Source organism: Magnolia sinica, chromosome 9 (assembly GCF_029962835.1).
Source record: "Magnolia sinica isolate HGM2019 chromosome 9, MsV1, whole genome shotgun sequence".
Classification (NCBI taxonomy): domain Eukaryota; kingdom Viridiplantae; phylum Streptophyta; class Magnoliopsida; order Magnoliales; family Magnoliaceae; genus Magnolia; species Magnolia sinica.
The window spans coordinates 88426204-88498292 of NC_080581.1; the positions used below are offsets into that span (position 1 = coordinate 88426204).

Below are 72089 nucleotides of genomic sequence, written 5' to 3' on the forward strand. Positions count from 1 at the left end.
TACTGGTTCAGTTGAACCGTTCTAAACCACACCGCTGGTCTGTTTTTCAAGCTAAGGTTTAAGCCTTGCTATGTTGCTGGAAAATACTAGAATATTTGAGTGGAGAGGGGTTGGCTGTCTCAGTTCGTATGGGTTTGCTGGAGTGAGTTGAGATGGATTGGAAACCCATCCAGGTCCTCCTTATATAGGCTAGGATGACTAGGGAGTTATGGTCTAGAGACTTAAATTCCATTAAGCCATTTCTAGTCGTTGGAAAACTAGCCGTTTTATGGCCGTTTTTTGACTGTTGTGCATGGATCATCAAGCTGCTGCATGCTGACTATTGTGAGACAACAGTTAGCCGTTTTCTAGCTGTTGGGCTAGCCATGCAGCAGTTACAGCCTGTTACAGTTTCTCCTGCAACAACTCTTTTCAGTCCCTCTATTTATACTAAGAGATTTCTCTCCCAGTCCTTTAGTCTCTCTACTAACCAACCACCCGCCATAGCCACTTAGTCGCACCACGACTCGCACACGTCTCGCTCCAGTTCGCTTAAGGTCGCGAAGGAGCGATCCTCTACGACACGATGCGGACGTGCGAAGTGCAAAGTGCGCCACTAGCGCCTCTACAGCCACACTGCCTCACATGCCCACGCCCTCGCACTGAGCTCGTGCCCGTGACCGAGACCGAGACCGAGACCGAGTCCGAGTCCGAGTCCGAGTCCGAGACCGAGCCCGAGCCCGTGCCCGTGCCCGAGCGCGAGCGCGCGCGCGGAACACGCAAGGTCCATAGTCCACGGACTAGGTAAGTAAATATTATAATACTCCACTTCCTTCATATAAACCACAGGTTTTTCTCTTCTCTTTTCCATGTGGGACTATTCCAAAAAACCCGTAGAAAAGTGTTTTTTCAAAACAACTTTTTATATTATATTATATTTTATTATTAAAATATTTTTATTAAAATCAATATTTTTGCAACAATCCCCCACTTGATTTTTTATTAAAATATTTTCTCGGTTAAACAATACTGCCAGAATAATTTGCTTATATGCATAAAGAAAGATATCTTTCGATTTTAATCTTTCCTTAGTGTAAGTATTTCAAAACTCTGTCGAAATGACTGGTAGCCGCAGCTTTGAACCAGTTATTCCTAGATAACAGAATTGAAAATACCACACACATATTCGCTATGTGTTTGTTAGAGTTCCCACAATCTTGCTCAGCATAATTAATGGCCATGTGCTTATCCTAATTCATGAACGATCCCGAGAGAAAAACTCCTAACTCTCATGAGAGACGACACCATCTCTACGTTCATATAGGTGAAATCCTTCCAGTATCTCCGTTACTATAAGATACTTGTCCTTATAGACTGGATTTCATTAAGAGTTCTAAGACTCAACCCTCTATCGTAACGCTCAGCACTTATCTATTATGGATGAGGTTTTATAATTTTAGTGCTGAAAAACTTTCCACATATCAGTGACTTGTTCTTACCCACTAAACCTAAAATCAGAGATTTTTTAACTTTAGGTTGGGTTACCATCACTGGAGAAACTTTGGTTGAAGAGTTTCAACCCCATCCCTCTAGATGTAGCCTTTACTACCTCTCTCGATAGAGGTTTAGTGAAAGGATTTACTAGGTTATTGCTTGATTTCACATAAGAAATAGCAATGATTCCATCTCGAATCAATTGTCTGACATAATCATGTCGAAGACTAATATGTCTAGACTTACCATTATAAGTCCCGCTATAGGCTCTAGCTAATGTGGCTTCACTATCACAATGTAGTGACACAGCCGATATAGGCTTTACACAGAAAGGAATTTCTAATAGAAGATCCCTTAGCCACTCAGCCTCTTTGCCTGTTGCAGCCAGGGCTATAAATTCAGACTCCATAGTCGAATGCGTTATACAAGTCTGTTTCTTGGATCCCCAAGATACAGCTGCACCTCGTAGGGTGAATACCCACCCTGTAGTAGACTTGTTGTCTCCTGCACTCGATATCCAGCTCGCATCGGTATATCCTTCCAATACGGCAGGAAACTCTGAATAGAATAGTCCCAAGTCTTTGGTTGCTTTTAAGTAACCAATGACTCTACTTATTGCATTCCAGTGTTCAGTACTGGGGTTACTAGTAAACCTACTAAGTTTACTCACAGCATATGCGATATCAAGTCTAGTGTATTGTATAGCATATATAAGACTCCCTATAGCACTCACATATTCTAATTGTGCAACTATTCTTCCAGTATTTTCTTTTAGTTTGATACTTGGATCAAATGGGGTCTTTGCTTCTTTTATATTTAGATGGTTAAACTTGTTTAGTATCTTCTCAATATAATGAGATTGACACAAAGCATAACCCCCACAATATTTTTTAACTTTGATACCAAGAATGGTATCAACTTGTCCAAGATCCTTCATTTTAAATACGGAAGATAGAAATCTTTTTGTTTCAGTTACACCTTCCATTTTATTACTTATTATTAACATGTCATCAACATATAGACAAATAATAACAATGTAACTACCATCTACTTTAAAATATATGCATTTGTCAACTACATTATGCATGAAACCATGAGAAAGTATTTTGGAATCAAACTTCTCATGCCACTGTTTTGGTGCTTGTTTTAATCCATACAATGATTTGACTAATCTACATACTTTGTTTTCATTTTCTGGTAGAACGAATCCTTCAGGTTGTTCCATGTATACCTCCTCGTTGAGGTCACCATATAGGAATGCAGTCTTTACATCCATTTGGTGGATGTGAAGATGATGTATTGAAGCTAGCGCAAATAATATGCTAATGGATGTTATCCTAGCTACAGGAGAGTAGGTGTTAAAGTAATCTATCCCTTCTTTTTGTCTAAAACCCTTAGCTACTAGTCGAGCTTTAAAGGTTTGGATAGTCCCATCTGTGTGATATTTCTTTCTAAATACCCATTTACAACCTATGGGTCTAGAACCTGGAGGTAAGTTAACTAGTTCCCATGTTTGATTTGATAGTATGGATTCCATTTCATCATTTATAGCTTCTTTCCAGAAAGCTGAGTCTCTAGAGGATATGACCTCTTTATATGTTTTAGGATCATCTTCTATAGTCATTACTATAGGTATTTTTCTTATAACATTTTCTCTATCTCCTTCTACAAGATGGAAAATGACACGTTGTGAGTCTATATAGTCATCTCCAAGACTCTTCTCTATTCTTGTTCTTTGACTCCTACGAGGCTCAATAGGAGCTTCCACTATCTGTGGAGCTGTGCTATCTGGTTCTCTATTAGGAGTTTGGATTTCATTATCCTTTGACTCCAAGGATAGTGAGTTCTCAAAGAACTCAACATCTCTTGATTCTATTATTGTATTAGACTCTATGTCTAGAAGTCTATAAGCTTTACTATTTTGTGCATACCCTACGAAGGCGCACTTAATAGCTCTTGGTCCTAACTTAGTTCTTTTTGGATCAGGGGTTCTGTAATATGCAAGACACCCCCACACTCTTAGATATCCTAGGTTAGGTTTTCTACCTCTCCATGTTTTATATGGAGATATTTTATATTTTTTAGATGGAATTCTATTTATTATATGGCATGCTGCAAGCAGTGCCTCTCCCCATAGACTTAGTGGCAACTTTGCTCTTATCAGCATTGAGTTGACCATTTCTACTAATGTTCTATTCTTCCTTTCAGCTATTCTGTTTTGTTGAGGTGTGTATGGCACTGTACATTGATGTATCAGTCCATGTTCTTCACAGAAGTTATCAAATTCATTGGAGAAGTATTCTCCTCCTCTATCGCTACGGAGAATTTTTATTTTCTTATTCAGTTGATTCTCCACTTCTGCTTTATATATTTTAAACATGCTTAATGCTTCATCTTTACTTTTTAATAGGTACACATACACATACCTAGAGCAATCATCTATAAAGGTTATGAAGTACCGTTTACCTCCACGAGTAAGAATGCCATTTAACTCACAGATATCACTGTGCACAAGATCCAATACTTGAGACGATCTTTCAACACTTGGAAAAGGTTTCTTTGTCATTTTGGATCTTATGCACACTTCACATTTTTCGGTTTCATTATCTGTGTATGAGATTAAACCATTCTTAGCCATGAACTTCAACGTACTATACCCTATATGGGCTAGTCTATCATGCCACAGTCCAGCGGATTCAACCATATACGCAGAAGTGCTACTTTCATTCAGAGAAAACTTAACCATTCCGTTACAAGCATATCCCTTTCCGACAAAATTCTCATTTTTGGACAGAATCAGTTTACCTGACTCATACACCACCCGTATGCCTGGTTTTCCCAGAAGATCCCCAGAAACTAAGTTTCGCCTCATGTCTGGGACGTGCAGTACATTAGTTAAAATCACTTTCTTTCCAGAGGTGAATATCAGTTCGACAGTCCCTTTGCCGACGACCTTCGATCGGACTTCATTACCTATTTGGACTTCTTGGCCATCGGTCAATTTCTCATAGGTTTTGAAGGCTAATTTGTCGTAACACACATGTACAGTAGCGACAATATCATACCACCAACCTAGAACTTTGCCTTGGATGATATTCACCTCAGTGATCATAGCCACGATATCGCCTTCTTCTACTGCACTTGCCTCTTTTTTAGATTTGCGATAGCGGCATACTCGAGCATAGTGCCCGATTTTTCCACAGACATGGCATGGGCCCTTGAACTTTCCGTTCTTCTTTTGGGTGTTCTTCTTGAATTTCCCTTTATTAGGTTTTAGGGAGTAATAAACACGGTGAGACAGAGGTCGAATCCCAAGGGACTAATACTTGTACATTACCTGAAACTAGGTAGAAATAGAACTAGCCTAAGATGAAATCTAAATCGAGTGTGATTTGAGGAATAATTGTGGAATAATTATTGAAAACTTAAGGAATTTAGAGGAAGAACACTAGGGATTCAGAGGATCCACTTGTAGAGATCAAGGAAATCTTATGCCTGCTTTAAAAATCATGGAAATCAAACTGAACTTACTTGATCTAGTCTTCACAAGATGAAAGGTATATGAATTAGAATGGATTTCATCACTACACCATGCCTAGGAGACAAAGCAAGCAACAGGATTAAACTAATTACCAACCAATCAACAGTGCATGAAAGTTAAGAAGGGTACCATCATCCAACCATGCCCAGGAGACGATGGTGAACAACAGGGCCTCCTGACATCATAAATATCAAAAGGGAAAAAGAAATATTCAAAGCCATTGCAAACCTATTGTAATTTCAGTCACAACAGACCATTAAAGACTAAGAAAATATTCCTTTAATAATCGACTCGAAAACAAATTCAGTCCATGAATTAAAAACATAAAATAGAATCTCCCATCTCGCTACAGGCTTCACCTCTTAGCCCTAGCTAAGAGGTTTAGCCAACCATGATTAGGTTAAGGACCTTAAGATTCATAAAAGAAAGAAAGAAAGAAAATAGCAAAGAAGATTCGAAAACAAACTCAGCTCTCCCTGTCTTCTCTGTTTCTCTTTCTCTCTCCCTGACATCCAGCCAAAAAGCCCAACTGTTGCTCCCCGTTTTCAGCCTCCACGTTCCTTCACGTTTTTTCTCTTTCTTGCCTTGCTCGTTCCAGCAGCCGATCCCCCCCCAAAGCCAAGCTCTTTTCTCTCTCTTTATAGGCAGCAAAGACCGGCTGGAGTGCCAGAGGCGGTGGCTGGAGTTTCCGCACTCCAGGCGGAAGTTTTACGCAGCAGAAACCGGACGCGCAATCTCTGTTTTTCGCAGCAAAACAGCCTCCGTTTGATTTGATTTTGCGGCGCGAAATCAACATATTTGTTGATTCTGACACCTTGGCTAGGGCTATGGCCATCTGTTGAAGCATGTGGATGGTCTGGATCATCAATCCGACGGTGATCAGAAGAACACAGGGGCCCACAGCGTCCGGTTTTTACGGTCTGCGAAACAGAGCCAGCGCTTCTTGCGCTGGCTGTTGGTGGGACCCAATCCTTTCAGTTTCTCTGAAATCCACTCCGTCCATTGTAATCACATCGAAAAAACAGTAAGAAATGGCTGGCTTCATGTTGGATTCGGTGTGGCCCATGCGATCTTTGTTCCCACCGTCTATACCTGCGTGCGGTTAAGATCTTCACCCGTATGCTTGCATGAAGGAGAAAGGAAACCTAGGCGTCGGTTTTGGCTAACCCTTGGAATGAATGGACGGCTCTGATCATCACTCCGGGCGTCTAGTGGGGCCCACAAGCAGAACCGATGGACGAACAGCATTAACGTTGTTTGCATTTTTTTGGAAAATTTGAATTCTGTCGGTCAGCGCCTGCTGACTGACTTTGAGTGCACGGGTGCACGGCTGGTGCACTTGCAGACTGTACACATGTAATGCACATGGGATCCATACTGGTGTATGTACAAAATCTCCTCCGTCCATCTGGTTCTTCACATAATTTAAGGCGTCGAGACCGAAGATGAGGCGTATCCAGAGATCAAGTGAGCCCCAGATCAGTAAATTGTGGGCTGAAATGTCCGTTGGGCCACTTCCACAGCGATCCAATGGATGAAATTTTACGTGTACGGTTCATTTATGGTCCTCAGGCCACGTATGGAGTTTCGAACTGATCAGATGGTGGAAACCCTATAATCTTGCATTCTGGACACTTTTCAGGCCCCTTGAGCTTCAATTCCTCGATTTTCTTGGATCCCTGGCGTGCAAATCTGTCGATCTTGGTCTCCTAGGGTCCGTCGCTTGCCTTGGTGACTTCAGACTGTTAAATCCATGCTTTTAGTACCCTTTCCCAGTCCAGGCTCATGAATACGCCCTGCATCACAAACATGACTAAATCAGGCCAATGAACAGTACTATGATTGTAAATCCTGGCAATAACTGGGGTCTGATATGCAATATTCGACCCTCAACAGTGTTCTTCTTGAATTTTCCTTTATTAGGTTTCAGGAAATCGTCCTTCTCGGGATGTTTGTTATTAGTGTTTTCTACAGCATGTACCTTGGACGAGGTATTCCCGTTATCATTTTTTCTATCGCGGTTACGGGATTCTTCCTCAATCCTGAGGTGTTTCTAAATTTGTTCCAGTGTATAGTCCTCGGTTTTATGCAGCAACTTCTTTCTATAGTCTTTCCACATCGGTGGCAATTTGGCGATTATAGCCCCGACTTAGAATGATTCAGAAAGATCGATTTTTATCACTTTGATTTTGTTTACTATTAGCTACAATTCTTGGATTTGGGGCAGCAGCAGTTTATTATCTACCATGTTGAAGTCAAAATACCTGGCAATGAGAAACTTGTTGGTACCTTCTTCTTCAGCCTTATATTTGAATTCCAAGGCGGCCCAGATCTCCTTAGCTGATGACATTTGTTGGTACAGATAGTACAGGCGGTCGGAGAGAGCGTTTAGAATGTGTCCTCGACACAAGAGTTCATCTTCGGCTCTTTTGATGCGGGCAGCTACTTGTTCAGGTGTGTCGTTGTCAGATGCTTCAGGTAGTGCTTGCAAATTTGGATCTAATATGTAATAGATCTTCAGTGCCGTCAGGAGAAATTTCAGCTTGTCTTGCCATCTTGTAAAATTGGTTCCATCGAACCGATCAAGACGTATCAAGTCCTGATTCATCAACTTGATGGATGAAACACTGTCGGCTTCCATCAGTAAAATAACGCTTTAAGATTGTTGGAAATTATACAGATTAATGTATTTCTGTATAATATGGAAACCGAAAAGTGCAAAATAATCAGAAATCAGGACAGGCTGAAGCACGTCTGAAACGCTGTCCTTAAAGCGTTATTTGCCCCTACTCAAGTGAATTGAGTATGCTGGTAGGTTACAGGCAAATAGCTTCTAGGATACGACGAGCCTGGTGTGGGTCTGCGTTCAGCAAACACGAAGGCCCACCAAATGGAACTCAATTACACGCTTTCTGGCAGTATTACAATATAAAGGAAAAAATCCCAAAAGAATAAGAAAAGAAGAGAAAAACTTCTGCACTGGTCAGTTCAAATCTTCAGCTACTGGTTCAGTTGAACCGTTCTAGACCACCCTGGTCTGCTCTTCAAGCTAAGGTTTAAGCCTTGCTATGTTACTGGAAAACACTAGAATATTTGAGTGGAGAGGGGCTGGCTGTCTCAGTTCGTATGGGTTTGTTGGAGTGAGTTGAGATGGATTGGAAACCCATCCAGGTCCTCCTTATATAGGCTAGGATAGTTAGGGGGTTATGGTCCAGAGACTTAAATTCCATTAAGCCATTTCTAGCTGTTGGAAAACTAGCTGTTTTATGGCTGTTTTTTTACTGTTGTGCATGGACCATCAAGCTGCTGCATACTGACTGTTATGAGACAACAGTTAGCCATTTTCTAGCTGTTGGGCTAGCCATGCAGCAGTTACAGCTGGACCCTGCACTAATGGCTCAGTTGTTATAGTTTCTGCTGCAACAGCTCTTTTCAGTCCCTCTATTTATACTGAGAGATTTCTCTCTCAGTCCTTTAGTCTCTCTACTAACTAGCCACCCGCCATAGCCACTTAGTCGCACCGCGACTCGCACACCAGCGCCTCTACAGCCACACTGCCTCACATGCCCACGCCCTCACACCGAGCCCGAGCCCGTGCCCGAGACCGAGACCAAGACCAAGCCCGAGCCCGAGCCCGTGCCCGAGCGCGAGCGTGCGCGGGGGTGTACACGCAAGGTCCATAGTCCACGGACTAGGTAAGTAAATATTATAATACTCCAATTCCTTCATATAAACCACAGGTTTTTCTCTTCTCTTTTCCATGTGGGACTATTCCAAAAAAACCCGTAGAAAAGTGTTTTTTCAAAACAACTTTTTATATTATATTATATTTTATTATTAAAATATTTTTATTAAAATCAATATTTTTGCAACATTTAGTCCATGACTCCTTCATATTATAATCCTTCATTATCCAAATATCCACATATTGAAACCATTTGTGGTTACACTGGATTATGGAAAGACACTTGTTAATTGTGTTAGACGCAATTCCGATCCCTTCTTTAAGCCAAATTCTTTTGGGAGTGGGATCATACAAAGTTTATCTTCACTCATATCCCATGCCACAATTTCTAGATTAGTTAAGTAGAAATCAAGCCCGATAATCCAATGAAGAGCTACATGAACATTTACGGGCCCGGAGAAAAACAGGGACTCTGGTATTAGTCGACGACATCCGAGGCTTCCTATAATTCTCCATGCACCCGACCCAAGTGTGTGTATCTCAGCCGTGAGATGGGAAGCTACACCAAGTTCCTCAGAATAAGTTATTCGTATTACTTTGTATTCTTTATTGGTAGCATCGAAACCGAACCCAGGTATGAACTTGTCTTCCTTGTGCATGTCGAGCCCACCACTGTGGTAGTGCAACATGATCTCTGGTGACCGGATTGCATATGTATATGGGGTTGTAGCTGAAACGATCACATAAACATAACAAACCATTGCAAGATAATATGGTACCAAAATGGATGCCTGGGTCAAAAACCTATGCCGATGGGGTTCTTTGATCCTATGTTGAGTTTGTGATCTTAATCTTTGTCGGAATTGAAATCGATCAGATACAGCTGTGGTCGTTTATCTGGACAGGAGTGAGTTTTGAAGACGAGGCAAGGGATCGATGAACTTGAGATGCTCTTGTAAGGTGTGGAGGATTTTGCTGCACCAGGTGGTGCATACGACTTTGAATTGAAAGAGGGTCTTGAGAGAGAGTCTAGTGAGCATGTCGACTAAACCCTAGGAACGTTGGTATTTTTTGTGGTTGGTTGGGCCACTATGAAAAACTTCCTGATGCCCGTTGTATCATTTATTTCACATCCAACCTGTTGATAACATCACACAGACTTGAATGAAGGTAAAACAGAAATATCAGCTTGATCCAAAACATTTGTAGCTCCCAAAAAGTTTTTAACGTTGGGTATTCAATTCCTGCTGTATGTGTGGTCATGGATGTACAACATATACATCTAAGTGGGCCCCACCGTCAGAGCCTCATCCACTAAGTTGTTACCCTGCCTCGTCTAAATCTCCGTCCCTAAGATGACGGTATATTAGTTTTCTAATTTGGTTAGGAAACTTAATTAAGTTTCTTAATTTATTTAGGTAACAAGATACTGTTATATCCTAATTCAATACACCGTCTCCACCGTGATGTATGGGTCTTATCCACACAGTCCATCCATTTTTTTATTTATCAAAACTGAGGCAGATCCAAGGTTCAAGTTGACTACACAATGGGGATTAAACTCTTGCCGTTGAAAACTTCCAAAGGACCACGGAAGCTTTGGATGGAGTTGATATTTGTGTTTTCTCTTCATGCAGGTCTATGTAACTTTATGAATAGGTTGGATGACAAATAAACCTCACGGTGGGCCTAGAAAAGTTTCAACAGTGTTGTGGTTTACTTGACCCTTGGATCTGCTTCACTTTTGGGCTTTTACCCTAAAATGATACAAAAAATGGATGGACGGTGTGGATACGACCCATACATTATGGTGGCTACTCAAAGCTCCTGCCCCTTCCAGCCGGAGGGGGGCTGGGCAAGACGCAATCCGCGTCCCTCTATGGGTAAGCTCTGAAGGCCCACTGTGATGTCCTTGTGATATCCACTCCTTCCATCAAATTGTCTATATCATGTTAGGACATTAGTTGGCCCCATAGAGTTTACTCGCATGCTGAGAGTTACAAAGTATGCAATCCACCTTCTCAAGCAGAGACATTTCATCAAACACATGTTGTGCACACCTTAAACATTCACAACAAATGGTGAATGGTAAGACTATTCTATATCTACATCCATTATATACATGGTATACATCTATAGCAACCCAGGCCATCTAGATCATTGGTCCCATTGTTTACCAGACATGGCCAACGAACCCCCACTGCGGATTTACAGATCTAAAAATTAAAAACCTAAATAGAGAAATGAGTACCTGGCCGGGGAAGAGATGAAGGGCAGGGGTTGTTGGCCGCACCAGATCTGGAGATGATGCAAGTGAGGAAGAGAGAGAGAGAGAGAGAGAGAGAGAGAGAGAGAGAGAGAGAGAGAGAGGCGGATGAAGAGAGAGGCGCGCGGTCCGGGAGCGAAATCTCGGTGGTGCTTGATTACTCACAGGCACACCCCATATGAACGCACATGGTTAGGTCGAGGCGGTTCTTGTCATCTTCCAACCATGCGTTGGCTGGTCAATAAAAATAATTATTTTATCATCATCAGTTTTTGACACAAAAAAAAAAAAAAAAAAACAATTGGGATATAAATCATAGGTGAGCCACACCACAGGACAAAAATAATGAATGGATATTCACAATTAAAATCCTCCTAAGGCCCACTGTACTGTTTATTTGACATATAATCCGTTGATTTGGTCATAAAAAACCAAATGAAGGGAAAAAATAAATATCAGCTTGATCCAAAACTTTTATGGCCCCCAAAACATTTTTAATGGTCAAAATTCATTGAACACTATTTCCTGTAATGTGGTCCACTTAAGATTGAGATATAATTCATTTTTTTTTATAATATCATAAAATGATATGTAAAAATAGATGGACGGCATGGATGATACATATACATCATGGTGGGGCCCACAGAGCACCGACCACCAGCCTATGGCTGGTGTCAGGGGGAGTAGCCAATCCGTTCCCCACCATAGCAAATACATGTGATTTAATCTCCATGTTTCCTACCGTATGGTCCACTTTAACCTTCATTCTAGATGATTTTTGGTTTCATGCCCTATAATAATATTTTAAAATATATAGACGGCTTAGATAAGACACATATTTTTTTAGGCCCTATAGGGCCCCTTATACCCTAAGCATACTGAGTAAATCCTGTGGGACCCACCATGATTTATTCATTTTATCCACTCCATCCATCCATGATTTATTCCCACTGTTTCTTGTGGCAGAAATCCAAACCATTCATTCGATTAATCTCCCTATTTAAGGCGTTGAAACCAAATTTTAGGCAGCTTCAGATATCAGGCGGGCCCAGAATCAACGGTTTATGGGCTGATCTGTCAGTTGGGGTACTTCCATAGTGATCCGAGGGCTGAAATTTGATATGTACGGTTAATTTATGGCCCTCAGGCCATGTATGAAGTTTTGAGCCAATCAGATGGCGAGAACTATGTGATCTTGCATTTTTCATCATTTTCGGGCCTCTTTAACGTGAATGGCTTGATTTCCTCGGATCCCTGGTGTGTAATTCCATCGATCTTGGTCCCCTGGAGTCCGTCCCTTGCCTTGGGTGTCATCAGAGCGTCAAATCCATGGTTTAAGCACCCTTTTTCAGTTCATGCTTGTAAATACACTCTGCATCACAAACACGATTAAATCAGGCTATTAAACGGTATCATGCTTGTAAATCCATGCAATAAATGGGTCTGATATGCAATATTTGACCCTCAACACAACCCCCAACCAGCATTTTGCTAATCCCGAGCAAAATGTGCGAAAAGTAAGTTGAGAATTACAGAACAATTTCTATAAACTCGAATGATTTTTGTAGAATAATCCAGATATGAGAATTTCCAGATTCAAGAATGTTAGATATTACTTTCTCCTAGAGTCAAGCGCACGGTAAACTTCATAATCAAGTTCAAAGTATTATTCCATTAATTAGAAAAATTCTAATCATTGAGATCTATAAGCATACAGTGTAATCTCAGCTTATCATCATTAAAATTCACTTCTCTATTTCAGGATATCATTGGTAACCAATAAGAAGATTCATGATAACCAAAACTTGCCTCACAGATCATCTTTTCATTCCTTCAGCTTTTGATTTTTTCATTAAAAGTAACGCCAAGAAGGGGAATCAAATCCTCCTCTACAGGGAGCAAACCTATGATGAATATTGTACACCCAAAATTTTCACATATCATTCATAGGGAATTAAATCTACCCCTATAGGGAGCAAACCTATGGCGTCGACCATTCGCCCAATCCTTTCAATTTCTCAGGTTGGTTCTTTTCAAGCTTAATGAGTACCAAGTAAATCCTTCAATATCAAACTGAAACCTTAATGTGAAAGCGAGATGTGACATGTGAGATCATAACTCAATCAATGTTTACAACTTCTAATCAGAGATTAACACTTCAAACTTAACTGTGAAATCTAATATAATAAATAACTGAATCTAAGAGTCATAAATTACCAACATCACTCATCTTATAATTCTAAATCCAAGATGGTTGTCAAAATCACTTCGGATTCACAAAAATGTCAAAAAAAAATTTGAAAAATTTTCACAATTTTTTGCTCAAGACCAAGAAAAAGCTAATTGGGAACCCTAATCTCCCACCCCCAACCTAAAATCTACATTGTCCTCAATGTAAAAGAAATAAGCATGCAATGCACATGGGACAATAAAAATATAAGAGGAGTGATGGAAAGATAGTACCTGGACGAAAGAATCAAAAGGCTTTCCAAAGATATCTACGTAAGATCGGGTCAGCACAAGAGAGAAACCAACAGAAGTAAAATAAAAATAACAAAAATGAAATCCTACCTACACCACTTTCGCAGGTACTCTCGATTGCATTTAGCGTATGCAACAAGCCTTTAAACCCCTAGGTTGCCCCTAGTGGACGAGTTGTAGTCTCGTGAGGGTTTGCAGTAATATTACCCACAAACATTGAACTAACTAACTAGGAAAATGAAACAGAATGAAAAGCTGGGTTGGCTCCCAGGAGCGTTAAGTTTACCGTCTATCCTAAAATAGTATATAGGAAACTATTCTAGTCCTAAGAAAACAGGAAACCTACCTATACCTCCATCAGACTAGGAGGTCAATCCTGGTAAACAGGATCAGTCAGAGGTATGGACATGTCCTCTGAATCAAATTTCTCGACAAATGGCTTTAAGCGATGTCCATTTACTTTAAACTCCTTGCCATTGTCCGGATCTCTTATCTCAATGGCCCCATGAGGATACACAGTGATAACAGTAAAAGGGCCGGTCCAACGAGATCGAAGCTTACCCGGAAAGAAATGTAATCGAGAGTTATACAAGAGGACTTTCTAGCCTGGCGTGAATGATTTTCGTAAAATATGTTGATCATGAAACGCCTTCGTCTTGTCCTTGTAAATTCTCGAGTTCTCATAAGCGTCGTTCCGAATTTCTTCGAGTTCATTTAACTGAAGTTTGCGTAGCGAGCCAGCGTTGTCCAAATTGAAATTCAAACTTTTGATCGCCCAGTAAGCTCTATGTTCCAACTCCACAAGTAAGTGGCAAGCTTTTCCATAGACAAGTCTAAAGGGAGACATTCCAATAGGGGTTTTAAAAGTAGTACGGTACGCCCATAAGGCATCGGTCAATCGAATTGACCAATCCTTACGGTCAGGGTTAACCATTTTTTCCAAAATGTGTTTGATCTCCCTATTGAAAATCTCAACTTGCCCGCTTGTCTGTGGGTGGTATGGGGTGCTCACCTTATGAGAGATACCGTATTTCTTCATTAAACTCTCAAATGGTCTATTACAAAAGTGTGAGCCCCCATCACTAATGATAGCTCGAGGCGTTCCAAATCGGGAAAGGATGTTTTCTTTCAGGAATTTAATGACCGTGCGATGGTCATTAGTTCGACATGGAATCGCTTCGACCCATTTAGTGACATAGTCTACAGCAAGAAAAATATATAAATTTCCAAAAGATTGGGGGAATGGCCCCATGAAATCGATGCCCCAGCAATCAAATGCCTCGATGATAAGAATGGGGTTCAAAGGCATCATATTTCGACGGGACAACGCTCCCAATTTTTGACAACGCTCACAAGCTTTGCAAAACTCGTGAGTGTCCCTGAACATAGTGGGCCAGTAAAAGCCACACTGCAAAATCTTGGCCGTGGTCTTTTTAGCAGAAAAGTGACCACCACAGGCCTGTGAGTGACAAAAGGAGATGATACTTTGATGCTCATCGTCTGGCACACATCTCCTCAGGATTTGGTCTGGGCAATATTTAAACAAATACGGATCATCCCAGAAAAAGTTATGTACCTTGGTGAAAAATTTCTTCTTATCTTGCGCAGTCCAATGTGTCGGTATGGAACCTGTGGCAAGATAATTAGCAATATCAGCGAACCAAGGTGAATGGGAGACTCTGAACAATTGTTCATCGGGGAACATGTCATTGATATGTGTTGTTTCAAGGGAATCAGAGGGATTAAGGCGAGAAAGATGGTCAGCCACTACGTTCTCTACTCCCTTTTTATCTTTTATCTCTAGGTCAAATTCCTGGAGTAGGAGGATCCATCGTATCAGGCGGGGCTTAGCATCATTCTTAGACAGAAGATACTTAAGCGCTGCGTGATCAATGTAAATAATGATCTTGGATCCAATCAAGTAGGACCTAAATTTGTCCAAAACGAACACTACGGCTAAGAGTTCCTTTTTCGTAGTCGAGTAGTTCACTTGGGCAGGATTTAGAGTCTTACTCACATAATGAATAATGTAGGGTTTCTTATCTTTTCTCTGGCTTAGAATCGCCCCAAGAGCATAATCAGACGCGTCGCACATAAGTTCAAAAGGAATGCTCCAGTCGGGTGGCTATATGATGGGTGCACTGGTCAACATACCTTTAAGCTTAGTGAAAACTTTCTTACATGGCTCAGTCCACTCGTATGGTGCATCCTTTTGAAGTAGATTACATAGAGGACGAGAGATGAGACTAAAGTCCTTTATGAATCTTCTGTAAAACCCGGCGTGTCCTAAGAAAGATCGCACGTCCCTTATGTTCTTGGGTGGAGGTAGGTTAGAGATAAGATCGATCTTTACCTTATCCACCTCGATTCCTTTGGATGAAATAATGTGTCCAAGGACAATTCCCTTCTGAACCATGAAATGACACTTCTCCCAATTAAGCACCAAGTTCTTTTCTTGACATCTTTTCAGCACACATTTACGACTTTCCAAGCACTCGCTGAAAGATTGACCGAAGACGGAGAAATCGTCCATGAAGACCTCTAAATATTGCCCCACCATGTCAAAAAATATGCTCATCATACATCGCTGGAAGGTGGCAGGAGCATTACATAGTCCAAACGGCATCCTTCGGTAAGCAAAGGTGCCGTAGGGACATGTAAACGTAGTCTTTTCTTGATCTTCAGGGGCGATCTCTATCTGGTTGTAGCCCGAATACCCGTCAAGGAAACTGTAATAGGAATGACCAGCTAACCTTTCCAAGATCTGATCAATGAAGGGCAACGGGAAGTGGTCCTTCCTCGTGATGGTATTCAACTTCCTGTAGTCAATGTACATTCTCTAACCAGTAGTAACTCTAGTTGGCACGTGTTCATTATTAGCATTGGCTACGATCGTGATTTAGGACTTCTTAGGAACCACCTGAGTTGGACTCACCCATTGACTATCAGATATAGGGTATATGATACCCACATCCAATAGTTTAAGAACCTCGGCCTTAACCACTTCCTTCATGTTTGGATTTAGTCTACGTTGTGGTTGCCGAGCGGTCTTCGCATTATCCTCAAGATATATGCGGTGAGTACAAATCGAGGGGTCGATTCCCTTGAGGTCCGCGATTGTCCATCCAAGGGCTCCCTTATGCTCCAGGAGAGTAGATATGAGCATACTCTCTTGTTCTTTCTCAAGGTGGGCAGAAATCACCACCGGATATGTCTCATCTTGACCTAAGTATGCATATTTTAAATCAGAGGGCAAAGGTTTTAGGTCAAGCTTCGGTGGCTTGAGGTTAGACGGTAGAGGCACTTCATCAGTTTGGGGTAACTCTTCAAATTGTGGCCTCCACCGGTTAACTTCAAGTACCGGTACCGCATCAAGCATGGCACATGTCTCCCTAATTATGTCATCATCAAACTCATGGGAGTGGGCCAGGCACGTCTCTAGAGGATCAGAGGATAAGGTAAGGGGTGTCCTGTCATCCACGAAAGTATCGATCATGTTAATATCGTAGATATCGTCATCTTCCTCTATCCGTCTGGCCGTGTTGAAAAAGATATTCATTTCTAATGTCATATTCCCGAAAGACATACTCATGACACCATTCCTGCAATTGATAATTGTGTTTGAAGTGGCAAGGAATGGGTGACCAAGAATAACGGGAATCTGAGTGCTAGTGTTACCGATGGGTTCAGTATCCAGGATGATGAAATCAACTGGGTAATAAAATCGATCAACCTAGACCAACACATCCTCAATTATCCCTCTTAGTATACGAACAGAGCGATCAGTAAGTTGTAGTGTGGTTAAGGTGGGTTTTTCACCTAAGCCCAACTATTTATATACCGAGTAGGGGATAAGATTAACGCTCGCTCTTAAGTCAAGAAGTGCGTGATCAATTTGATGGTCCCCAATTACACATGATATGGTTGGGCTACCGGGGTCTTTGAATTTTTGCGGCACATCTTGCTTTAGGATGGCACTCACCTTCTCAGTCAGGAAGATTTTCTTTTGAATATTTTGCCGTCTTTTGGTCGTACATAAGTCTTTCAGGAATTTGGCATATGAAGGTATTTGTTTCACGGCATCAAGTAGTGGAATGTTGACCTTCACTTATTTCAACACCTCTAGAATATCCTGAGAGTTAGAGAGCGATTTTGGTGCAACCAATCGTTGGGAAAATAGAGCAACCGGCTTTCCTTGAGGTTCCGGTTCTAACTCTGGTGGGGCATGGCTAGATCCATCTTCTTTATCCACTTCCGGGTCCTTAGGCTTTTCAGCCCTAACCGGAATGGTTTTGTCAATGATCTTTCCACTCCTAAGAGTGGTGATGGATTTAACTTGCTCCATCTGATTTGAAGAGCTTGGGTCGCTAACTTCATATTGCGGTTTAGGATTGGGAAGAGGTTGAGCTGGAAAGCTCCCCTTGTTCCCAATCGTATGTTCAGCCTTAAGTCCTTGTATTGCTTTTGTTAGGTCTTGGAAGGCCTGTAGCATACCCTGATTGAAAAGCTCTTGCTTTTGAAAATGTTTCAGAACCGAATCCTCTAGAGGTTTCTCTTGAGTTGGATTTTGATTTAGGTAACCTTGAGGTGTAGCGATTTGTCCATTCCTCCAACTGAAGTTGGGATGATTTCTCCAGCCAGGATTGTATGTGTTAGAAGTGGGCCCACTGAAAGGTCTTTGGTAATTGCTTACAGCATTGGATTGCTCATTTAATACCTCTTGAAAGGCAGAGATAGTTGGACAGTTTTCAGTAGTATGAATGTTGCAACCACAGATGCTACAAACAATTTCCTTAGCCTTATCCTTCTTAAATTCCATGGCCTCGAGTTTCCTAGTGAGATTAGCTACCTTAGCATTAATATTATCGTCTTCTCTTAGGACATACATTCCACCCCTTTCCTTGGAATGAGTCGGCCTAGACGTAGTACTAGGTCTAGGGGAGATGTCCCATGTTTGTGTGTTCTCAGCAAGTTTATCAAAGTAATCCCACACTTCATCGACTCCTTTATTCATAAACTCCCCATTACACATCGTCTCGACTAATTGGCGCATGGGAGATGTCAGTCCATCATAGAAAAAGTTCGTGATGCGCCACGTTTCAAAACCATGTTGTGGGCATGAACTGACAAGATCCTTGAACTGCTCCCAACATTGGAAGAATGTTTCATCTTCCCCTTAGGCGAAGTTCATGATTGACTTTCTTAGGGTGTTCGTCTTATAGTATGGGAAAAACTTCTTAATGAACTCCCTTGTCATGTCATTTCATCTGCCAATTGATCGAGGATGTAGTGAATATAACCACGTCTTGGCTTTCTCTTTCAAAGAAAGGGGAAAGAGTTTCAACCTGACCGTGTCATCAGACACGTTAAGAAAGTATAAGGTAGCTATGATCTCGTCAAATTCTTTTAAATGTAAGTAAGGATTCTCTGACTCAAGCCCATGAAATTTAGGGAGGAGTTGAATCACCCCTGGCTTGATACCCATGTGTCTTGCATTCTCAGGAAAAATCATGCATGAGGGCGTACTTACCCCCGCCGGTTGTAAGTAATCTCGTAAGGTACGAGGCGGGGGTGCTTGCTGCACCTCATTCTCATCCTGGAGATCTTCTACCCTAGGTTGGGGTAGAAGAGGTTGATTTCCAGCCATATCCTCCATTAACTCAGGGGATTTCGAGCGGTGTCTAGTCCTACGATGGACAGTTAACCCCTCAACTAATCCTCCTTCAGTCAAGAGACGTCGAGTGTTGTCACGAGCCCACTTGGGCATGAAACACTCGCAGCCCTCAATCAAATTCTAAACCTAATCCTAAGAAGGGAAATAGAAATCTAAACAGAGAAAGAGGGTTGGAAGGAAGTTACCAAGTTGGAGTCCCTAAACTGAAACTTGCAAAATAGAACAAAACAAGTTAGTTTCTAAGAATAGCAAGCCTATAAAATCCCTAAGAAGAGAAATATAGAAATAAAAAGAAACAAGGAAGAATTCCTAAATTAGAAAGTAGAAATTTAGAAAGAGCGTACCGAATTAGAAATTTCTAATAAGCCTACAAAACAGGAAAGTTAGTTTCTAAACAGAAAGTCTTAAAATAGAAAATTTCTAAAAATAAAATAGGAAACAAAATTAGATTCTAAAAGAGTTAGAATTAGAAACTTACTAAAAAAGAATCCTAATCTAGAAATAATAAGGAAGAGAGAAATTACCAATTTAGAAACCTATCTCAGAATCCTACAAAATAAGAAAGTTGGGTTAGTTTCTAAAAAAAAGGAAAACTATCTAAAAATAAAAAGTTATTTAAATAGAAAATTTTTAAAAATTAAAGAAAAACCTGGAATTAGAAAATTCTAAAATAAATCTTAAAAATCAGAAAAGTCCTAATCTTAAACTAATCCTAAAACTAGTTAACTTCAAGTGCAGGGTTGTGATGTAGTAATAAACTCGGTAAGACCGAGGTCGAATCCACAGGGACTGAAACCTGTACGTTATGTGAAAATAACCAGATCTAGAACTAGGCTAAGATGAAATCTAAACCAATTATGATTTGAGGAATAATGGTGAAATATTAATCTAAACTTAAAGAATTTAGAGGAAGGGAACTAGGGATTCAGAGGATCCACTTGTAGAGATCAGGGAGATCTTATGCCTGCTTCATGGATATTATACTGAACTTACTTGATATAGTTTTCAAGAGATGAAAAGTATAAGAATTAGGTATAATTCCATCACAAATCCATGCCTAAGAGACAAGGTAAACAACAGAACTTAGACCAATCCATAACCAACTAAAAGATGTATGAGTGTTAGGAAGGATTCCATCATCCAACCATGTCTATGAGACGATGGCGAACAACAGGGTTTCCGAACATCAAAATAAAAGGAAAGGAATTATTCAAGCCATCACAGATCTACTGTAATTTAAATCACAACAAACCATTAATGACTAAAAGAATTTCTTAAATCAAAACAAAGTCAATCAGTTCAGTTCAATCAAACCTGTCGAAGCTCCCATCATGCCACAAGCTTCACCTCTTAGCCCTAGCTAAGGGATTTAGCCTAACATAATCATAGGAAAAAGAAGAAAAATAAAGAAAAAATACATAAAAATTCCAAACACTTCTCTCTCCGCCTCTCTCTCTCTATCTGACGTCCCCTATTCAAGCACACCCTCTTCTCCATGTTTGGAACTCTTTTTATAGCTTTTGGAGTGGTGGAAGTCGGATTTGGGAAGCTATCGCACGCGCAGCGAAAGCCAAGTTCGGGGCTTCATAACTCTCACGTTTCTTGCATTATTTCTGTAAAATCAGCGTCTCTTGAAAGTATTTTGGCTGGCCTACACGATGGACGGTTCAGATCTGCCATATGATCAAAGATGGTGGGCCACAACTGCCTGAAAAATCCGATTTCGCGGACGTGCGTAGCCTTTCGCACGTCCGGCGCTGACGTGATCGGTGGGCCCCACAGAGGTATTTTCAGGGAAATCCACCCCGTCCATTAGATTCAGGACGAAATTTCAGTCAAGAATGGGTGGTTTTGAACGTCCATTGACGCGGCCCAGAGAAGAAATCACCCCAAAAATCGTTTTGAACGTCGCAGGACCGCCTGTTTGTGGCCTCTGTATCGCGCACGTGTGCTTGCATGGGTCCAAAAGTTCAGCAAGGTTTTGTAGTAGTCGAGGCCCTCTACACGATGGACGGTTTGGATTGTCCACTGGGACAATGTGTAGGGCCCACTAGTGTCCGTAAAATGGACAGTGTCCGTCCGTTACCTGCGTCAATACGGCAATTGCTGTTTTAGGAAGACGATGCGGGTCAGCAGGCGCTGACCCGCTTTAGTTAGTTCGGTGCGGCTCGTATATGTACACGTTATGTATGCATGCTGTAAATACGGGGCCCACTGTAATGTATATGCAAAATCCAAATCATTCATTCGATTAATCTCCCTATTTAAGGCATTGAGACCAGATTTTAGGCAGCTTCAGATATCAGGTGGGCCCAGAATCAACGGTTTATGGGCTGATCTGTCAGTTGGGGTACTTCCATAGTGATCCGAGGGCTGAAATTTGATATGTACGGCTAATTTATGGCCCTCAGGCCATGTATGAAGTTTTGATCCAATCAGATGGCGAGAACTATATGATCTTGCATTTTTCACCATTTTCGGGCCTCTTTAACGTGAATGGCTTGATTTCCTCGGATCTCTGGTGTGTAATTCCATCGATCTTGGTCCCCTGGAGTCTATCCCTTGCCTTGGGTGTCATCAGAGCGTCAAATCCATGGTTTAAGCACCCTTTTTCAGTTCATGCTTGTAAATACACTCTGCATCACAAACACGATTAAATCAGGCTATTAAACGGTATCATGCTTGTAAATCCATGCAATAAATGGGTCTGATATGCAATATTTGACCCTCAACAATAAGACATATTTTTTTATGCCCTATAGGGCCCCTTATACCCTAAGCATACTAAATAAATCCTGTGGGACCCACCATGATTTATTCATTTTATCCACTCCATCCATCCATGATTTATTCCCACTATTTCTTGTGGTATGGTCCACTTGAGCTTTGGATATGCTTTAATTGTGGACTCAACCACTAAAATGATCTGGAAAAATGGATTGACAGTGTGGATAAACCATGACTTTGGGCCACGAGCTTAAAAATAAAGTCAATCCATGACTTGGGTGGGCCACACCACATACTATAGTTGAGAGGGTTACCCTCCCATTAAAACATTCATAATCATTTATTGGGCTCACCTAGATATGGTTCATAGATCCAGCCCATTCATTATGTGTCTCCCACTTGGATGAGGAGTCAACCCAAGTTTCATACACATCCAAAACTCATGTAGGCCCCACCAACTAAATGCCTTTATATATTTTAGGGATGTCTTCACATAGTTTTAGATGTTATGGCCCACCTGAGTTTTGTATACGACTGATTTTTGGACTTAAAGGGGACACATCAAATGCATGGTGTTGATGTTCTACATACATCAAGGGCGCACACAGATTAACCTCATGGGAAGTTCCCATGAGGTGACCTTATAGTGCCATTTCACTATTTAGGTAACTCCTTCATGGCTGTTACTCTAACCGTGTAAGGCCCACCTTGATATCTTTTATGTATATCGACACCGTCTATATATTTTTTCATCATATTTTAGGATGTGATTTCAAATCATAAGAACTCAATAATCTCAGGTGGGTCATACCAATCAAAACAATGATGAATAACCATTTAAAACCTTTTGAAGGCCACAAAAGTTTTGGATCAATTTGATCTTTGTAGTTTACCTTCATCCTTTTTTTCTTTTTTTTTTAACCCTAAATAACAACAACGCTTTTTTTGTGTAACTATTTAAGTTATTTTCGTGAACTTAAGAAATTTGGGGTTGCCAGCCAGTACCAGGGAGACCAGAGAACACCATCTTCTCTTACAACTCCAACTAAAGACAGTTACAGATATCCAAAAAAACAAACCAAACAAAGAAGGCAGGAGAGGCCCCTTTTACACAATTTTCAACAGATGAATTGTCAGCCAGCACATTGCCAGGCAAACAGGATCAAGTCATGAAAGGCCAGGGTAAAGCAGTAAGCAGTCTCGGTCAATTGTAGACCATGTACTTGGGAGTTGCAATAAATTTTTGATATCCTTTGATGACCTTGTTGACTGCATCCAAGAAATCTTTCTCCGTCACTGTCTTTCTCCGTGCTCGAATTACATACATGCTCGCCTTAGTGCATACACTCCTGATGTCCGCCCCAGTGGAGTTGGGGCAGAGGCGAAGCTCAAACCGGATATCCCTCTCATAATTCATTGTCCGCATGTGGATCTTGAATATCTGTGTCCTGCTCTCCAGATCAGGCAGACCAAACTCAACCTTACGGTCTAGCTATCCAGGACGCAACAATGCTGGATCTAGTGTGTCAGGCCTATTTGTTGCCATCAAAACTTTGATCTTTCTTCGAGCATCAAAGCCATTAAGCTGATTCATAGTTTCGAGCATTGTACGTTGATCGCATCCACCTCATCAAAGAAGACGATGCAAGCCTTTTTTTATCGCGCTATCTGGAAAAGCTCACAAACCATCCGAGCCCCCTCTCCAACATATTTCTGAACAAGCTCACTTCCAATAACACAAAAAAGCAGGCATCAGTTTTGTTGGCTACAGCTCTAGCTAGTAAAGTTTTGCCTGTTCCTAGAGGACCGTAGCAGAGCACCCCATTCAGAGGATCAATGCCAAGCTTCACAAATTTCTCTGGATGGAGCATGGGGAGTTCCACAACTTCTCGCATCTTTTCAATCTGCTCCTTACACCCACCAACATCATTGTATGTGACATCTGGTTTTTCTTCTACCGTCATCATGGTAACGCTCGGATTGATCTTCGGAGGCAAGGGAATTTGAATTTGGTATTTATTCGATCAACACGACACGCATCCCTTCTTCTATATCTATTGGCGAAACTTTATTGCCTAAGCCAACAACAAACTTGGCAATTTGTTTAACATTTATCACATACTTTGCATCCTCGGAGTTCTGATTTATTATTTTTGTACATCTTGCAACCTGAAGAGGCTGCTCCTCCTGCATCATTTGTTTATCAGAAATAAGATCCCATTGGCTGGATGGAGCTAACCCAGTGTCCGACTCTTTTATTCCACACAAGTCATTAACCTTCTTGGCTATTTCCTTGATTTCCTTCTCCACCTTCTTTATGCTAGAAGAGTAAGGTCCCAAACCGTAGGTTTTGAGGAGTGCTATGTCGTCTACATCCAAAGGAGGAGGGTTTTTCTCATTGTTAATATCTACATCTTCTGGTTCGGGCGCCATCGTTTCTGTCTCTCTTCCGATCCTTTTCTTTTTGCTCTCTCGCTCTGCTCTCCTGTACTCTCCTCTTCCGTCTTTTCTCTTCCTCTTGTAGTTTACCTTCATCTAGATCATCTTTACATTATCAACAAGTTGGATTGCAATTAAACATTACTAAAACGTTACAATGGGCTCTTTATAATTTTTAATGGCGAGGTACTATATTATCATTCTTTCCAGTGGTGTGGTCCACTTAAGATTTAAATCTACACAATTTTTTATACCCGGACCAAAAATGGGTTGGAGAAACATAGGGGAGACAAGCGATATACAACACATTATCAAAATCTCACTTTCGTTATCTAACTTTCCAATTTTTCTTGTCAAAATATAAAATCTCTAGTTTTCTTTTTTAAATATATTTTTTTTTACAATTCCTCAATTTTTTCACAATTTTGTTTAATTTCTTAAATTTTCTTTTTCAAAATATCATTTTTTTTTAATCTCACTTTTGTTATATAACTTTTCAATTTTTGTTGTCAAGATACAAAATCTAGTTTTCTTTTTCAAAAAATATATTTTTTTACAATTTGTCAATTTTTTCACAATTTTATTTAATTTTTTAAATTTTCTTTTTCAAAATATCATTTTTTTATCGAAATCTTGTTATATAAATTTTTTATTTTTCTTGTCAAAATACAAAATCTAATTTTCTTTTTTAAAAAATATATTTTTTTACAATTTGTCAATTTTTTCACAATTTTGTTTAATTTTTTATATTTTCTTTTTCAAAATATTATTTTTTATCGAAATCTTTTTTTTTCAAAATTATTAACATTATTCAAAGTTTTTAATTTTTCTTTTTCCAAAATCTAGATTATTATAAAATTACAGTTTTTTTTTCAAAATCTAAAATTTTCTTAAATGTTGTTAATTATTTTTCTAAGCTTCTCAATTAATTTTTTTTCGAAATTCATAATTTTTTTTGTTGTGAAGTGTTGACCATTAGAGATGGTTTAGGACCGTCTCTAATGCAGACAGTAGTTGGCGATCTTGTATGACCGCTATAAGACGACTCTCAAATTAAGACGGTCATTGGCAGTCTCAAATTAAGACGGCCAATGACCGTCTCTAATTGAGACGGTCATTGACATTCTCAGATTAACAGTAAAAGACGGCTAATGACCGTCTCTAATTGAGACGGTCCTTGACAGTCTCAGATTACCAATAAGAGACGGCGAATGACCGTCTCAAATGGCGGCATATAAGACAGTCAGAGACCGTCTCTTTTCCAGACAGTCGATGGCCGTCCTTTTTCTAAAGTTAACGACAGTTTTTTACCGTCTTAAATGATTTGTGGACTTCAAATTTTTAAGACAATATTAAGGACGGTCAAGAGCCGTCTAAAAGTTTAGAGACGGTTCACGGGCGTCTCTAAAGCGTCTTTAAACCAAGCAATTTTAGAGACGGTCCAGAACCGTCTCTAAATCCGTCATTTTTTTTCATTTTTCACGTAGTGAATCTTTCATTAATGAATAACACATCCCATTTATTCAGTATTGAATACTAATATAAATTAGGTAAGTAAATCATCAGCATTTTCCTTGAGATCATATAGGATTTCTATTTTTTTATTGGCAGGCCAATCACCCACTCGCATGGGTTGACCAACCTTAAATGTAAAAGAGATGTACATTTTGGGCAATGTTCATACACTTAGGTGTGGACTTCTCTTTATTGTGAATATTAAATGACGAGGATATGAGTGAGTCGTATCTGCCTAAAATCTTTTAAGATTGAAGATGAGACTGATCAATTCGAATAACATAATCGCGTCATTTATTTTCATGCGATCAATGTTATGGCCTGAATTAATAGCCAAGTTGTGAGGTTATGAGATGAAATGTACCTCATATACAATAACCTATGTATTGTAGACCCAACATATACCTAGTGTTGTCTACTTTTCGACGTGGATTGTTTTGATTCGATCTAATCATTACAATGTGCGAGTAGCCAGTACCGTAGGTGACTCTGTGTCCTTAACTACCTTCCTCTTGTGTATAGGAGGATGAGATTGAGTGTCGCTACTTTAGTGTACTATGACGAAAGGTCCTTGATTGGCTAGACTCAATTACGCTAGGAAAGCTTCTTAATTGATTCCAAATTACACATCTACGTGGAGAAGATCCCATGATAGCTACAAAGTTTCTATAACTATAAATACGCACTTGAAGACTTATCCGCCGACAGTATCAAGTTGTTTTTATTAGACTTTTACAAACAAATATTCTTTTTTTAAAGTATATATATAAATATTGCTTTAAATTGATTTTAGTTGAAGTTTGTGAAAAATAAAGTTTTTAGAATAAATAGATAAGTTGGATAAGTGTGTATGTTGGCCAAGTACTCCAGATTGGGAGTTAACTCCATCCGATGTGATCATGCGAACTAGGAAAAGCATTGCAAAGCTTGGGTTATTGAGTACTACTTAGGTGGTCACTTGGTACTTAAACACCTGTGAGAAGATTACGGTGATCTAGTTGGTCACATGCCTCTGATCCTTTTGATCATGACATTTGATTTTTTTATTATTATTAGGCAAGTTAGATGGATAAATTTTTGTGTCTATCCGACAATGTGATTGAGTGGGAGATGTTGAACATAAGCCAGTGGGGCCCACTGGTGGGCAATCACTAGTAGGTGGGTTACATGTGTTTAGGCATCTTCCAGCCTCTTCCTTTCAGTTGCATTTCAAATTCAAATTTGAATTTGGTTTTAGATGGAGTGATAGGGATAAAACCAGATAACTTCTAGTCTCATCCAAACTCCTACTCTTTCCTATAAATAGGATAAGGCAGTCTAAACATATGAAAAATAAAGAAATAGTGGTACATAGATAATTGTTCATTTAACTTGTCCTTGGGATAATCTAAACCATAGACGTGGATGCGGGGCCATCTATACCGTAGAATCAGAGGGGGTGATTAGATCCATCTGCTCCAATAGTAAATAGGCAGGCCGCTGGATCTGAACCGTTCATCTTCAGCCTTGTGAAGGCCCCATATCGTGTATACCGTCAAATCTTAAGGGCTCACACTTCCACTGATAGGATGTGTGGAAGTGTGAGCCCTCAAGATCTGACGGTCTACACGATATAGAACCTTCACAAAGCTGATCCAGCGGCTCTTTGCTACTGGAGCATATGGGTCTAATCACTCCTCTGATTCTACGGTATAAATGGTCACGGATCACGATCTATGGTTTAGATCATCCCAAGGACAAGCTAAATGGACAATTATCTATACACCACCTCCTTTTTACTCTCGTTATTTTTCATATGTTTAAACGAGAGAGTCTTATCCTATTTGTAGGAAATGGTGGGAGTTTGGATGAGACCAGAAGTTATCTAGTCTTATCCCCATCTCCCCATTTAAAACCAAATTCAAATTTGAATTTGAAATGCAATAAAAAGGAAGAGGCGGAAGGCCTGATTGCCACCCACTAGTGATTGCCCACCAGTGGGCCCCACTGGCCTATGTCCAACACAAACTCCATTGTTTATGTACCGTGTGGCCCACTTGATGATAAATCAGCTTGATGCTTGCACCGGGTAAATCTCCAAGCTAGGGCCCACTTAAAGGGCATCTGCGATGTTCTCCTCATGTCACATTGGCACTTATAGACATAGGTGCATTTGAACATTCCTTATGGTGCAAATGGATTTAAGAGAGTGAATTGTTCATTATAGGCTTCCTGGTGATTATCGATTCAACCCAATTGGTCTAGGCAAAAACCCAGCATTCTTTAAGTTGTAGTGAAAGAAGATAGAAGGGAAAACAAAAACGAGAGAGAGAGAGAGAGAGAGAGAGAGAGAGAGAGAGAGAGAGAGTCCTAGGGTTTTATCCCTGCCTGTATCTTCTTTTTTAATAGAAATTAAATAAAATGACAGTATTAGAGATTACCCAATACATTTGTATTTCATCTTCTTAGTTTTCTTTATTATTGATTAGCACCATTGATAGAAATAAAACTCCCCACATGAGTAGGTGTATTAGTTACTAATTCACTTGTACTAAACACATGAACAAATCCATGAACTTCGACTTCCACCCTACGTGTTATCTGAACTCGGGTAAAACGTCTTTCCTCACCATCATAAACTGCCTTCACATGAATATCTTTATTTGCATTACGTTTCAGTTCATCCCCTCGTCTATACCACTGGTACTGCCAGATGCTGACTTCTTTAGTCGAAGGTCCCATTTTCCTCATTTCATTAGTCCAGTACTCGGCCGCCATATTCCTCTTGACTTGTTTAGTCCATGACTCCTTTATGTTGTAATCTTTCATTATCCAAACCTTGGGGAAATCCCTACTGTCTTCAAAATCAACTATGGAAAGACAATTGTTATATGACCTTAAAGACATCCGCTTGCAAACCTTATTTGGACCAAATTCCAAAGGGACTGGGACCCCACGAAACTTCTCATCCCTCACATCCCATGCAACAATGAGTTCTGGATAGGTGGGGTTGAAGATACGTTCAGTCATCCAATGAAGAGCTCCATGAACGTTTACGTACTGGATGAAACTCCACCAAAGTACTGTAATTCGGTAAGGGACACTTCCTATACTTCTCCATGCACCTGAGCCGAGTGTGTACACCTCAGCCTCATGTTGGAAAGCTGGGTTATATCTCTTTCCATACATTATTCGTATCACCTTGTATTCATTATTCACTGCATCAAAACCAAATCCGGGTATGAACTGACAATCTGTGCGTTCAGATAGCCGTGGCAGTGCAACATGATATCCAGTGACTGGATTGCAGACATATATAGGGTTGCTGTTCTCATTCTCACATAAACATAATAAGCCATTGCAAGATAATATGGTGGTAAACTTGAAGCCAGGATCAACGCGTAGGCTGATCGGACCCGTTGATATGTGATCTTGATTGTCAGAATTAAAATCAACCACACAGAGCTCACAGAGCTGGGAGGAGCAAGTTTTGAAGACAAGGCAAGGGAGATTATCTTGGGTTGATCGGGTACTTAAGTGCATGTTAGCAAAATAAGGGTCGTGGAGGATTATGTTGCGCCAGGTGATGCATACGCGTATGCATTGGAAGAGAGTCTTGATAGAGAGTCTAGAGAGGATGTTGACCAGTACCTCGTTTGGTAGTTTCTCCATTTCAACGTTTGTACGAGTGCGTGGGAGGGAGCCTGCTTTCTTGAAAGGAGAGAGAGGTCGTGGGAGAGAGCCTTCTTTCTTGAAAGGAGAGAGAGGTCGTGGAAGAGAGCCTTCTCTCTTTAAAAGTGAGAGAGAGGTCGTGGGAGAGGCCTTCTTGGAGAGAGAGAGGTCGTGTGCGTGTGAGCCTTCGTTCTTGAAAGGAAAGAGAGGTTTGAGTGGTTTCTAAAAAACAGAAGAAAGAGGTGAATTAGTTAGGAAAGATAAGTGTCGTATTCCCATGGGTTTTTATCTACGCAGTCCATATTAATTAGGAAAGATAAGTGTCGTATTCCAATGGGTTTTTATGTTCATATTAATTACGAAAGATAAGTGTCGTATTCCAATGGGTTTTTATGTACGCAGTCCATCCATTATGAAATCGACTGCGTACTGAGTTACTCGGTACGCTCCTATCGTACTGAGTAAACTCTGTTGGGCCTACCGTGAATTCATGTAGTTTATCCACGCCGTCCATTAGTTTTTCCAGATCATTTTAGGGGTTCAACCCAAAATTGATGCATATACAAAGCTCAAGTGGACCATAACACAGGAAAACGTGGAAGTATTGATTTCCACCGTTGAAATTTTTCTAAGACCCCCAGTGATGTTTATTTGTCATCCAACCTGTTCGTAAGATCATACAGACATGGATGAAGGGAAAACACAAATATCACATTGACCTAAAAATTCGGTTGCCCCAAAGAATTTTTCAACGGTAGAGTTTCAATTCACACTGTTTCTGGTGGTGTGTTCCAATTGAGGTTTGAAATACTCCATTTTTTAGCAAAATCCCTAAAATTATATGGTAAAAGAGATGAATGGAGTGGATACAATGCATGAATGACAGTGGGACCACAGAATTTTCTCAGTACGGTTTTACTCAGTACGCAATCCGCTTACAACCATTATAAAAATAAACATCACGGTCTATATGTAAATTAGATTGCGTACTGAGTTACTTAGAATTCTCTTATCGTACTGACTAAACTCACTTGGGCTCACTGTGAATATACGTGGTTTATCAACACCGTTAATCCGTTTTCAAACCTCATTTTAGACGTTCAACCAAAACTTAAAGCTTATCCAAATCTCAAGTAGCCCGTGCCACAGGAAACAGTGAAAATAATAATTTCCACTGTTGAAACCTTGCTACGCCCCCACAGTGATGTTTATTTGTCATCTAAACTTTTCATATGATTAAAAAAATATGGATGAAGGGAAAAAACAAATATAATCTTGATCCAAAACTTCTGTGGCCCCAAGAACTTTCAACGGTAGATATTCAATTCTTACTATTTCCTGTTGTGTGGTCCATTGTGACCTTTTATATGCTTCGGTTTTTAGCTAAGGCGATAAAATTATCTGGTAAAGTGGATGGACGGACTGGATAATATAAACAAATCACGATGGACCCCACAGAGTTTACTCAGCCTACTTGGTTACTCGGTACGCAATCCGCTTCGACTTTGGATGGCAAATAAACATTACGGTGGCCCTTGGGAAGTTCTCAACGGTGAGTTTCATCATCGCCGCTGCTTCCTGTGATGCGGTCTACTTGAGCATTGGACGTGCCTAATTTTTAAACTCACACCCTAAAACGATTTGAAAACAATGAATAGACGGCGAGGATAAAACCAATAAATCATGGTGGGCCCCACAGAGCTCCCTTGCCTCGACAATTGGCAGAACGCAGTCTGCTTCCTTCCAATTCAATAATCAGTGAATATGGGAAAGGATTGCAACCCTCACTCCCTCAGTGTTGAAGGGACGCGGATTTCGTTCCTGCGCAATGATGTTGGGTGGGGCCCACAGAGATGTTTGTGAGAAATCCACCCCGTCCATCTCTTTTGTGAGCTCATTTTAGGGGACAATTAAAAATGAGATGTATACAACACTCAGGCTATCCTTTTGTTATTTTCACTTCGTCCCATTGGGAATGGATAGCATATAAACATTAAAGTGGAGCCCAGGAAGCTTTCAACAGTAGGAATTTATTTCCCTAATTTTTTCCTCTATTGTGACCCACTTGAGTTCTGTATACAAAGCATTTTTTCTCGCACGTTCTAAAATAAGCTCGCAAAACGTATGGATGGAATGGATTTCTCACATACATTGCAATATGAACTTCCTGCCAAAGGCTTTGGTAGGAAATCTGCGACGTGTTTAAGGCATTGGGTATGCGTGTGCCTTCCTTTTTTATTGGTCCTCGTATGCGCCTATCATATCAGCTGAGATTTTTATTTTATTTTTTTAATGAAAATACGTAGGAATTTCTAATATGGAAAAAATATCTATTTCCTCTTTGGTAAGTGGATTTTCGGACTGCGTACCGCATAATACATCAAAGCTTTACAAAGATTTCAACGGTAAGAGTTCAATCCCCATATTTTTAGTAACAAAATTAATGAGTTTCCTAGTTTTGTTTAATGAAATATTGTTTTATCCTAATTTGATAATTAGGTGAATACCCATTCAGGGAGCCCTTAATGCCTAAGCTCGAAGGGCCCACTTTGACGTCCTTGTGGCACCCACCCTAGGGATATCCTTGTGGTACAACATGGCCCAAGCCCTGTGAGGCCCACCGTGATGTGGGTGTTTAATCCATGCTATCACTACCAAAAAACAGGGCAGTGCCAACAGCTAAAAATCATAGGCATTGACCTTCCAGCTAAAAGTCGCTGGCCGGGCCGGTGGGAAAGTTGCGTTTATCGCCAACGGATTTAAACTGTCGGCATTTCTGACGGCTAAGTTCAGATAATGTTATCCCTTTATACAAAGGTAGATATCCGTGGCAAAAATCATATTCCACTTCTAATTGCATAGCATGTCAATAATGGCGGCCATATATACTTTAACCACCTCGTGATATCTTTCCCAGTTACCATACTTGGTAGAGGTGGTCAAGGTTCCTCATTTTTAATAGGGTCAAGAATAGGCTTATGAATGATGTAGAATACACGCTCCAACGTAAGTAACAACTCAAGCTTCTAGACAAGTTAATCAAGTATTTCCTAGTTAGCTTCTTCGATCTGATGATCTCAGACACTGCATTTAGTTTTGACACATTGTCTACATGACCATAAAGCCTTATGTCATGCCCCACAATTCAAATACAGAGTATGCACCCTCATATCCGAGTTATGGTCCATGACTTGTACAATGAGTGCACCTAAATCAATGAATCATACCTTTTAAACAGAGGCATGGTATCATCTGTGTTCTAAGTTCTCATCAACATCCACAATCCACATACCAATCAACATCCATCACAAATATTCACAAACATTTATCCCACACATCTTTAATATTCCTAAGGTACTAGTTATTACACTGCAATCCATCCAATTAAGATTTTATTAAATCATTGTCCATAATTACAAACCAAATATCAAGCAAATATTCTAAAGACATCCATAGCTCGAAATTCTAATTAGCAATGAAGAATTCCAAAGCATGAATGAGGAAAATCATAAGTAGTTCAAATTTTGTCTATTTTTACTACTCCAATGCAGTAAACTTATCTTCCATTAGATAAGACCACTATTCATGTGGATCATTCACTGGCTCGGCCTTATGTTCTTGTGCTTGGGTCATTGTTTCAGCTTCACTTCCATCTATACAGTTTTTCTATCAATACACTGTCAGCCGGCAAAGCCGAATGAGTGAGCTCATCATGGTTTGTGCATAGTATAATTAAATAATACACACAAATTAAGCATATCAACCAAGTGTAGAAACAGAAATATAAATACGTTGCGACTGATGTATATGATGCGAATACTTCAAATGATGTCGATAATGCATCAAATGAGTATAAATAAAAATCATCCACTTGCTTGAGCTGAATATCCGTCAACCCACTTCTACACTTTGGTAAGCTTTTACCATTGATAGGCATGGGCAAGGCCCGCATCCAGTACCCCTCATTGGGTAGGCTTCCACATGTGCATCTAGTGGGTATAAAACGGTTGTCCCATAGGAATCTGTATGAGCATTATGCAATACAAGGAATGAATGTTCGATGCATCAACATACATATAAATTATCACATACATCTCTCTATATGGGAGGCAATTCTAATTTTCATGATTTCAAGGATATATTATCTCAGCACAAAACAATCAATAATAAAATCATTTTAATCCAGATATCATTTCTTATCATAATAAGACCAAACATAGCAATCTATTTTAATCATAACAGAGAGGAATCATGTTAGGATCACTCACCTGAATTTTGGTGATGTGAATTCCTAATCAACTAACAATCTCCTAAATACATGACACAATCAAATCATCTTTCCTTCTAAGTAAACTTGTGTATTAGTCTATCTTTAGTTGCTCAAGTCCCAATATAGGGTCCAAGATCTAACCACCTAATTTAAATTCCTTTAGATTTCATTCTTACATATGGTTTGGAAATGGCTATTCTTCAATATGGGGCCCACTTGATTAAACCAAGGAGATCTAATCATTCCAATGTTTTTAGGATGATGAAAGGTTATTTACATGATTACATGATATAATTGAAATGCCAAATTCTGAATTCAATCTAAAATTTCTAGGAAAGCATTGATCGATCAAGGATCACTTTGATTGATCGAGGTTCAATCGAAGACCACATCGGTCAACCGAAAATATCCCGATTTTCCCCTTTAACTCTCTGAAAACTTTTTCACCTCTTCGATCAATCGAAATTGTCCCATGGATCGAACGAACTTGCTTCAATTGAAATCAAATCTCTTGACATATTTTACCTATTTCAATCAATTGAACTCCCTCTTCAATCAATCGATCTAATTACAAATATCCCGTTTTAAGTATCTGGCCAATTTTTCACTACTTTCAATCGATCGAACCACTCCATCGATCGATCAACACTATTAAATTTGATTAGGACCGATTCAACTTTACAACTTTTAAGGTTTCTTCCTTCTTTCCTACTCTTAATTATTTACCGATCATATGGTTCAGATCTGAACCATCCATTAGCTGCCACCTTTTCAAATTAGTCATGGACCATTAAATTGAGTCTATAATATATATATTTCAATACCTGTTTTATACAAATCCTTCCTTGGTATCATTTTGGCTCACTAGAGGATCAAACTCATCTAGAATTTTGGATACAGATTTAGATATATTTCAGAATTCACATTGACGACGAAGATCAGGTCTAATACATCCAATGATCCACCGCAGAATTAGATATATGATTCAATGACTATAATTAGATCTGATGAATGTAGCCCACCCGTTGATCAGATTGATTTGGAAATTAGAGCCCTCATACATTTTAGCCTTAGCGATCGTATGATCATTCAAATCACATCTAGAACAACCAGATGGCACCAAACCAATTTATATGACAAAGGATTCTGCATAGATCTAACGTCTCCACAACCAAAGAGTCTTTACCGAACAACTAACTGAGTCATTGGATTTATGTGGGCCACACCTTGGTCTCAGACGGTTGGGAATTCGTGAATACAACTAGCAATCAAGGATCCCCACATACCCAACGTGGGTAAACGGTTCCATGGAGAGAGAGAGAGAGAGAGAGAGAGTGTGTGTGTGTGTGTGTGTGTTTTTATTACAGAAATTAAGTAATATGGTAATGCTAAAAACAACCCAGTGAATCTGTTCCTATACTTGTTTTCATCTTCTCTTTCTTTTTGCAGATGGAACGCGCCTGGCAGCGACATCATTTGCTTCCACATCATCTGGCCATGAATTGCCACGGTTGACAGAAACGAAGCTCCCCACATGAGTAGCAATATCCACTGTGCTATATTCAATGCATCCACTTCTATGAAAATGCGTTTCATAGACTCTTTTAAAAACTCTTTCTTCACAACTATAAATGGCTTTTACAACAACATCTATGCTTGAACGATAGTTCAATGCATCAAACTGTCTACACCATCGCTGAATGATAGCTGCTTTAACCAAAGACGACTCCATATACCAAAGATTCCATGGCGGAATATCTTCCCTAACCTCTTCAGTCCAAGACTCCTTCACATTGTAATCCTTCATTATCCAAATATCTATAGATTCAAGCAAATTGTTAGAATAGATTATAGAAAGGCACTTGTTAATCGTCGTTAGACACATCGTATAGGAATCATTATCTAGGTCTAATTCTTCCGGACATGGAACCACGCGAAATTTCTCATCACTTACATCCCATGCTACAATTTCTGGAATGGTTGGATTGAAATTAAGCTCGATTATCCAATGAAGAGCTCCATGAATGTTTATGGGCTCGGAGAAAGTCCGGCCGGAGAATGATATTCTTCGACATCCTACGCTTCCTATACTTCTCCATGCACCCGACCCAAGTGTGTATACCTCAGCCATGAGATCGGAAGCTACACCACCTTTCTCAATATACATTAACCGTATAACTTTGTATTCTTTAGTCGTAGCATCAAAACCAAACCCAGGTATGAACCTGCGATTCTTGGATTGGGCCCACCGTTGCGGTAGTGTGACATGATCTCTGGTGACTGGATTGCACACGTATATTGGGTTGTTGAAACGATCACATAAACATAATAATCCGTCGCAAGATAATATGGTATCAAAATTGATATGTGGTTCAAAGCGTATGGCGATTGGGTCCGTTGATTCTATGTTGAGTGTGTGATCTTGACCGTTGTCGGAATTGAAATCGAGCAAGTATAGATGCGGAGGATCACCTGGGTGGGTATGAGCTGTATAGACTAGGGAAGGGAGATCAAGTTGGGATGCTCGGGTGAGGTGCATGTTAGCAAAGTAAGGGTCTTGAAGGATTATGGTACGCCAGGTGGTGCATACGCCTCTGCATTGGAAGAGAGTCTTGAGAGAGAGTCTAGAGAGGATGTCGATCAGGATCTCATCTGGTAGCTTATCCATCTCAACCATCTCAACTATGTTGAGAGAGAGAGCTTTCTTGAAAGGAAAGAGACAGAGAGAGGAGAGAGAGATTTTCTAACGGAAGAATAGCTATGTGTGTGTATATAGACCGATTATAAGGGAATCAGTTTCCTAAAAGGTAAGAGGGAAACGCTGCTTTTTCTTCTTCTTTTTTCCCTAGTTGGTCCACCAATCTCCAAGTCACATCCAGCCCATCCATTGCATTGGCCCCTTAATTCTCTTAGATCCAAAAATCCAGCTTGATACATAAGTCAGCTGGGCCTCATATGGGACACTGGAGAAGAGACGGCTACGGTAGAAATCGATGTTTTGTGTTAGGGTAGTAGTCATATAATACTCACGCATGGACGCGATGTAATCCGTCTATCTAAACAATAATGCGCTGATTACGCACGGCAGGGGTAACAGCTTAGTGTGTGAGGCCCTGATCCTGATCGTGAGGCACACCTCTATATATCCATGCCATTCATCCGTTTTTTCAGCTCATTTTAGATATAGGTATTGAAAATTAGACAGATCCAAATCACAGGTGGACCACATCACATGAAAACAGTGCTGATTGAACACCGACCATTAAAACTTCTTTTTTCCCTAGTTGGTCCACCAATCTCCAAGTCACATCCAGCCCATCCATTGCATTGGCCCCTTAATTCTCTATGCTTAGATGCAAAAATCCAGCTTGATATATAAGTCAGGTGGGCCTCATATGGGACACTGGAGAAGAGACGGCTACGGTAGAAATCGATGTTTTGTGTTAGGGTACTAGTCATATAATACTCACGCATGGACGCGATGTAATCCGTCTTATCTAAAGAATAAGGCGCTGATTACGCACGGCAGGGGTAACAGCTTAGTGTGTGAGGCCCTGATCCTGATCGTGAAGCACACCTCTATATATCCATGCCATTCATCCGTTTTTTCAGCTCATTTTAGATAAGCACACTGAAAATTAGACAGATCCAAATCACAGGTGGACCACATCACATGAAAACAGTGCTGATTGAACACCCACCATTAAAACTTCCTTGGGCTCACTGTAATGTTTATTTTCTATCCCACCAGTTGAATGAGGTCACACAGACTTGGATGAATGGAAAACGTAAATAGCAACTTGATCCAAAACTTTTATAGCCCCTCAAGAATTTTTAATGGTGGGAATTCAATCCTCACTGTGGTTCACCTGAGATACGTGTCTTCCTCATTTTTGGAACCCAACACTAAAATGAGCTGGATATACAGATGAACGGTGTTGATATACAACACGTACATCGAGGTGGGCCCACGTTCAGGGCCTCACCGAATCCCCGTCCATAAGAATACCGTAGATCGTGCTTATCAATTTGGTTTTCTAATTTAATTAGGAAGCTTAAAGAGTTTCCTAATTTAATTAGGAAAGGAGATGCTTTTTTATCCTAATTCAGTAGTTAGGTGAATATGCATGTAACCGACGCAGAGCCCCTGGAGGCGTAAGCTTCGAAGGGCCACCGTGATGTCCTTGTGACATCTACTCCCTCCATCAGATTCTTCGGATCATATTTCGACATGAATCTAGAAAGGACGCGGATTGCGTCCTACCCCTGCCCGTCTCCATCTGGGAACGGGCAGGAGCTTTGGGTGGCCACCGTGATGTATGGGTCTTATCCACACTGTCCATCTATTTTTTCCTTATCATTTAAGAGTATAAGCCCAAAAATGAGGCAGATCCAAGGCTCAAGTTGCTCAAGTGAACTACATAATCGGGATTAAACTCTCACCGTTGAAAAATTCTTGGGCCACAAGTTTTGTATGGAGCTGATATTTGTGTTTCCTCTTCATCCTGGTCTAACTTTATGAATAGTTTGGATGGCAAATAAACATCACGGTGGGCCCTAGAAAGTTTCAACAGTGAGAATCATTGTCACCGCTGTTTCCTGTGGTGTGGTCCACTTGAACCTTGGATTTGCCTCATTTTTGGGCTTATACCCTAAAATGATACCAGAAAAAAAAAAAATGGATGGATGGTGTGGATAAGACCCATACATCACGGTGGCCATTCAAAGCTCCTGCCCGTTCCCAGCTGGGGTTGGTCGAAACTCAGTGAACCACAGATAGAAACAGTGGGCACCGACAGCCCACCGTTGAAACCTTTTCAGGGTCGGGTCAATCGAGGCTGACTGCATTACACTCAAATGGGTCAGGTCAGCCTTGGGTTTGGTAAATTTTAAGTGGGTCAGGTCGGGCCTACAGATAATGGGCCATGGGTTGGGTTCTGATCAGAAATCTTTGCCTGTTTATCAAATGGGTCAGACTTTTGGACAGATCTCAGGCATACACAATGTGCAATCAACGGTTATGATCAATGTGGATATTCCTGTGGTGTGTTCTACTTGAGCTTAGATCTGCCTATTTTTTGCGATTATATCATAAAATTATACGAAAAAATGGATGGACGGTGTGGATAAGATCCATACATCACGGTGCCCACTCAAAGTTACTGCCCGTTCCCAGCCGGCGTGGGCAGGACGCAACCTGCGTCCCACCAGAAGCGATGGAATGAAACCTTTTCGCGGTCGGGCCAATCGAGGCTGACTGTATTACACTCAAATGGGTCAGGTCAGCCTTCGGTTTGGTAAATTTTAAGTGGGTAAGGTCAGGCCTACAGATAATGGGCCATGGGTTGGGTTCGGATCAGAAATCTTTGCCTGTTTATCAAATGGGTCAGACTTTTGGACAGATCTCAGGCATACACAATGTGCAATCAACGGTTATGATCAATGTGGATACGTGGGCCAGGTCCTTGTACCAATTTCCTTTCTTTGAAGCTTCCAAATCTATGATTTTTGTCTTGATTTAGCAAATTTTTACACAGATTGGCTTTGGTGGAGTTGAAATTCGGTAGGCTGGCAGAGTCAGAGAAAATAGGTCGAGTAGACAAAAAGTTGGACAAGTTCTGTATGTGACAGATCGATAATGTGAATCAGCCAGGTTTTTTGCCTATCTGAGTCAAGTCGGACGAGTTCCTAATTGACTAGTTTTCAAACAATGTGTTAAGTTGGCGACTAGAATCTGAACATTGCCAGAATTTAAATAATAATAATAAAAAAAAAAAAAAAAAAAACTGTGTTATCATGCTTGGGATGCGGACCCTCCCTGGTGATTGGTCCACCTCAACAAGGTTACATTTTGTATTGACAAAATTAGCCCAGGAATCACTCAGGTAGACCAACCAGCTGCACTCGGTTCCTTTTCTCAAGTGTTTCACAGTGCTTAGGAACACTAATGGCCTGATTGATTTTTGAATGCTGGTGTAAATACCCTGTTTGAAAATCCTTGAGAATTTCTGCCTTGAAAACCGGTTTAAAAGTTGTAGTTTAAATTTTTAGACCTCACAGTGAGGTATATGACATATCTGTTCCATCCATCCGTTTTACCACTACATTTTGTGACATAACCGAAAAATTATGTAGATCCAACACTCAAGTGGCCCACACCGGAAGAAACAGTGTCCCTGAGAAGTTTTTAACGGTAAGCATTTGATTCACTTTTTTTCTGTAGCGTGGTCCACTTGAGCTTTGGATATGCCTCATTTTTTGGCACACATCCTGATGCAGTATCCAGTGCATGATCAGGCGGTGGTCAACATGAACATACCCGCCCCAAACTCCAGACAGATCCACCTATCAAGCTCAACACATATATGCCAAATAAAGGTCAGTATTTTCTTTCCAATCATCCACATTCATCATGTTAGTTGACCCTGAACTGATTCATGGGCCGTGTTTGTCATATCCCCCCCAAAAAAAAACCCCAAGTAACAGACTTGTATCTTATGTACATATGCTAAGTTGGCATGTCTGTGTGATTCACCTCTTGAATCTCCACTCGTGTGATTTTCCAATTCACTGGTAAATGCAGTGTAAATGGGCAATAATTATTTCCACATATAATCACTGCACTCTTCCCTATATTTGATTTGACCGCTTATAATGTAAAATCGTAAAGGCTGTCAAATATTCGTGGGTCCCACCGTGATGCATGTCGCTTATCCACACCGGTCAAAACATCAGTATTCCAATAAATATATCTACCAAAAGAATCAGTAAGAACAATAGCAAAACATACGAGAACGGATCATAATGGAACCCACGACATCAACAATGCAACACGGGGTCAAAGTAAAACTGAAAAACAGTGTTCACAACATCCTGATAGTCAAAATAATATGGTCATTATCTTTCCGTGTGTGTGTCTATATATATATATATATATATATATATATTATACACACGCGTACACACACCCCACACACACACGCACACCGTGGGATTTCACCACTGATGGGTACTCGAACCCTTGACCCGGTGTTGAAACTCCTGGGAGTCTACTACCCGGGTAAGAGGAAGGACCCTTATATATATGATCATTGATCCAATGCAGTTTGTATGAGTAAGGTCCATGATTCTTGCCCTTCATTTACTCTTGAATGTTGAAAGTCCAGTATTTCTTTTTTCCATAACCATCTACCAATCAGTGGGTCACAACTGTCCCACCAAGGAGATATTAAGGGCACAGTCCACCCATTTCAGTGTCCGTCAGATCAGTTGTCTAGAGCACCGACCATGGACCCCACTTGTACAAATGAAAATCAGAAGATAGCATACATATCCTCAGGTCAAGGATCATATAATTCCTCCAATCAAAGATGGCCCGAACAAATAAAGTCCCATTAATGTGCCTGGATATTCTTTAGACTGAAATCTGATGAAATACCAGAAATGCATAGAACTCCAATGGAAAAGGAGACTTGCTACTCTAATGGAAATGGAGACTGGAAGTGAAATGGGCTAAATGACACGCCACCTGCTTCAGACAAGCATTTTCCCACATACATATGGAGCAAACAGATCCACTGTCTATACAACCACAATCCAAATGGCATTTCTCTTTGAAGTCCTAGGGTGAAGTAGATTTTCACGCTTCAAGTCGCGTAGATTCAAATAACAAATTAATGGGACTCCCAATCCTTCAGCTTCTTGCTCCCTTTTGGCTTAGTTATTTGTGCATTCATGCCGACCATTTTAGCATTATATTTCGCTCGAAGAGGATCATTGTAGGTCCACCTGAAAGCATCACAGGAAAAACCAACATCAAGATTGATGTAAGGATAACTTTTCACTCAAAACAGCTTGGCACAAAAGGCCTACATATATACATTATCAATACTGTGCAGCAGCAAAGAGCAGCAACCGAAGTAGGCATGGCTTATGCTTTCACAATTCCAAAATGACCCCTTTATCGACATATTTTGATGAGAATAATTGAGTGCATTTTAGTAATGTCATATATCAGGGGGTTAAAAGGGGATATACCATCCACTAATATCAAATGGGAATAGCTGGGGCATTTTAATGATCTTGTCATGCCCATGCTAATACTAGACATTATACCTACCCCATGCCCATGCCCATGACTCAAGGCCAAAGAATTACACAACCACCCTCTCTGGTTGTAGTAGTCAAGATGGGGGGGCTGGAATTGAATGCTTTTATTATCTGTCTCCACCTTCGTTTTTTATTTCTTTTTCATTTCAATTAATGTTTTATTTTGTCACAAAATTCCTCACAATGTCATACTCTTTTCTGGATTATCAATGCTGATTATGAGGAGATTGCAGAGTTGCAGAAGTTTTCTTGAAGGCAGTACAACTCTCTTTCCTGTTACGGTTTCCAACGATAGATTAGCTTTCACGTATGCCTGCCCTGAATTTAGCCTGCCTAATATGGACATATCGTCCATGTGTTTCCACAACCATAACAATGAATTGGTGGGTCTCACTGCATACGCACATCATTTGTGCCTTTTCATAGTATAAACAGGTATAAAAGGTCCATATATATATATATATATATTCTTCATCATCATCATCATAACCTTATCCCAACTAGTTGGGGTCGGTTACATGAATCCTTTTATGCCATTCCACTCTATCAAGGGCCATATTTTGTGTTAGGCCATCGGTCTTCAAGTCTTCTCTTACTAGCTCCACCAACGTCATTTTGGGCCTTCCCATTGCCCTTCTAGAGCCTTCAACTTGCACCAAGTCATAACCAGTTAAGTTCTTGGTCTCCATTGCACATACCCAAACCATTTAAGCTACTTTCCCTCATCTTATTACCCGTTGGTGCTACTCCTAAGCTCCCTAGAATGCATTCATTTCTAATTCTATCCTTGTCTTGCCACTCATCCATCCCAGGTCCCAACATCCTTATTTCAGCTACACTCATCCTATAAACACGTTGTTCCTCAATTGCCCAACATTCTGTCCCATAAAGCATGGGGTGGTTCTGCTTCATGTTACTCCCACATAGTGTTCAGTTAGCCCAAGTCACAGCCCCCTTACATGACCATAGGTAGTGGCAATCCTCTACATATCTAGAAAAAATCAGAAGACAAGGCACTTTAAGTTGTAGAACTTTCGGTGCAATAAGGGGACACATTGTTACAGGATGCTTGCATCTACGGGACCAGAGGTCATCAATGATCGAAAACATTTAAAGGACAGGCCTCAAGTTTAAAGGGGATCTGCAGGGGGAAAAAATAACTTTTAGATTGAAATATTTCAGCCTCTATGATCTTATTCTTTGAATATGGACCATCTCCATTACCAATGTTTTGTATGCCAATTTAGGATCTTATAATCTTGAAGAATTCCGAGGCAATCACTACTAGCTGTAGATCCCACTGGATCAATGTGTTGGATCGTTGAAACATGGCCCTACATCCCAGAAATCTAGTCCAGAAGTTTCGTATAGCAATATATTGGAATGTTCTCCAGAATTGACCAGTGAAAATACGGGCAGCATTCCTGTAATAGTTAGCCACCATTTTAACAGAGTTCCGGCTCATCCTTCTCATATGTGACACCCATGAAAGGCTATCCAGACAATCCAAATTGTGGGGGAACATGTCTAAAATCACACTGATCAAATTATCCTAACCAATCGTTTGATGGCCATCAGATGGATGGTCAAAATAAAATTTTGAGGCAAATTCAAATTGCAAAATTGAACAGCTATCATTGAATTCATGCTGTAATTGTTTGTTAAGCTTCATCGACATTTGAGCTAGGATTTTGAATGCAATGGATTGCCGTGCAACTATACCATATGTAAGGTTAATAAGTCAAACTATTATAGATGTCTCTCTCATCAATAAGGGCACAAGGGGAATTACATAGATTTGTTATTTTATTTTATTTTGAACATTGAATTAGATAGAAATTTAACATCAGTCTTTTTTATTTTCTTCGACCTATGGACCGTTGAGGAATTATCTTTTCAAGGTGTGGGATGGGAAGGAATATAAATAAAAAGAGGGTGCAGATCAAACGGGAAGCATTGTGAAGGGGATATTTGGTCATTATCCCTTTTTTAGGGGCTGTTTTGATGTACCCCAGTATGCGGACAGCAGACATCCACCCGTAACAGGAACAGCAAATGACAATCATAAAATATAGTGTCAGTGTCACTAAGTGCGTCTGTACTAGCCCACTTACCAGATTTGTCATGCTCACACGTGCCATTGTGCCACAAATGTGCAACATCCAAGGCGCAATCCAGGGATGCCCCACCATGTAGACATGCTGGCCCAGAAGTCAATCTGTTCTGCTGATAAGATGGGCTACATGTACAAGGACCACCTGTCCACATAAAAATACTTTTCTTTTAAAGAACCACATCCAAGATACATGTCTGGCCTACAATATTGGACTGGCACACGAGTCAATCTGGTCAGCTCGTAAGGTGGGCTAGATGTACAAGGGCCAACTGTCCACATCCACGATACATGTCTGACCTACCAAATGAGCAGATGGGCCTAATTTTAAAGCCATCTACACATTGGATTCCAACTGATGACCAGCTTAGATCTTGCATAAATGTCACCCTGTTGGCACATGTGAGCAGCTAGTACCTGTAAAACGTACCCCTGTTGCATTTGTCCGAGATACAAGATCCCTGCCCTCCATTGATGGTTTGATTTCGTCAAAGCTTCCAATCAACGGTGAATTAGTGATGAGATGCTTTCTATTATGGGTGTTTAACAGAAGTTTTAAGGGTAAAAAAAAAAAAAATCATGCATAATATACTACCCTCATATACATGTACAACTAACTGAAATAAGAGACTAGTTTCCGGATCATAAGAAACTGCTCAATACATAACATAAAAGGAAAACCAGAAAGAAAACAGCAATCCATGCTCTGAAGAAAGTAATGCTAATCTAATTCATGAAATGATGATGAGGTATATCTGAAATGGAGCTAATATAAGTTTTGGAAAGTTGAAAATCACAAGAATAGGAAAAATGCACTCACGGATTGTTCCAATCGGTCGTATCCTCGTTTACAAGATGGGTCCACTTAGTCCTTCCACTCCGCCCAAAGTGCTTGACTTGCATGACCTTGGGCAGTATAGTTTTGTCCATCTTATCTTCACCAGTAGGAGCAGAGAAGTCACGCTTGTAGATCTCGTTTGAACTGGCCGTTGCCACATGATCATCCACATCTGATTGGAAGAAGGCACCCTTGTGGTAATACTTCTGCATAAACCTCCACTTCTGCTTGGGTGGAGGAAGGGGCTTCGGATTCTTCCTCTCCCATTCCCTACGCTCTTCCTCCGTCATGGTTCTCACCTTATCGATCTCTTCCTTCTCCTTCAGCATAGCCTCTCGGTCTTCTCTATCCCTCTTGATCCTTGCAATTTCTCTAGCCTTCCAAGCCTCATACTCCTCTGCTTCATTAACCTCGTCATCCGTCTCAACATCAGCATTATTGGCCTCCACGTCCAAATTCTTTTGGATCTCTTCATCCTTCCGTATCTCCTCAACAACAATCTGTTTTGTTTCCACCTTCCTCAATTCCAACCTCCTCTTTACCAACTCCTCAAGTGCCCTTTCTTCCGCTTCAAGCCGCTCACGCTCAGCTATGGTATCCCGCTCTGACTTAGGGACAAAGACAGGCTTTATCATTGCAATACCCGATTGTTCTTCTTCAGAATCAGTTTCATACTCAGATTCCTCCTCTTCCTCTTCCTCTATCTCCTCCTCCTCTTCTTCCGGAAGAAGTGCAGCTTCTTCCTGCTGCTTCTGAAGCAATTTCTCCCTGATTCTTCTCCTCCTTTCCTCCAATGCATCCTCATCCTCCTCCTCAAAATCCAACCTTTCTTGCCTCCTGGTTTCCTCCTCTATAGTCGAAACAATCTCAGCTTGCCGGATACGCCGATGGTCAGCCCTCACTTCTTCTTTATTGTCTATCTTACTCTCAGCCAGACGACGCAACCTGGGGTCATCCTTTGCTTCAACATCCAAATCATCCTTGCTAGGAAAAGCTTTCTCAAGCGCAACAGCTCGAGCTGTTCTAATATCTCCATCTTCTTCAATTTCATCTGCCCATTCAGGGGCTTTACCAGGCCAATACCTTTTTACCTTGGTCTGTCCAATCTTCCCTCTAAGCTTATCCCTAATTGCGATTACAGTATCGTTAACACCTGCAGTCACAGACATGATTCTAACTTGCAAGTACAGACCCAACAAATGAAGAGAGGAAACCCGAATGCTGCAAGAGGCTTTCTTGAAGATCCTCCACTAGGAATCAAAATTCAATGAAAGATAACCCCCAATTTATTTTCTCGATTTCAGTATCTCATAAGCAATCAGGGGGAAGCCAAGGAATGCTAATAGTCCCAATCTTCGCAAACTCCCTTATTCACTAGTTATTCCCAGGTTTCTATTTCTTCTTCCAAATGAGTCCAAGGGAAACCACAATCTTCTGAAAATCTAAGTTAGGTTTCAAATAAACCACGTTCTTCAATGCCCATTTTCATCCTGCCCAAAAAAAAAAAAAAAAAAATCAAAAAGAGATGAAATTTAGAATATTGAATATTGAATGATGGGTTTTCTGGTCGGCCCTACATCCATAAAAATGGGGTTCAAATTTGGTTGATCCACAAGGATAAGACAATCCTAAGAAACATCTCCACTTTAGGAAAATCTTAATAGCCCAATGGACTGTAAATGAATGATTGGCCAGCTGTTGGCATCCAACAGGAAATAATCCATTAAAGTAGGATTTTTCCAATGTGGATATTTTTGAGACAGCTAATTCATGATAGCATCCAACAAACAATCTGTCGAGATCAGTGAAAAATGGAACTCAACTCTGTATTTCGTGGGCCCAAAAAAATACATAGCTTTGGGCAGCCAAGTATTGTATATTTCCTTTTCTCTAAAACAGGAACCATACAATGCATGATCAAACTAAACAGGATTTTCTTTTCAGCCAGCAAAAGAAAAGGTGGGCCAATCTTTCAGCAATCTATACATTCTAACTTCCATGCTCCAAATCAATAGGTTTCCTAATTGGAAGTGGATCATTAGCTAAACCATTCATTTTCAAGCCACCAATTAGATAGTCAAATATCAACCAACAACAGAGTTTTTTTTTTTTTTTTTTTTGAAGGATGACAGCTCTTCTATTAATTAGCTACCAAGGCAGTAGCCAAGGTACAAAAGAATTCCAGTATAAAATTTACATCCAACAGCAGAGATCTCTTGGACATATCAGATATAAAACAAGGCCCCACCAGACAAACAGCCTCAATCATTGAAATGGGGTTTAAAGTAGCATCCAAAAAAGGGTACATATTGCCCGATACATATGGGTATCACCCATGAACGATATGGGTGCACTGGCACCATACCAGCCCAAAATAGCCCGATGCAGAGCGATACAGAGCGATACAGGGCAATAAGTAGCAGTATAGGTGGCGAACAATACTTTACTTAACACACTCATTTCAAACCTTGGGCCTCAACTACATAGTTTCCGGGCCAAACGAAAAGAAAAAAGGAAATAATGCTTTTGTTTTGTCTTGTTTATATTGGGGATCTTTCATCCATGATCGCAAGCTGATGTTCAAACGAAACCTATCTCATCCAACAAATGATGCAGTGGCAAAATTATCACCGACTCCACCCACAAAGCCAAGCAATACACATTGAGCTATGGATCGGTGTGTATATTCACCAAGAGACTTATCCCCTTGTTGGAATGCAAAAATCTCTTCAAACAACTTATATGTACGAGAGATGTTTTTATCGAATAAATATGAATCTAGTAACACATCCTATACCTCCTTTACGGTACCTCATTAACAAATGTCTCCACGCTGTTCTACAACCACGTCATGATCCGACCTTTTTACTAGATCCACTTATCATACGAGATATCACTTTCATCTAGTTTCTCCATAGGCAGATATTTTTAATTTTCCTTTAGCCATCAAAAACACTTAAATTGATCCAGACCACTGGAGATAATTTGCCCCAGATGAATTTAGGAGCCCAGATCTAGTTTTATAGTGTTATTTGAACCCCTAAAAAATCAGATGAATTTAGAAGCCCAGATCTTTGATCACCTCTTCATCTCCATTAGAAGAAGAAATTAAAAAGAAATACCACAATGCTTACACGAATGAGGGCCGACTCTTCTAGATATAAGAACACTCCATTTGCACGATCCATACGATCTACATGCTATGCTTGACGAAATAATCAGCCTACACATTCCAACCAAACGTAAGATGAGCGGTGATCACGAACACAACAATCACCCTCTCATATGTGAATCATTACAAAGGCCCGACACACCAACAAAAATAATAATAATAAGAACCCTTGGTATTTTGGAGAACTTTCGGCACAAGGAAGATATAAAGAGCAAAGAGAAAAAGAAAAAGAAGAATTTATGAGATTGATGAGATAGACAAGAAGAAACCGGTGGAAATCAAAATAAAATCCGCACTCATACCATGTAAAAGTCAAAGGAAATAGAAAAGGGAAAGAAAAAGAATTGAGAGTCTATTAGGGCTACCCGCCCTATTCTCTTCCTATTTTATAATAAGTCAAAAAAAAAATCCCAAAACTATCCCTCAGTCACTTACAATATGACCTTTGAATATTAAATGTACCTATTTAACTAAATAAAGAAAAATAAGGACTAAACTCAAGACTAGGTGAGCCATGCTACTGTATGGGCCCCTTATTACATTCATCAAGGTGGGTCGTACAGTTGTACAGCCCACATCCACGGTTATTACCATTAACAATTTGAGGACTAGAAACATGACCATTAGTTTATTACATTTGTTTCTTATGCCTTTGAGGAAGCAGTACATCACTTGTTCCATCACTGAGTTCTCAAGTGCTCTGTGGTTCAAACTTGGTCTCTAGGGTTAATGGGGCAATGCGTTGGCAAATCCGCTTTGAAAAGAAGAGATTTTTATGGTGCTTTCCTTGCTCAACTCTTTGTGACAAAGCAAATTGAATGAGGATGGATCCCAAAGTTCAACAGTAGGAATCCTTCCATTGCAACTCATTTTGACTTTACTACAGTTAATTTGATAATGACAATTGAACCATCTTAACTACTTGGTTGACTCACATGGGTCACCTTGGTGACTTTCGAACATGGCTTGACAAGTTATTCAATTTAAGTTGATATAGCCATGTCTGAAGTCTTTTTTACTATGCGGAAAAATTAACCCGACCTGAAAATTAGTGGATTTGATTTTTATTTTATTTTTTTTTCTTTTAAAGGCAACAACGTTTCATTAAAAAGCAAAGAAAGGCCAACTGCACAGCCGAGATTACAAGCACACATGACAGGGCATCATCTATAACACAGCTTACTCCACTCTCTGAGACTCTAAAATCTGATTTTTGAACAACCCTGAAAGGTTTCACCTAAGTTAGTTTACACATGACTTGCTCAATTCAAAACTAGAAAAGAACTAGCATCTAGTCAAGGAGCTTGACGTCTATATGTTGAAAATATACTCAATTGTCTAATTCATCCCATTGTCTCTCCAATTTCCTTACTCCAATTGAAAATTCGAACTATAGTTACACAAATTTGGCACTTCAGGAGTGGTTCAAGATTGTGTAATTCCTAGATGCTTCAGGTTGTAAATGTGCTTCAGGATTGCATAATTCTTGGATGCTTAAGGTTGTAAAATAGCTTGTTTTTTACAACATCGTAGATGTATACGGTTGAAAAATAGTCAGTGATGTTCTGATTTCAAAATGTCATGATTATTAAAAGGTTTGGGTTGTTAAGATCTTAAATCCTATAATATCAGATGCTTTGTGCCATAGCTAGTTTATTTTTCAACTTTTGTGGCTATTATTGCTGCTAATGGCAACTAAGCTCGAAATTAACAATTGGATTTTACAACTACGATAGAGGCTTTTGTGCCTCTAGGCTCTAACCAAATAAAAACTCAATTAAAGAAAACCTTAACTTTCCTAATTTTCTCAATTTTATGAATTAAAAAGGGAAAAAAAGAAAAAGTGGAAACCCAAAAATGCACAGAAACTTCTCTTGCATATTTTCTTTTCTGTTTTTGTATAGGCAACTAAGATTTATTACAAGAGGCCAAATAAACAAAACCCATCAAGCTAATGGATAAGAAAAGCCACTAAAAACTCAATTAAAGAAAACCTTAACTTTCCTAATTTTCTCAATTTTATGAATTAAAAAGGAAAAAAAGAAAAAGTGGAAACCCAAAAATGCACAGAAACTTCTCTTGCATATTTTCTTCTCTGTTTTTTGTATAGGCAACTAAGATTTATTACAAGAGGCCAAATAAACAAAACCCATCAAGCTAATGGATAAGAAAAGCCACAAAGGAGACAAGGGATGGGATCATTGCCAAAGTGTCTTCTTCAAGATTGACAACTGGTTGTCTCCATTTAGCCCAGCACTAATTACAAGATACACATGGATCTCATTCCGAGTCATGAAGCATCCCACATTTTCAGTTTTGAGCTTCACATGCAGAAATTTTGGGGTCACTTGTAACTCCTTGGAATCTTTGGGGCTTAATCTTTGATTACAACACAACTTGTATGAACCCAAAGTTGCATGCATGGTCTTGGGTGCTTAAAATTTGATCTTATTGAGTTGTTGGTAGTTTTCTGTGGAGTCAACATTGGTAAATTACGCAGAAAAAAAAAATCGCTTCAGCGCACGAATCTGATGGGGAATGGGGCCACCAATGGGATCCTCTGCCCAAACAGAACCTAAGATTAAGACATTTGTCAGTTATCTCATGGATTACAACATCTTACCAAGATCAAATACATGCCTGTAATCTTTAATGCAGGCATAAGATTGAAGGAGAATCAATTCAAATGATTTCTGCTATTCAATGGGCTCTTGCGAAAGAATTCCACAGCACTTTTATATCAGACTTGGAAATTTTTGAAGTAACCATGCGGGTAACTGAAAGAAGGAAGTGACATGTACAACTTGGAAGTCCTGGTCTATTTAAACATAGAATTAAATGTTGTTGATAACTCCAATGGGACAATGACTATCGGGTATTGGTGGTTTGTTGACAGATGGTAAAGGAGAGATCAATCAGTGTTCTTAGGTCTGAAATGTTGATGCTCATGAGTCACAGATTTGAGGATTCCAGAGAGGGGCGTCAATGGACCGGACTCGGGCTTGAAAAATCAGAATTTTGAATAGGGTCGGCCTGATGGCCCCACCCCGAAACAGTTCAAAATCCGAGCCTAGACCTACCCCAGGCCCGGCCCGTTGACAGCCCTAAGGGGGTGTTTGGCGCGTGGAATTAGATGGTATTAAGTGGGAGAATTGCTTTTTTTGCAATAAATGCACTTGTCGGTGGATTGTCTCTTAATGCCATGGGAGTGACAACAGGGAACACTTTATCGTGATACAAAACTTTCATGGCCATATGAATGTTTCAACGGTGGTCACTCAATTCCCATTGTTTTCTCTTGTGTGGCCCCCTTGAGTTTTAAATCTACCTCATTTTTGGTCACTTACCCAAAAATGATCTTATAAAACAAATGGATGGGGTGGATTCCTCACAAATATCAAGGTGGGCTCCACCTCCCTTCCCAGCGTAAGAATGATGGGGACATCATGCGCACACGCGCACTCACGCCGCCCCCCCTACGCACGTACGTACGTAGAAGGAGGACCCCACCATCGATCTGGCTCGATGACGACGTCCAGGGAGGGCCTCCTAGCTAGAAGTCAAGTTTTGGTTCAGAAAAGTAGCCTGATAGTCAAGAAAAGCCCACCATGGGATCTCATGATCGTGGCCCACTCGTCGAATTGGTTTTATATTTTAGGTTTTGCTTATTATTATTATTTAGAACATCGTGAACGCTTTAGATTTTCTTGTTTGGTTTTTATTTTAGTTTACTTCATCGCCAAGTAATAGGTGTCGCACATAGTGCGAGTTTTTGGGTATAGGGTTCTCCCTATAAATAGGCACCCCTTGCAGTTCTTTTCATTCATTGAAGTTAATAAAAAGTTTCTGCTTTATTTTTCTGCTCTCTTCGTGAGTTGTAGAAGAATTCAAAAGTGGGTGTGAAGCCCTTCCTTTTCGAAGGGCTAACTACCGTAGTGCGAAGCCACATCGATCCCAATTCACCCCATCTTTCATTATCTTTTTTTCCATCTTCCCCCATCATCCGTGCTTCAAATTTGTCCTTTTGTTGCATCAAATTTCTTCATTACAGCAGGTTTCCAGATTTCGGCCCGCAAGCGAGCTGAAACTTCGGCGGAGCATCACACACAAACCGTACATCGAATCGAGCTGAAATTTGGGGGTTTTGGAGTCCATCCCTGGCTGACCAGGGCCAAGGTGGCCTTTTTCTGAATAGTGGGTCCCACACATGTGCGACCGGGATCACACGCATGTCTGTCTGGGCCATTGTTGCTGTCCACACGCAGGATCATCTTTTAGCTCAGGTTTTTATTCTCTTTTATCCTCTCATAGCCGTTTTTCATGAATCCTAACCCTAGATTACATGATCCCTAATTGATTTGCCCTTTTTTATCACCTTAGGGTTCCTTTAATTGAAATTAGGGAATCCCTTGGATTAGGGACTGAATTTTATGCATAAGTAGTTGATTTTATTTCCCTTTGACATCGTTTGGTTTATAATTTTTATTGGTCCAGTCCTAGCCTGTGTCGGCTTGGACCCGCATAGATTCCCCTTTTTTTAATTGTATGTTTGGATTTTCATGTGGGACGTGGAATTTGTGTGATTATTTCTGAATTGGTAGGATCTAAGCCTGAAATCTTGCATATCATATTTAATTTTCCATGTCCTGCATCAAAGAACTTCCTAGCTCATGCTTTTAGGAGAAAATCGCATGGATTTCGCAAATCCTGGTTGAATTGCGGAAAGCCCTCCCTAACCCTCCCTACTCCATGCACAGGATCCAATGTTGGAAACCTACGATGAACCAAACAGGGATGATTTTTCAAACCAAGGGATTTAAAGTTCCATCCCACTTAATACCATCTAATTCCATGCGCCAAACACCCCCTAGGGCTTATACTACAGTTAGATGAATAAGTGACTTGGTAGGATGCACCCGGTCTATTGAAACAAAGAACTGAATTTTGTTAGAAGCTCCAATGGGAACCATGACTATAGGGTATTGGTGAGTTGTTCGGAGATATGATAAAGAGAAGATCAATCAGTTTTCTTAGGCCCGAAGTGTGTAAGATTGATGCAAATGAGGCACAGATTCAGGATTTCAAAGACGGGCTTAGGCTCTGATAAAAATGCACAGGTGAATTGAATTGCAACCCTTTAGTTTAATTAAGAGGAAATGACAAAGACTGAGCAGTTTCCTAATACTCATAATGAGCAAGTCCTCAGATTGCAGTTGCTTTCCTTTCAAGTCCAACATGACAGCTACATGATTACAATTTGGACCCCATTATATCATTACAAATGCTAAAGAAGGCAATTGTAATTTGGTCAGTTCCACTTTGTTTGATTAATTATTGCAACTCACTTCGGTGGTAATCCAAACACAATCTTCGATTTAGGTGAAAGACACTCTCAGGAGGGAGAATTCTTACCCGATAAGAGATCCCGCTCCCATCAGGATTTGGGAGGACACATAGTGCATGGTTCAGCCTCTCTTCTTGGCCTTCCCCGGCCCATATGGGATAAGAAAGAGAGGCGATGTAACTAGCTGGCATAGGCCCAAGATATGTTAAATCATGCGTTGTTTGCTGCTAGTTTTACAAGGCTAGATTTCAAAGACTACCATTTACTATTTTTGAAAGACTAGAAACGTTGATTTTGAAGATATGGTTGATGATTTGAAGATTTTTGAAAGATTTTGGGGATAATTTTTTAGATTTACTTTCACTATTTTTAGGCTAATTGACAAAATCGTTGTACATGAAGGTGTTGCTATTTTAGATAGATTAGATTAATTTGAAATCAATCTAATAGTTGGACAATCATAATTAAGATTCACGGGGATTTTAGTGTCTTTTAGGATCTATAAATGAGGTTGTTCGGGGAAGTGGAAGGCACTACATCTTCCGAGTTTTGTGAGGCTAATTTTAGTAATAACTCCAATGAAGTTGTCCATCTCTCTATATTTTAACATTCTTGTGCCTGTTGTGTTGTTTGTCCATTCTTGCAATTCGGATATCTTGGTCTCTTTTTTTTCTTTTTCTTTTTTTTCTTTTTTGAGAATTAACAAAATTTTATTGAGAAACCCTGACTTGGCAAAACTAAGACAGAAGATTACAATCCCTAATGGATATCTTGATCTCTTTTACTCAATAACCAGATTGCACCACTACTATCTTAGTTCTAGAGAGGAGGTGATGATTGCCCAACGTGTGTCCTATGTGAGAGATCAGATAGTTTGTCTCCTCTTTTCATATCACTTTTTCTGATGAGGAACTTGAGAAGTTTGCCAGCCTTATGGATCTCCTCCATAATTGGAGCTCATCGGTTGGGGAAGGGGACTGATGAGTGTGGAACACTTAGTAACCAGGTCACTTGTTGGTAAATTTCTTCTATTCTACTACAGCTTCCGCTTACCAGTCTAGAAAGATGGAAAATTCATCATCTCTAGAAATACAAGGGTCCTCCCTGTGTTCTAACCGTCAGGTGTCCAGTTTGAACAAATAAGTTGCTCAGCAATTGCCATTTATAATCTTAGAAGGAAACAAATAAATTTCAGGATGAAGAATCAGTTACCACTTATTTATACATTGCAGCTTTTTGCAAGGTATTCCGTAACGGTAACAGTGGCCGTAACGGCCACCACTATTACTTTTACGATACAGGGTGTAATGGCTGTTATGGGGCCATAACAGTTGTTACGGTCTCTTTGTTTTAATTACCAAAAAAAAAAAATGAAAAACTTGTATCAGCCACATAATGGACCATTACGGCCTTTACAGGCGCATAACAGACCGTTATGGGGATTGTAACGGCCTTTACAAATCATTTTTTCCGTAACAATTGTTACCGCCTTTACGACCCCATAACGTGTAATGGTTGCCACTGTTACTTTTACATAATGGCTTTTACAACCCAGTAACTGCCTTTATGACTGACCATGCTTCTCGCTCTCAATTGGTGACTTCTTATTTTTTTTTGCCATGGCATTCTAGTTTTAGTGGTAGAAAAAGGGTAAATTTTATGCTTAAACTACTTGTTGTACTCTGGTCAACAGTGTCTACAAAAACAATAGCTTATTTTGAAGCAAGCCGAGCTTTCCACTTGCGGCATTAATGAAGGAAGAGTGTGACTGGGCCAGGTCTTGTAAGGCCCTTATAATAGCTATATTTTACTTTTTAAAGGAAGATGGGGGAGGTTGGTTTTTAGATGTTTTGATCCCATAATCCACCATCATTGGTTTTGTAATTTTAGCCTTTTGCTCTCTAATAAAATATCACTACCCCTCGAAAAAAAAAAAAAAAAAGTGAGTGAAGGACATTTAGGCCATCACCATGAGCTGATCTTGGGTCTTACCTTGAGGTTATACCCAGGCTTAATTTCAGACCTGAAACCTAGCCCATTGATAGGCACCTAGCAAATTCCCAACTTCTCCTAATATAATATCCAACCCAAAAAACCCTAATTTCACCCCAAATCTTCTCAAACCGAGAGGAGATTTTCATGATATATGGCCCACGTCTTCACACAATATACTTGGTCTTTCAATTCTGACAATCCACCATGAATAGACGCATGCCCCCGGGAATCTCCTCGACTGAACGATCCCAGTAACAAATATTAGGACCTTTTTTAGTTGAATACGGACCATCGGTTCTATCTTTACCTAATACTGTCCTGTCCAGGAGAACTTTGAGGCAGAGCCCATCCACAGAAGGCCACAGCATACCAATGGTTGGATTACCAAACCATGGGCTCCACTTGTAAGAAACGAGAAGCCGTGTGTATGTGCAAAAATGCAGGGGCAACATATCATGTCATTCCAAATTCCAACCAAGAACTCATAAAACCCGAACGAACAGCAGCTTTAACCCTAATTTCTACCACATCGAAATTCTCCGTCTGTAACTGATCATAATTTCTGTTTAAAAGACGAAATTTCTAAAGTGAAATGGAAGTATTTTAATCAAAACCCTAACCCTAGAAATACCAGAAAGGTAGAGAGAGAGAGACTTACGGTATCTGTCGATTGCGATTATGAAAAGATTGCAAACAAAAACCGTTCTCGTCTTCGAATGGAAAGGGATTGAGGGGATAATGCAATGATAAGCAAGCGTCTCCCGGCAGCACGGACGGCTCTTTAACGGTCGCGACTGGCTGGTACCCAGACGCGGATATCCTGCAAAAGCCTTTCGCAGGAAGTTACTGCGACGGGGGAAACGGATTGGCTACTCCCCTGCCACTAGCCCGGTGGCGGGTTGTCGATGCTCCGTGGGACCCACTATGATTTATGTGTTTCATCCATTCCGTTCGTACATTTTTATAGATCATTTTAAGGTTTGATCCAAAAAATGATAGGGATATAAATACCGCGTGGACCACACCACAGGAAAACATAGTGATAGGATATCCATCATTAAAATCCTCCTAAGGCCCACTGTACTGTTTCCTGTAATGTGGTCCACTTGAGATTGGAATACACCTAATTTTTGGTCTCGTAAAATAAAATAATCTAAAAAAATAAATGGACAACATAGATGAAATACATACATCATGGTGGGGTCTACGTATCACGAACCATCAGCGATTGGCAGGTGGCAGGGGAGTAGCCAATCCGTTTCCTGCTCTGGAAGTTAGGTGGGCCCACTATAGTGTTGGTGAAAATATGGGAAACGGATTGGCTAACCCCCCTGCCACCAACCCGGGGCTGGTGGTCGGTGCTCTATAAGAGCCACCATAAAGCATGTGTTTCGTACATGCTTTTCATCCACTTTTACATTATTTCATGGTTTGATAAAAAAAAAATGAAATGGATATAAATATCAGGCAGACCACACTAGAGTAAATCAATAGTGATTGGATATCCGCCATTAAAATCCTCCTAAGGCCTATTGTATTGTTTATTTGACATTTAATATGTTGATTAGGTCATACAGGCCCAAATGAAAGGAAAAAATAAAGATTAGCTTGATCCAAAACTTTTATTCCCCCAACAGGTTTTTAGTAGTCTATGCTCATTCAACATTATTTCTTGTATTTCTTGTAATGTGATCTACTTGATATTGAGATATTTTTCTTTTTTTTCTCATACCATAAGATGATCTGAAAAAATAGCTAGACCACATGGATGAAACAAATACATCACTGCGAAGCCCACATGGCACCAATCACCAACCATTTGCTACTGGCAGGGGAGTAGCCAATCCATTTCAGAAAAATAAGGAAGCGGATTGTATGGTGTACCACACACCAACTACTTAGCTGATGTGTCGACGTCAACAATTTTTGTGGGTGCCATCATGAGGTATGTTTTATATCCAAACCGTCCATCTATTTTGCGAGTGCGTTATAAGGGTTGAGCCGAAAAATAAGATAGATATAAAGATCAAGTGGACCACACTACAAAAAAGCAATAGGGGATTGAACCTCTACCATTGAAATTCTTTTGGGGGACATTGAAGTTTTAGATCAATATGAAATTTGTTTTTCCACTTCATCTAGGTCTTTGTGAACTTATGACCAGATTGGATGGAAAATAAATATTATGGTGGGCCCTACGAATTTTTTAACGGTGAAAATCATTATCCCGTTGTTATTTGTGATGTGGTCAAGTTGAGCTTGGGATATGATTCATTTCTTGGTTATTACTCTAAAATGATCTCGAATGATGGATGAATGGTGTGGAGTGGATATAATAAATACAACATTGTGAGGCCATGCAACTTTAACCTCCTTTGACCGGTTTGTACAACTCAGGAGCTCGAGTAGCAGCAGCAGTCGACCGGTCGTCTTCCCACTACTCACACCAGCCACGCCAATCCGTTTTATAGAATCAACTCGGACTGTCCACTTTTCAAGCTAATTTCAGGACATGTGATCAAAAGTGAGGTGGATCCAAAACTCAATTGAGCCACATGACAGGAAACATTGGGGATTTAACAGCCATAGTTGAAACGTGTATATACACAAAAATTCATGTATCATGGCTTAAAACACCCAGATCCATAGCTCAACTGGCAGACTGAGTGGAGATACTTCGTTTCAACACTTGAGGTCTTAGCATCAATCCCTAGCAGGGGTGGCTAACATGGAGTGTGTGTACTGACATGGGTGTGTACTAACAAGCTAACACCCCCAAAAAAAAATATGTGTCGTGGCTTAAGTTTATGGGAAACGGATGGAATAGGATTGACTGGTTAGTCAGTATGCTCTTATTGTAATGAGGAAACTTAGTTAGGCCCACCTTGAGTGTGTGTATTCTATCCAAGTCATCTATTTGCTTTTCCCTTTAATTTAAAGAGTTGAGCCCAAAATTGAAACATGTCAAAAGATTAAGTGGATCATACCACAACAAACAATGGGGATAATGATTTCCACTGCTGAAACTTTTCTAGGCCCCATAATAATATTTATTTGTCATCCAACATATTAATAAGATCATACAAACATGGATGAAGGGAAAACAAAAATATAAGCTTGATCCAAAACCTCCGTAGCTCCCAAGAATTTTTCACTAGTAGATGTTTAATTCAATTATTTCCTGTGGTTTGGTCCATTTGAAAATTGTATATGCTTAAATTTTGGTCTTAGGCTTTGAAATTATTTGTTAAAATGGATGAACGTTGAGGATAAAATACATTAAACATGGTGGGCCTCACATAGTTTACTTGGTACGCTGAGCGTAGAGAGTAAGTAGTGAGTTACTCAGAACGCAATCCCCTTCCGAAGCCGATTGGAAGTGGACTTTGTACTGAGTAACTCACTACACTAAGCTCTGTGAGGTTTAGCATGATCTATGATTTTTATCCATTCTGTCCATCCATTTTGTGGAATAATTTTAGAGCTTGAACCTGAAAATGAAGAATATTATATGCTTAAATGGCCACATTATAGGAAAGAGTATGAATTAAACATCCACCATTTAAAAATTCTTGGGGCCAACATAAGTTTTGGATCAAGCTATTTTTGTGTTTTCGCTTCATCCATGTATCTATAATCTTATGAACAGGTTTGATGATAAATAAACATCACTATAAAGCCTATCAAGGTTTCAACGGTGAAAATCATTATTCCTATGGTTTCTTGTGGTATGATCCACTTTATATTTGGATATGCTTCAATTTTGGGCTCAACCCGTTATATTATCTGTAAAAACGGATGAACGACATAGATAGACTACATATATTCACGGTGGGCCCAACTGAGTTTACTCAGTATGCTCTTAGTAACTCAGTACACAATTCGATTTCAAGCGGATTGGCTAGTCTACGACAGACCTCGGTGGTGTGTTGAAGTCATCGAGTTCCATGGGCCCACCACGAGGTATTTGTTATATTCAAACCATTTGTCAATTTGGTAAGATCATTATAAGGCTTAAGCCAAAAAATAAAATAGGTACAAAAATCAAGTGGACAACACTGTAGAAAACAATGGGAGATTGAATGTCTACTATTGAAACCTTCACTGTGGTTACATAAGTACATGGATCAATCTGATATTTGTTTTTTTATTTCCTTCATCCATGTCCATGTGAACTTATGAACAGATTGGATGGAAAATAAACATCATGGTGGGCCCTACAAAATCTTTAACAGTGGGAACTATTGTCCCAACTGTTATTTACGGTGTGCTCTACTTGAGCTTCGAATATAGCTCTTTTTTTAAATAATAATCTAAAATGATCTCACCAAATGGATGGACGGTGTGGATCTAATAAATAGACCCATGTAACTCCAGGACCTTTGGCGTTCGTCTTTGCCGTACACACACCACCGACTTGTGGTACACCAGCCAACACGCTTCCAAGTTTGTATGTTTTCAGGTCATCGGAAATGGTACGCCGGTTTGGGACGCGGATTCCCTGTGAAAGGCTTTCACCGGAATTTCTGAAGATGGGTGGGGCCACCGTGATGTTTGTGATCGAGAGTGCACCAGATATAAGCCGGTTTGGAAGATGGACGGCCCACCGGCAGCTCCGAGAAATGGGACCTGCCCTGTAAGGCCTTCTTCCACGTGTTGTTTCTTCGGATCGCGGATCACAGAGTAGGGTTCGGAGATCTGTTTGAATCATGTTTCTGATTCATTCTCGTTTGTTGGGATTTTTGCAGTACCATTCAATGGGATTGGCTGGTGTACCACACACCGGTTATATAGCTGGTGTATTGACGTCAGCAAGTTCCGTGGGTACATGATGAGGTATGTGTTATATCCAAACTGTCCATACATTTTATGAGCTCTTCTTAAGGCTTGAGCCGAAAAATATGAGAGATCTAAAGATCAATTGGACCACACTGCAAGAAGCAGTGAGGGATTGAATGTCTACTGTTGAAACCCTTTTGGGGGTCACAGAAGTTCCGAATCAATATAAACTTTGCTTTACCTCTTCGTCCATGTATGTTTGACCAAATACATGACCTTATTAACAGATTGGATGGAAAATAAATGTTATGGTGGGCCCTACGAAATTTTTACCGATGAAAATCATTATCCTCACTGTTATTTTTGGTGTGGTCCATTTGAGCTTTGGATATGATCCATTTTTTTTTGTATAATGGTCTAAAATGATATCTAAAAATGGATAAACGGTGTGGATATAATAAATACATCATTGTGGGCCCATATAACTTTGATCTCCTTTGAAGCTACAATTCAGAGCTCGAGGAGCACCGGCACTCGTATTCACACGACGTGTATCTACACCAGCTATATAGCTGGTGTGTGGTGGACCACCCAATCTACTTCCATCATTCAATGGTACATCACATATAACACTTTGTTGAGTCATTTCATCAAACACTTGTCGAGCAACATCAATATCAAAATAATCGAGTCTCTCAACTAGTTCGATTCGAGTTTGATTCGAGCTGAAGGTTCAATCCAAGTCGAGTCGAGCTCGGGCAAGCACGAACTCGGCTTGAAATTTTTTCGAGCTCAAAAAATCAACTCAACTTGGCTCCAACTCAGTTTCAAGCCGAGTCGAATCGAGCTTTTTCGGGTCAAGTCGAGTCAAGTCGAGCGAGCTAACTCAATTCGTGTACACCCCTGGCTAGGATTGGGGCACGTTTAGTCAAAACCAAACCCACCCATTTACTAAATAAGTCTATATCCAAATTTTAAACTCATGCCCTTTTACTAAATGGGCAGGTATGGATCGAGTTTGATTTAACCTCATTATACCCATTTATAAATGGGTCTAGGTGATCAACCCAAACCCATTAGAAATGGGTCAGGTCTAACGGGTCTAGTTATGGGATATCTAGACCCTGAATCGAACACACCTATAAACTTAAATCAGACTCGCTTCTAAACAGGTGTAAATGGCCTAGTTAAGGGATATCCATATGAATGTTTTAACAATGGTTGTTCAATGTCCAATGTTTCCTCTCCTATAGCTCACTTGAGTTTTTAACCTGCCTCATTTTTTTGTCTCATGTCTTAAACCGTCAACAAAATGAATGGATAGGGCAAATTTCTCACAAACATCATGGTAGACCCCACTTATCATCCTGTAAAAGCCTTTAACATGTAATCCGCATACATCTTAATTCATTAATCCCACCATCTTCGGTGCATCGATTTGAATTTTGTTGTGCGTTAGAATCTCAACCAAACATAGGGTTGATTTCACATTTTTCCATGTTACTTGTCAAGGTATGCAAGCATTTTTACTGGGTTTAAAACCATGTATGGACAGATCCAAGTCTAAATGGGTCCCCTGCAACATGGACTGGACTGCCTATTTACTAAATAAGTTCAGGTCAAGTTGGGTTGACCTTAATATAGAGGAAATCAAATCCAAAGTCGTTTAGCAATTGGATCTGTTCTAAGACCCAAACCTGCACCATTTAACAAATGGGGTCATGTCACGCTCCGAAATTCAAGTATAGAGTATGCACCCTCAGACCTGAGTTTCGAGTTGTAACTCGTACACAAAGTGTACTAATTTCATTCAATTATACGATTATTCATCTACTTAGTAGCTCTACCGTAGATCCAAGTTCCATTTATACTCAGCAATATCTCACAAATAAGAAACGATTATCCATTCCAATAATCAATTATGAACATAGTAAAGGATCATCTCATTCGGAATCTTATGAATGAAATAAATATTTCCAATAACTTCAAAAAATTATTTAACAATCTAAAAAAATCAATTATAATTAAAATAAAAATATCATAACTAGTTTAAGACAATAATTTCTTCCTCTGTCAAGTAGGGCCACGTCTCTCTTAAGTCCTTTTCCGGCTCGACCATGTATTCCTGTTCTTGAGCCATCGGCTCACCATCATTCACATCTGTACGATTTTACATCAATAAAGGGTAAGCTGGCCAGGCCTAGTAAGAATTCTCAACATGGTTCTTTACATCAAATTATAATAGGATGCCAATAATCATACACAATATATTTTTAAAAAAAATAAAAAAATTATGCAATGAATGCATTAATGCATCAAGTGAGAATCTGTCCACTAGCCTGAGTTGGAAAGCTGTCAACCCACAATTATTCCTTAGTAGGCTTCTACCATTTTGGAGGCATAGGCAAGACCCGCATCTACTCATTGAGTAGGCTTCCAGTAGTATAGTGAGCTTCTAGTAATGATTTTACGAGGATACCATACACGGAGGTCCCTTAAGAATTTAGTACGTGTTGTGCATGCAATTGATAGATACACAAGCATATTAAAGAATCATGAATCATGTATTGCATAGATCATTTTAATTATCACATTTGAATCAACATAGTCTAAACACATTAATCAAATCATATCACTATTATTATATTAATATGAGAATCGCACATTCATCTAAATCAACTAAGAGTACATGGCAATTAAATCAGGGTACGTAATTATATAACATATCAAACAATCCACTTATTTTAACTTGATGGATGGGAAACACATCGGCAGCACTCACCTTGATGCGATGGAGATGATTCCGTGAACTAACGGTTTGAATCGAATTAGGATTTTCTAAAATTACACAAATAAGAATTATTTTTAATCTTATGATTACATGAATTCATTATCTATTATTTCTCTATATCAATGTTGTCCATCCAATGGCCCGATTGGTCTAGAATTTAAGATTTTAATTTATTTTAATCTTAAGGAACTAATGAATAGTGATAATTTAATAACACATTTTAGATTATATCATATGATTCTCTGTACCAAGTTGTATCTTATACAGAGAATTACTCTTCCGATATTTATTCAATTTCGTTAGATTAAGGAAGAAAATTGGTAGATTTATAATCAGTAGGGTCCATTGAGGTGTCGAATTAGTCTGATTCTTAAAAATATTACATAACTAAGTCTTATAACACCCATGAACATTACAGATCATATTGATCGTTGTCCATTATGAAAAAATCTCACATTCTCTACACCAGCCTTAGAGCCATGTGCATACCTTTCCACATGAATGAATTAAACTTACATAATGGATATTTGATTAAGAAAGAAAAAATACACTAACCTGAATAAGCAAATTTCAAAAATCCTCCTTTCCACTTTTCCTTTCATGTTTTTTTTATACGAATTTTTCGTTGGTACTTTTAGTTTTGACAGAACTTTCTGTCATGCCCCGAACTCGGAAACCGGGCTCACAAAATTCTCGATTGCCGAATCCAGCGCCGACAGCCTCTGCAGTACCCCATTCTCGGCTTCCGATACCCATACACCAGGTTCCGATCCTGGGATCCTACAAGGAGGATTTTTAACATCAATCTGATTCGTAATGAGTATAACCATAAACATAACCCACGAATAATAACCGCAAGAACACCATTACAAAATCTACTATGATAAAAAAAACTTTGAGTACAATGCGTATGAAAGAAAAAACAATATAATGAAAGTAAAAAAAACTCCAGAAGCTCGGCTGCACACTCCAACTGCGACGAGGCTATGGTTACGTCCTGACGTCACCTGCACGCATCAATCGTGCATAAGCTTATAGCAAGCTTAGAGGGTGGTGTAAGTGTGTGCGCAATATGAGCGTGCTAAAAATATAAGGTTAGAGTAATGCGGAATCATGCTTATGAATATATGAATGCAAGCAGCCGTACCAAGGCTATGCGGTGCAAGATATGAATGCTATCGGCCATATCGAGACCATGCGATGCATGATGCAACTCAATCATACCAATCCACATCCAAATCCACATACAACTCATCAAATATCAGTACAGTTCTCATTCTGGATAATTCACCGGCATTTAGTACACTCTAAATAGCACTGCCCCTCTCCTTGCCGCACAGTCCAAGTGAGCGTAAGAAACCTCACTATCCACTTAGCCAATAGTCTGTCAATACCTATCCGACACGTCGATAGCGGACCGATTTACGAGCTAGTCAAATTCAGCCTACTAATGCCCCCTACCCTCGAGCGAGTAAGGCCACACCCCTTTCCAACCGACCAGACACAATGGGAGACGCAGCCTCCTGGTATTCGGCCCTCGTGCGTTCATATATCCACTCGGTCTCAACGTTGGAGTCATCCTCTAGTACCATCGGATTTAGGAATTTTCACTCAGGGACATGTATAGCGCCCCGATGCTAGAAACAGTATTTTCGGTATCCAATCTGGCCATCTACGAAGTGCCTGTGGAGGCCACAGCCCTGATGTTGCTAGGGCGTGCAGTAGTCATGTCATACAAATGTGAAGTGCATGAATCACACTACCAGTCATGCACAATCATGCGCGTACCGCGCGCTCATGTAGGGTAACTCCGCCTATCAGGGAGCTCATAAACAATCTGCCCGAAAGCATATGTTATGATCAGTCACTCCTCTTATCAAGCATACATATGATACGTATAGGCATAGATCATGGATTTATACTAAACATGTTATATGGTGATGGGCTCTGTTCATAACGAAAATGGGCCTAGGCGGCCTACATACTACAAGTATGGCTATTAATGGGTCCTAGGGAGAGTGACAATGCGGACATTTAACCAACATCATCCTTACAATGTGGACATCAAACCATTATTGCTCCCAAGGCACGACCTGCCATGAACATTATTACATAAACCATGGTGAAATCACACATTGCAATGGGCCTTATTATGTACATTTTGTTGGGCCTCGACCCATGGGCCTCTGATACATCAAGTAGGCCTCATAACATGGGTCTCATATATATGTATATATATATATATATATATATATATATATATGAACATCATTACATAAACCATGGTGAAATCACACATTGCAATGGGCCTTATTATGTACATTTTGTTGGGCCTCGACCCATGGGCCTCTGATACATCAAGTAGGCCTCATAACATGGGTCTCATATATATGTGTATATATATATATATATATATATATATATATATATATATATATATATATATATATCAAGGTGGGCCTCGACAACGTGCCACAAATATATCAAGATGGGCCTAATCACATCCCAAAAAAATCATAATGAATGATCATTTGGACCATACCCCAAGTGATAGTGGAGATAATAATTTTCACTGTTTAAACGATTCACTGTTTAAACAATTCACAGGGCCCACTATAAAGTTTATTTTCCAACCAATCTAATCGTAGGTCATAAAGACCTGGATTAAGAGGGAGAACAATTCCCCATTGATCCAGAACTTTTGTGACCCGAATGGGTTTCAATGATAGATGTTCAATCCTCCACTATTCCTGTGGTGTGGTTCACCTAATCAATGGATGATCACATCACGGTGTAGGCCGCCGTAATGTATTTGAGATCCAACCAATTCATAAGTTTAACATAGTAACAGATGAAGTGGACACAAATATCAGCCTAATAAGAAACTATTGTGGCCCTTGGTTATTTTGAACGATGAATGTCATTATTTCCGCTGTTTTAAATGGTGGGGTCTACTTGAATTGTAGATCTGACTCATTCTTTAGCTCATGCCATAAAATGAGCTTCCAAAATAGTTGGACGGTTTGGATGCAAGAGATGCATCATGGTGGGTCCCATAAGGATGGACAGCGTGGAGAGAACGCATACATCATTGTGAGGTCCCACCGTCCAGTGGTGTGGACGGTGTGGAAAGAACACATACATCATTGTGAGGTCCCACGTGGGGCCCACCAAAATGTCTATCTGCCATCCAATCCGCTGGTAAGGTCACACAGACCCTAGATGAAGAGGAAAACAAATTTCATAATGATCCAAAACTTCTGGACGCCTAAAAAAGCTTCAATGGCAGACGTACAATCCCACTGTTCCCTATGGTGTGGGCTGCCTGAGCTATGTATATGGCTGATTTTTAGGGGGGTCCACTGCCTAAATGAGGCCCACCCAAATGCACGGTATTGATGACAACACACATCACGGTGGGGCCCACATTTGGGACCCCTGCCTCCAGGCGCCTACGCAGTAGGACGCAGCTGGCGTCCTTAGTTGTCAGCGGCAGCAACGTCTGCTGCTGCTGGTGTTGTTTTTTTTTGAAATTATATTTTTCTGAAGAACTTCCTAGGTGGGGCCCTCATCAGGGAAATCCAGCTCAGCCATTGCACTCTATAACTCAAGACAGACCCATCAAGCCCAATATTCGATGTGTTTTAGCGTGTAGAAATATTAGAGTGGATTTCAACGGTAAAGCCACTGTCTTCTATGCTATGGCCCGCCAGATGATCAGATTGAATTCATTTTTTGGCTCAACGCCTAAAATGAGCTGGGGAACGAGGTAGATGGCGTGGATTGTATACATACATCAAGGTGGGGCCTGCATGAGCAGCCCACCCCAAGCTTAGCTAGTTAGTACACCCCAACGTCAGTTCACACTTCACTGTTAGCCACAACCCACGCCAGTTCACACTTCATTGTTGAGCCATGTCCAGCGTCCCTGGATGCTGGATGGTGTGGAAATAACACAGGCATCATGGTGGGTCCCACATGGACGTGGCCCACATGGATGTATATACATACATATATATTAATATAATAATAATATATTATGTATATTACTTAGTCAGCATGTGGGACTTCCCACCGTCCCAACAGACGGCGGATCCCGCCTGAAATGCGGTGGGCCACACCGTTTGATGGATGGAGGAGATTTAACATAAATTGGTGGGGCCCACTTCATTCTGGGGGGAGGATATATATATATATATATATATATAGAGAGAGAGAGAGAGAGAGAGAGAGAGAGAGAGAGATAGAGAAAGAAAGACAAGAGAGACGGTTATGGAGGGGCCCCCCCACTATGGGCCCCTCATGATTACAACGCATACATCATAATGGGTCCCACCTATAAGTGGGCCCTTAAATGCAAATTGATGGTAGATCACCCACCTGTTGCATTCCTCCTTAATCCTTTGGACTCTTATGCTTCTTGCCTTCACTTTTAATGGTGGTTGATGGAGTTTTGATGGTGGGGATGAGAGATGAGAGGGTGGAAAAGTGGGCCACACTTGGCTTTGGGAGAGAGAGAGCTTGGACGTATGGAATTTTTTTTCTTGGGAGTGAGGAGATGCAATGAGAGAGAGAGGGAGGAAGTGATGGGATGATAAGGATGGGTGTTGTAAGGAAGGGGACGGGAGGTATGGGTGAGTGATTTTTTTGTAAAAGAGGGATGGGTAGGGGAGAGAGAGAGTTGACTTATGAAAAGGGAGGGTGGGTGATGTACTTGGGGTATGGCTTGTGTTGAGGGTCAAATATTGCATATTAGACCCAGTTATTATTTGATTCTGCAAACATGATACTGTTTAATGCCTTGTTTTAATCGTGTTTATGATGTAAGGTGTATTTAGGAGCTTAGACTGAAAAAGGGTACTAAAAGTATAGATTTGATGCTCTGAAGTCACCAAGGTAAGGGACGGACTCCAGTAGACCGAGATCGAGGAATTTACATGCCAGGGATCCGAGGAAATAAAGCCGTTCACGTTAAAGAAGCCCGAAACTGGCGCAGAATGCAAGATCACAGGGTTCCCGCCATCCGATTGGCTCGAAACTTCATATATGGCCTGAGGACCATAAATTAACCGTACACATCAAAATTTAGCCCGTGGATCAGTGTGAAAGTGACCCGATGGATAAGATCAGACAATAACCATTAAGAAAGCATCTTGGACATCCTTGGGAGATCTGAACCCAAACTGAACTGATGGAAAGAGCACGAAAAACAGTGGATATTTGCCAAATTTCACTTCTTTTGGATGGTGCAGTAGGGAGGAACGAATGATGGACATTTCTAGAAGGCAGAGTGGCAATTATGTAAATATAACAAAATCCATATGCATGCATGCACGACTTAGAAGAGGCTTGCTTCAACGATGGGTAGTGACCCATCGCATGTGGATTGTGTGGCCCATCTAGTGTTCAAATCTACATCATACTTTGACTTATAGGCTTACATGTAACTAAGAAGAGGATGAACGGGGTAGATCTTTGAGAATGCCATCAGAAGTGGGCCCCACCTATTTTTTGCACAAAACAGCCAAATAGTGCCAAAAACGTCCCGTGACGGACGTGCTTTGGATTGGGTTTTGACAATGGGCCCCATTCATCATCCTTTTTCACGATCCGGACCGTCCATCAGAGTCCTACAGGCCCACTGAACAAGACCTAGGTGGACAATTTCTAAGAAGCAGCGAGCATCCGATTTTCAGCTGTTCAAACATGGAACGAATGGCAGCAAGAAAAGTTATGTGGGCCACACCGAAACAGATCTAAATCACCCATATCCAACTGGTTTTTTAAGGAGAATCCAGTGGACAAACTGGATTTTCTATGTGACACTGACCATGGGTCCCACCAAACGTAGCAGAGCTTGCTTGTGCATGCTCTGTTGCGCGAGCCTTGTTTCACAGACCAGATTTGACAATCTAGGTGGGCCACCATCACGGTACGTATGATAAATCTAAACCGTACATTGTGTGGGCCGTCAAAAACTGTCCCAGGGATGTTTGTTCTTTAGAAGGAAAACAAGGAAAAAGGGGTTGTCTGAATTGCGTTTCGCTGCGTAAAGAAGTCCCGCATCAACTCAACTGCATAGGTCCTTCACCGCTGCGGAGACTCTCTACCTTTCGCACTCCTAGCCGACCGACACAGCAGCACCCTCGATTCTTCTAGCCGACTTGCTGCGGTGATAAAAGGGAAAAGAGAGAGAGAAGAGAGGGATCGAATTTCTATCCAAGCTTGGCATAGGCAGCCGTGGAGGCCAAGAGAGAGGAAGAGACAGGGAGTGAAGTTCTTTTAATTTTATTTTTTCTTTATTTTTGAGGATTAGTCCAATCATGTTTATTCTAGGCTAAACCTCTTAGCTAGGGCTAAGAGGTGAAGCTTGCAGCGTGATGGGAGGACTTTTTGCGTGTGCTTTTTATTTACATTGAATTGAATTTGATATTAGTTTGATTTTAAGGGAATGTCTTTAGTTTTAATGGTCTGTTGTGACTGAAATTACAATGGGTCTGTGATAGCTTGGAGCATGTTCCTTTCCTTTTTATGTTTATGACGTCAGGAAGCCCTGTTGTTCACCATTGTCTCCTGGGCATGGTCGGATGACAGTACCCTTCCTAACCTTCATAGCATGTTGATTGGTTGGTAATTAGTTTAATTCTGTTGTTTACTTTGTCTCCTGGGCATGGTTTGGTGATGGAATCCATTCTAATTCATATACTTTTCATCTCTTTAAATTATATCAGAGGAAGTTCAGTTTAATTTTCATGAATTTTGAAGCAGGCATAAGATCTCCCTGATCTCTACAAGTGGATCCTCTGAATCCCTAATTTCTTATCTCTAATTTCTCTCAAGTTTTTCATTAATATTTCACCATTATTCCCTCAAATTCATTCGATTTAGATTTCATCTCATTCTAGTTCTAGTTCTATTTAGTTTCAGATTACGTACAGGTATCAGTCCCTTGGGATTCGACCTCGGTCTCACCGAGTTTATTACTACATCACAACCCTATACTTGGGGAGTGAATAAGTTTTTGGCGCCGTTGCCGGGGATTGACGGTTACGTTTTTCTGAAATTAATTAGTTTTAGAATTAGGTTAGGATTAGGATTTTATTAACTTTGGGTTAAAGGTTTTTTTTTATTTTTTTTCATTTTTAGGAACTAACCTGTTTTCCTGTTTTGTAAGATCCTAAAATAACTTCTAAATTGGTAATCCCTTTTTAATTCCTCTACTTTTTCTATTTTTAGAATTAGGGTTTGAGTTTGGAAATTTTCTATTTTCTAGTATTTTTCTATTTTTAAGAACTAATTTCTTTTTAGAAACTAACTTTTCTTCTAAGTTTAGGGAACTTTCCTTTTTAGAAACTAACTTTCTATTGTTTTCTTTTACAGGATCTTAACATAGGAACTTCTCATTTGGTACCTTCTTTCTAACTTCTCCTCCTCTTACTTTACACATTGTTGTAGGATCTTTTCTTCTGTTTTTCTTAGGATTAAATTCAGATTAAGGGTTTCATCATGTATATGCACGAGTGGGAACGTTAGTATGCTGAGAAGAATAACCTATTTTGGGATAATGAAGATATAAATCAACCTATGTCTCAAAACTTTTCTGAAACTATCAGTGAGAACCGATCAGAATATAAAGATCCACCGGCTACGAAGTCCTTACGTAATTATATGCAGGAGAACAATTACACCCCACGGATTAACAAAACAGTACGTGAATGTTGGGGTTATCATAATTATGGTTGTGAGAATTATTATCACCCATCTGATAAAAAGAAAACAATGCGTGATTATATCATGAGTGATAATAAGTATTACCAACCAGCAGATTCTCCCACCTATGATTGTATGACTATAACTGGTGGGAACATCAAAATTGGGTAAATGAACCATCAACATGTTATAATAATTCTCTTGGATCCCATACCTTTAAAATCCAGCCAGAAACGACTCAAGAGGATTCACTTCAACATGACATGGCCTGTCTTGCGGAAATTAGAAAAGTAATGGAAACACTCACTTCGCGCCTCGAAAGGATAGAGGAAGCTTTCTCATCCCAACCACAACCAAATCCAAAAATACAATGCGAGGAAAGTGATCCTCACTCACTTTTGAAGGAATCTGGAATTTGGAATGAGGAGTTGGATTCCATTAATGAGCATGCGGTTTAATCTCCTGATGAGAAGATCTCGATGACTGTTCAAAAGAATGGTAAAGATACATGAGTGTCTTTTAAATATAGTGATGATGTCACACCTTCCTTACATGACACACATGATTTCAATGATGAGGTAAAGGTTAGTTTATTTGAACCTCAACCGAATTTAGGAATAGAATGTGAGGAAGGCGATCTCATCCCAAATGTGCACTGCACTGAACTAGAATATGATGAATATTAGAATGGCGATCCTGAATGTGCAGCCACAGTTCCCCTGGAATCTATCTCAAGTTTGGTCCAGGTCAATAATCAAGATGTACACCAAGTGGTCGGTCGTAATGAGTCACTCCCCTCACCTGACATGTCTAATTTAAAGGTGAAGGATGAGCTCCTTACAACTGACCCTTCTAACTCTTGTGAAACATGTTTGGACTACGCCTCTGAATCGAATGATGATGTGATTCAGGAGAAGGACGAGTTACTCGTTACGACCCTGGAAATTGAAACCACTCAATTGAGGCCACCATCTGAGTTGTACACATTTAACAATTTAACGCCTCGATTAAATAGTCTCAATGAACAAAGTGATCACATCGATGTTTACCCTATTGATTTTCAATCTGTCTGTGCAGGACTGGAGGAAGACAGCATACATCTGGCTACGTTCAAGGATGATGGTTTCCTTAGGCAGATCATCGCGAGCCACAATGTGGAAAATAAGTCACACTCAGCTAAACTTCCCAACTTTTTAGATGATTACTTGGCATACTTTGCAGATTCAAACGATCCCATGTCAAAAGATAAAGTGAATGCCTTGCAAGACGACATCTCGGTAGTCATCACTGACCGAGAGAACCCTTATTCTGAAGCCCCTTCTTCCCCTGATCTTAAACGTCTACCAGTAAAGGAAGAGGAGCTGAAAATTGAACCGAAGTTTGGAACTTCGGAATATGTTGAGACCACATCACTTCTTAAGAAGTTTTCTAAACTTTATTCACTTGTAGTCTTTGATTCACTATGGGATACTAACGTTGAAACTTCTTCTGTCACAGGTGAATCATATATACTCTG

General features: G+C 40.1%; 3 protein-coding genes and 1 pseudogene across 4 annotated transcripts; all 4 read right to left on the minus strand.

The window, feature by feature from the left end:
• Positions 1–22806: 22806 nt before the first annotated feature.
• On the minus strand, positions 22807–24377 carry LOC131256002 (26S proteasome regulatory subunit 7A-like; annotated as a pseudogene).
• Positions 24378–28258: 3881 nt separating this feature from the next.
• On the minus strand, positions 28259–29452 carry LOC131255335 (F-box protein At3g07870-like). The gene has a single exon (XM_058256036.1). The coding sequence runs from the start codon at positions 29450–29452 to the stop codon at positions 28259–28261; it is 1194 nt and encodes a 397-aa protein (XP_058112019.1).
• Positions 29453–35128: 5676 nt separating this feature from the next.
• LOC131255336 (F-box protein At3g07870-like) lies at positions 35129–36399 on the minus strand. Its single transcript, XM_058256037.1, has one exon. It carries the CDS (start codon positions 36397–36399, stop codon positions 35149–35151), a length of 1251 nt encoding a protein of 416 aa, XP_058112020.1. The 3' UTR covers positions 35129–35148.
• Positions 36400–41111: 4712 nt separating this feature from the next.
• LOC131256003 (uncharacterized) lies at positions 41112–56142 on the minus strand. Of its 2 annotated transcripts, XM_058256993.1 has the most exons (4): positions 55952–56142; positions 47917–48005; positions 44765–46272; positions 41112–41510 (listed from the first exon to the last, which is right to left on the minus strand). In XM_058256993.1, exons 3-4 carry the CDS (start codon positions 45949–45951, stop codon positions 41396–41398), a joined length of 1302 nt encoding a protein of 433 aa, XP_058112976.1. In that variant the 5' UTR covers positions 45952–46272; positions 47917–48005; positions 55952–56142; the 3' UTR covers positions 41112–41395. The 2 variants fall into 2 exon arrangements, with proteins under 2 accessions (XP_058112976.1, XP_058112975.1); XM_058256992.1 differs by lacking the exon at positions 47917–48005.
• Between the last annotated feature and the right edge of the window lie 15947 nt (positions 56143–72089).

Excerpts from the sequence above, each read along its gene's own strand:
- LOC131255335 (XM_058256036.1), bottom strand. The coding sequence starts at position 29,452 with ATGGAGAAACTACCAAACGAGGTACTGGTCAACATCCTCTCTAGACTC.
- LOC131255336 (XM_058256037.1), bottom strand. The coding sequence starts at position 36,399 with ATGGTTGAGATGGATAAGCTACCAGATGAGATCCTGATCGACATCCTC.
- LOC131256003 (XM_058256992.1), bottom strand. The coding sequence starts at position 45,951 with ATGTCTGTGACTGCAGGTGTTAACGATACTGTAATCGCAATTAGGGAT. Across the intron at positions 41,511-44,764 it reads ACGACCGATTGGAACAATCC|GTGGACCTACAATGATCCTC; the intron begins GTGAGTGCATTT and ends TGATGCTTTCAG.